Raw genomic sequence first — 60,948 nt, forward strand, 5'->3', positions numbered from 1 at the left:
GAATGATTCTCATTATAATCATGGAAAATTCGATTTTATGTTTATGCATAGATAGTCAATTAGGAAAAAGAGAAATTTTTAGTAATTCATTTTTATGTTAAAAGAGTAATCCCCGTCACAATGAAAATCCATGTATTCCAATGAAGTAAGAGAAAAATTAGGATGCTAAAATAATTTATATTTTATTTAAAAATTAAGGAAGGATTTTAGTTAAATTTATCTTTTTGCATAGATAAATTTAAATGATGAAAGAGGAATTCCCACCATATTGGAATTCAAATATTTAAATGAGGAAAGTGTAATTTTTAGCATATTGAAATTAATGGGTATTTTATTTAAATTCAAAGATGAATTTTAGATAAATTTATTTTATCTATGAGAAATATTTAAATGGTAAAAGAGAAACTCCTATGACATTTAAAAATCCATCATTTAGATGGGAAGAGAATAATTCCTAGCAGATTGAATTAATGGGTATTTTATTATAAGAAATATTGATGATAAAAGAGAAATTTCCATGACATTGAAATGCAATAATTAAATGCAAAAAAAGAAGAATTCCCATGGTATTTGAGATCCAAGAAATTAAATGGAAAGAAGAGGAATTTTTAGTATAATTCAATTTATGATTATTTATCAAAAGTGAAAATATGGGTAGAATTGATTTCTGTAAATCCCATGAATTCTTTTATTCAAAAGAGGAATATTGAATATAATTCAATTGAGGAATTGAGAAGGAATATAGAAATAGTCGTTCGAGAAAAGGAACCTTTAATTAGGCCAAGCAATTTGGTAGAAATTTAGAAAAAGTCTCATTATCGGAATCAAACTAGAAAAAGCTACTAAATGGAAATAGCATGTGAAATGGATGTGATGAGATGTAAATAGGATGCGATAAGATGTGAATGGATGTTATAAGATGTCAATAGGATGCGATAAGATGTAAATGGATGTAATAAGATGAAAATAGAATGTGGTAAGATGTGATGTAATGGAAATGGATTTGGGTGTGTATGTGAAAGAATGGATGTGGATGTGTATGTGGAAGAATGGATGTGGATGTGTATGTGAATGGATGTGATATCAATGTGAGTGAATGGATGAGATGTAATGTGATGTGAATCAGGATGTGAATGAATGAGATGTGATGTCATGTGAATCGGATGTAAATGAATGATATGGGATGTGAATGGATGAGATTGGATGTGATGTGAATCAAGATAGAATGAATGAGATGAGATGTGAAATGAAGGTGATGAGATGTGATGTAAATTGAGATAGATGTGAATGAATGATATTTGAATCGGGATAAGAAATTAGGATTCAACTGGATATTTTGGGGGATTATGATCAGTGACACTATGGTTTCATTAAATGATTGTTTTAAAGATAGCTGAATCTGTGAAAAAGGTAATTTCATATTGGGTGTGTAAGTGGTGTGACTGTCGTTAAATTTGCATGAATGTCCGACTAGGGCCCGGGACAAAACCTAACCAAATTCCTAATTGGATCCCATCACTACAGTGGTTGGTGGCAGTTGGCTAACCCATGGGACTGGATGGAATTAGGCTGGACTGATGGATCCGTAAAATGAGACTCAATTCTGTTATAGTACGATAGATGAAGTAAATCCCAGATAGTAATTATTCTATGGAAAAAGAATCAACGGCTGTGCCTCTTGATGGGGAAAAAAGCGTTGGTTTCTATGATCCAAGTGCAAGTTTCTTCCTTGATCTGACCAAGTGACTCGCAGGTTCGGTCAGATTAGTTTGGTCAATAATTACCCTGACTATGTTAGAGTACAAATATCCCGGAGGAATCGCCCATGCTTTCCAGTAGGGGGAAGTTTTTCAGGTTCAATTTTTGAAGAACCAAGGGATTAGTCTCTCGTCCGGATATCTATGGGTGGGGCCTTGAGTAAGGGATCCTGCCCCGTGCAAGCAGTGCTACTTCCACTGCTAGCACCCTCGAATCCATTGCGCGGAGGGGGCATGGATCTTTCAGCTGGTATCAGAGCGAATTGACTAAAGTGGATCAACTGAAAAGCCAAAAATGTCAAAAATTTGTGAAGTAACAATAAAAGGTTATAATTGTGTGATAAAATTCATACAAATTGATATTCAGAATGAAGATTCATAAAATTGAAAGTGGGTCTTCAGATGAAGTACCGCAATTGTATGGAAATCCCTGACTTGCTTGAGGCCTAGTTATGATGGTATTTACCTTATAATTCTAAGGACCATGACTACCCGTATATATCGAGGGTATAACTGCAGCTCTTTATTACTGGTAGTATATATGAGTAAATCTAAGACCTTGGAATTATAAGTAAATATGTTATCCAGATGACTATTGATAGGATCATGCTATTTTGAATTGTAAATAAAAGGACTTAACAAGAATTCTCATATTGATAGGATCATGGATCGAGGTCGTCGCGGTAGAAATGATAACCCCTAACTCGATGAGGAAGAGCTCGACTTGGATGTTCGTAAAACTCTTCATAGATCATAGCCTGGACCTTTCAAGGGTGAAGGGAAAAACTTGGGCGCGAGATTGAGGAGAAGTGGATCAAAGCAATGGAAGAGTACTTCAATGTCACCGGGTACAATGAGAAGAGCAAAATGGCTCTTGCAAGATTGAAGATAGTAGAAACAGCCAGAGTAGCATGGAGAAACCACTGCGAGACAAACTGTGTGGATTGAAACACTCAGATATGGAATGATCTCAAAATTTACCTAAGGAAGAGATTTTGTCCTCTCGGCTTTTTGGAAACAAAGATGAACGAATTCTTAGAGTTAACCCAGGGGAGCAGAACTATTGAAGTATATCACCAAGCATTCGCTCTCCTCCTCAAATACTCGCCACCGCTGGATGAAGAACAGCTGATGGCCAGGTTCATTCGGGGACTGAACGAACCTTTGAATATCCTAGTGAAGAATGCCAAGCCAGTTTCCATGGCTGAAGCAGTGCGGATGGCGAAGGATTTTGCCAAGGCCTTTGATGTCAAGGTCTCGCCGATGCCAGCACCATCACCTTTCAAAAGGTTTTTAGCTCTTCCAGAAGGTGATTCCAAGCTTCCACCATCTAAGAGATATGAGGGTCAAGCCTAGGATATGGGAAGTTCCAGAATGGAAGAAATGTCCTTTTCCCGGAACTCAATCCCTTGGAATTCAACTTCTTTAGAAGTTCCACCCTTGAACAAGGGAGTGAAATGCTATAACTATCAAGGATTTGGACATCGCAGTATGGATTGCCCAACTCCTTTTGGAACAAGGTTTTTAGGATGGGAAAATCAGGGATCAAGATTCCAGACTCCAGCTCCTTCCTTCCAAAGTAATCAAGTTTTTTTCCACCAAAATCAGAGAAATCCCAGAGGTAGACCCTCTAACCAACCCGCAGTTTTAATCCAAAGTAATGCAAGACCTCTGCCTCAGAATAGGGGAAGTCAAAGAGAGATGTTCCAAAATCGGCCGTCCACTTCCAAGGCAGTAACGCTGGAAGTGATTGAAGAAGAAGAAGAAGATGAAAGAGATCATACTCCACCTACGAGATGAGGACATCTCGCGTTTTTAAGGGGGGTAGGATGTAAGATTCCTCCCTCCAGTTTTTGAGGTGTACAAGTGTAAGAACCTCCCCTTCTGATCTTGTAATTATTCCCCTCTTTGAAATAAAAGAAAGATTCTGTTTTACCCTGTTTTGACCTAGAGAGAGGTAATCCAAAATTGAGATATTTTTGGATATAAATCCTCCTAGTGTCTAAAATGGTTTCCCCTGAAACAAAAATTCAAAAAGAACTTTTCAATGTGCATTTGGAATTAATTGAAAATAAGTATAAAGGACCTTAGCCTAAAGGTCTAAATTTTCATAAATTTTTGGATTATGGTCCAATTAAGGTTCCTATGGGCCAATAGGATCAATCCAAGTGTGGGGAGGAGATAAATTGTGAACTAACCCTTAAGCAAAATACTGAACGTGATACTGACCCTACAATAATAATGGAAATTTTATGGGGGGTCATAGTCTTAACTAATCCACAAAATATCTTCTTTCACCCATTACATCCTATTGTGTTAAACCTTCGTATTGGTGTCGAGTACTCCAAAATTCTGAAATTCTAGACAACAGTGTCAAAAAATTAGACTTGTTTGTTCCAGATAACATTCCCAAGACACCAGCCAACTATGAGGTGGTAACACATAGCTATCAGTGGATTATAAGCCATGGGTAGCTTGAAGTTTATAATACTCACCATCTTAACTTATGTGAGTCTACCTTGTATCATCCTTTTAGAATTCTAAAACTATACTCTAATTTCTACAAACACTTAAAATCCATGTTAACCAATGTACAATACAATTTTGATGCCACCCATATTGAATATCCTACCATAAATCCTGAGGAAATCCCTGACTTACAGGAGTTTATGAAATCTCACAAGCCTAACCACCCACCCCCTAGCACAGGTCATGGTCAGGAAGAAACCTCATCTTCATCTTCAATGTCCACTTACCCCATCTATCATAATGTCGCTCTAGTAAACTCCTTAACCCCTATCCTAATACCCCATCTACTAACACATCTCAGGCCGACTGCATATTCTCTACTTCCACTCCTCCGTAGATAGATTTTCCCACTAACCCTCTCGCCCTTGAGGAGATACTGGCACCTCACCCGTCTCCCCAACGGCAACCTCAAGAGGTACACTATCCTATTCCCCATGACAATATTGAAGCCTTCACTGATGACACAATTTCGGAATCATTGTCAAGTGCAGAATACGAGGCCTTCATTCGCGCTGGCAATCCTCTCTTAAAGCCCAAGGTGATCATGCAAGTAACTCCATTTGAGCCAACTTGACGGATTATGCTAGAAGCCTACTCCAAGGTCACACCAACAAAGTAACATTATGTGCCATACCCTCTACGAGCACCTTGCCCTGATTTAGAAGAATTAGTTCCCTTGGCTAGAGAAGGCAAATTATGAGCAAATGTGGCAAAGCACACAAAATTGGCCAGTCCCCAATTGGCTAACCTGCTAGAAATCAGGATTGTCACCTTCATGATTAGCTACTGCTTCTGCACGTGGAGCTCACCCCGTACACATAAGAGGCGGCTATGCCACAATTATCACAATGAGGCGCGCAACCCAAACTAGAAGATTTTGGAATACACCCAGACTGGCGGAAAGAGCCCTAAACAATTCCAGAGTATAGCCAAGTCTATATGTGCGCGCCACCAACACAGCGGGTTAACCCATTGTACATGCCAATTAAGAGAAGATGGACTCCACTGGAGTTTCAGGAGGCCAAGCGGTGCGACTCCCAGGTCTGCTACAACTTTTCGATCTTCATGCTAGCAACCTTTCCTGACATACGGGAGCAAAGAAAGCAAATGATTACTTGGATACAAGAATGTCACCATATCTTGGATCCAGCAATCGTGGCAAGTGTTAGGATTTTGAAATTGCTGGTGGTCTTGATTGACCAACCTAAAGAGCCCTATGATGGCCATGACGCTGAGCACCTATAGTTCGACATGAATTAAGGCTTATCTGATCGAGGCATGATGCTATATTACCATTGCCTAAGGTGTCTTCCAGCTTACATGCATGTCACGTTCGAGGACATGGTGGACATAGGGTTTTGGTGCTCCCACTCAGCATTTAGATGCATACTCAGGAAGCTTCAATCACGAAGGAATTTCTACCGACATGAGTTCGGTGTGACCAGGTCTTTAGACCTCGGTAACAGGTTCTGTGAGGATAGAACCTACATCAGGAAGGGGGGATGTTAATCCCATTTTGGATTAACAAGCATGCTCCTCCAATTGAGGACATTAATAAGTGTCATGAAACGACACTATAAAAGTTGTACATTATGAGATATTGGCTACCCACGGCCTAGTTAAGTAAGTTTTGGGCGCCCAAGTGTGAATAAGAGCCAAATGTATATAAGACATTTTCTTATAATGAAGACACAATCCCCCTTTTGTGCTATAGAGAGCTCTTCTTTTGTGCTATAGAGAGCTCTTCTTTGTGTCTTGAGAGAGATTGAGAGAGGGAGCATTGTAGCATTGTGCCTCTTCTATGCTTGTATGATTCATGCTCGTGTGGGAGAGTGAGAAAGAGTGATTACCTTATGCGACGGTGTGAGCGACTCTACGGTAACAGTGTGGAGGTGGAGCTTAGAGGTTTGGAGCTTAACAAGCAAGCTTGGAGGCCTCAAGACACTCAAGTTCGAAGCATTGGTAAGTGCCCTACGACGGTTGTGATCTATTTCTCTTAGGTGAGTGTATTGAGTTCCCTTGTGGTAGCCCATAACAATGCAGGACACAACACCACACTAGGTCTTAACAAACCACAGTTCTAGGGGTCCATTAACCACCAAATCACCACCGACAAGGTGGGGTACTTTGAACTGAAGAGCTAGAATAGGTAGGGGCCTGCATGCTCAAATTCCATGTCAAAGACGACCATGCAGACAAGCATATATAATGGTCCCATCTAACGCATGTTGCCACTTGGCGCTAGATAATGTAGAAGCCAATCGGCTACTCCAAAAAGTGGGCTTATTAGATTTCTTTAGATTCTAACCCTGGGGGATGGACTACCTTTGTTGTTTCTAGGAAATGAATTCATATGATAAGATAACCAAAGCCTTATAGGTTGATCCAATCCAAGGCCAGGGAGGCATCCTTTGGCTAACCATGGAGGCCATCCATAATGCACTCCATTTTCCAAGAGTGGGCCATGCATGGGTGAAGTACGATGCCTCAAAGGTTGAAAGGGTTTCCATGTTTGGACAAGCCAAGATAACAAAGCCTCATTGGACATATGTGCAAATGCTGTTGTTGTGCAGTACTTAATCAAGCTAGGTAAAGCCATATGCACATACTTCTTCTTTTACAAGCCCAACTGATTGTCTCGAGAGTTCTATTAAAGCTCTACAAAGTATATAAAGAGCCACATGTTAAGGCAACAATACAAAACTTTGCAGAACATGTCTACATAGAGATTGAAAAGCTCTAGTCACTAGGAGGACAATCCCTTGGTGCAGGACTATTTCTCATAAGAATTATCAATGTTGGCCTTGAAGCCATCCAACAACTGCTAGAGCCCATGGAGAGGCTAGCTGAAGACCAAGCATCCACACAAACTCCCAAGAAGCCCAATAGAAAAGAGGCACTCACCAAGACCCATTTCACCCACCCCCAAAGAAACCAAGAGTGGAAGAATCCCCACAAACCACCACAAAAGGGCCCACCTATAGCTAAGAGAATAAAAAATTTGCTACTGAGGGGAGTAGAACTGGTCATGGTCTCAAAATCTGATACTGATTTAGAGAAGACCCCTCAAGAGCCAACCAGCCCAACCTTTATAGAGTCAGCTGGGGGGGGGCAACATGGAGAAGAAACAACTAATATTAGAAGTGGTTGTGGTGGAAATTCCAACTCTGGTGCTACAACATCACAACCCAACTAAATATCTCCACTTCGCACTCTAATCAATCTCATTAATGTTTATGTATCAAGGATCTACCTTGGACACTGCACTTATTTATTGAGTTATGTTGAAAGGTGCCCATGGAGCACATGCCCCTGGTTAACATGCTAATCTTTAAGGAAGATATCTATCTTGAACACCCAGTTTGTGCAAAAGGTGCATCCAATTGTGGCAACATTACCAAGCTTGGTGCTCACTCCTAAAACAACCCATGTGCAGAGGGTAAACACACCAAACATTATTGCTAAATGCCAAGCTATTTGTAGAACATGTTTCCTTGGGCAAAAAAATGATCGACCATGCTGAGAAATAGATTCATGGAGAAGGCCTTGCACTTATTAGGCCACATACAAAAAGCGATCCAGGCCAGTGGTCCCTTGGCTGTCACATTTAACCCAATCAGTGGAGTCCTCTACTAATGGATTACATCCCATATTAAAGTGCAAAAGGTAGATAATGCCTTATTTTTCACCATTGCCCATGTGGCATACCCCACCTTTGACAAGATGGAAGAAGACAAAGCCATGGATTTATTTTGATGATCTAGACAAGAAAGAATACTTTGACAAGGTCCATGTGGCATACCCCACCTTTGATAGGATGGAAGAAGTCAAAGCCCTATACTTATTTTAATGATCTAGACATGAAAGAATACTTTGACAAGTTCCATAAGTTGGGAGGCCAAGACCCTAAGGGCTTGAGAAAGGACACAAAAGAGGCAGAGAAAGACAGAAGAAGAGGACAATGAGCACCCTCCACCAGCACACGGTGACAAAAGGATGTTGAGTCATCCCAAAGGAACAAGGAGAGGGGCTCGAAGATGCTAATTTCCCCGACCTCAACACTGATCCATTTCACACACCACTGCAACCGTAGAAGCCCACAAGCCATTGGAGGAGGGTGAGGTCCTGCCAATGCTAGATCAAAGAACCATGCCTCGATGGGGCATGGGATCCCCTCCCAGTCAACCCAACTTAACCTCTGATTTTGAAAGCAAAGAAAGGCCACTAGAGGAACTCCCATGGGACTTCTTGCACACTTCCTAGCCATCCACATTTTACAAATGACATTTTCTACAAGCTGGTGAAGTCCCTTCCCTACAGAGAGTCCATCCATACAATCCACAAGCTCGAGGTCTCATTGATGCAACTCTATCTAGAAGAGACTTTCAAGGAATGGATGCATCAAAATCCAATAGAAAGAAGAGGATGCAAGAGGCTGGCTGATGATAGATCATTCAATAGTTGGAAAGAGCGTGAAACCAAAAAGAAGATCAACCCACTACTCCTCAACTTTGCTGAGTTTGAACCATTATCATTCAATATGATCCCAACTGAAGATGGGATGTTTAGGTTAATTGTGTAGTTTATCACTTCCTATCAAGAGGTCCTCAACATCACCATCCGAGCATCATCAAGTTTTTGGATACCATTCGAATTTTCCTCCATAATTTTAAAGAGGAGAAGTCCTACATGCAATGGCACAAATACAATGAATCCCATGTGTAAGGCCTCACCTTTGATCTCAACATCGGACCCACTCTTAGCCAAATCTATGAGTTGTTCGTGAACCCAGTTCAGTTGGGCAGTTGGGAAAATCCCTTTATATATATTGCTAATGTGGAGAACAATTATTTCTCTTGTGCAAAGCTTTCTTCTTCTCTTGAGTTCTTACCCTCTTGCTTGTGGTATGCATGCTTTTGTGATTGCTTGTAGTGTGTTAAGTGTGCATGCTAGATAGCTTAAGTGAGAGAGTGATTGATCTAGAGTAGAGTGGAGAGTGGTTGATCTAGAGTAGAGTGGAGAGTGGTTGATGCTTTCTAGCTTAATTATTGCCATTGGAAGGGTTGCCATAGAGGATTGAAAGTAGAGGAAGGGTTCAAATGAGAGGGGGATTTACACCCCTCTCCATTGGAATGGTTGCCATAGAGGATTGAGAGTAGATGAAAGGTTGGCATAAAGGATTGAGAGTAGAGGAAGGGTTCAAACAACAGGGATTGACACTCGTCTTAGCCTCTCTTTCCTCTCCTATCGAGACTTTCACAATCCAAACTACCTGGTTTACCACTATCCTATAATTCCTTAAACGAGGGTAAGAAGGTTCTTTGACATGAACACCCTTCCCCGTGTTCCATATTCCTCATCCAAATGGAGAAGAATCAAAACTTGGTTCCGTGGGTGAAGACGCTTATGTGGAAAGTGGGACTCATGCTATGTGTGTGCTTGTTGTTGTGTGTTTTCAAGAACGCTAATGGTACAATAAAGAAGACGTCCCAATTACTACAATAACACTTTCTAGGCTACTTGTTGGTGGTCGTGTGGTTAGCTTGGGGGATGACCCCAGCTTGGGATCAACATAGAATGTTGGAAACATTGTGGCATGAAGCATGGTTTAACCACTTCCTAAGAGGGAGAAAACCTTGAGGTTACTGGTCTGCTCCTTCATTGAAGCTTTGTCAAAAGATAGGACAGTTTAGTACCCTTTTCATGAAGTTTATGGTGCTATTTACAAAGCCAGTTAATGAATATATTGCTCAAAGGACCATGGTGGCTCAAGTTTCCAGGTGTCCTATTGTTCCTGCGCTCATGTTTGTGTTTACTTAGGCTTATTTCATCTCAAAGCTCTTGCTGGAGGTGGATTTGAAGGAGTTTTACCTTCTTAACAAGGAAATGCTATGTTGAGTACTATGCATTTGCTAGGACTAAAGGCTAGGTGGGTTTGAGGATGTATGGTTTGATGGTATATTGTTGTTTCTACAACAATTAGTCCAAATTGGGTTTGATACTATATTTTGTTATTTCCAACAAATTAGTCCAAATCACGGGTTTGCATCAAGGGTTTCACTCTGGTGAAATGTTCTCTAGGGCTTTCTAAAGTAGGTATGAAACTAATTTTAGACATGTCTATTCTCCTCAAGCTACACATTTTTTTCCCTTTTTAAAATTTTGAGTTTTCTCATTTTTTGAACTCTTTTTTTTTTTACCAAGCTCACGTCTCTTGGTTCACGCCTCTAGACTCACGTGATTAGGCTCACATATGTAGGCTTACCTCTGTAAGCTCACATCTCTAGACATGTATGCAAGTTCATGTTTGTAGGTTTATGTGTATATGCTCATGTCATTTTTGTGTGAACTAGATTTATGCACTTTATTTATGTAAAACAAGCCTACCTAGGGTACAAAATTTTATGTGATAGGCCTATGATAGGGTTGGTGTGTAATTAGTAATAATTGTACTTTAATGTCCCAATAATTGCAAAGGGCAAGAATTTTCCTTAGAATTTGTAGTTGTATAGATTATATGACAAGAAAATCCTTAAAGGATATGAGTAGGTATGTTCTTATATAAGTCTTCAAGGCAGGAATAATAGGTTGGTACAAGATTAGCTATACCTACCTCTAGACTCATGTCTACAAGCTTATGTGAGACTAGAGGTATACCTACCTCTAGGCTCACATTCACATCTTTAAGCTCACATCTATAGGCTCACGTGCCTAGACTCACGTCCTTTTTTGTGAGATTGTGGGCTCATGTCTCCCAACATGAGAGTTGATTTGGCCTATTTTTTAAAGTTTTTGAGATTTTTGGGACTTGAATGGGGGTTGATTAAGGGTATTAATCCTAGTTAATGATGTAGTTATGCACGTAATTTAGTGTTTTTTTATTGGTTTTTTGTTGCATTTCTTGCCATCTCAAACAATGAATGAAAAAAATATGAAATGCATGAACAAAAATTACCTTATCCCATTCTAATCCACACCTAATGACACCTAATGGAGCTCAATACTTATGTTTTTTGGAAGTGGATTCCACTATAATCCACATCCAATGGAGCTTAATGTTTATTTTTTCGAAGTGGATTTCACTCCTAATCACAATTGTTAAGCTATAACTTAGCTTCATGCCATAAGATCAAAGGCTTATGGGCTTCAAAAGCATACAAATCACCAAGAAACCAACGTTTAAGATATAAACATAGAATGCTCTAATGTAAATAAACTTCAAAACAAACTCAAAAGCAAACTAAAAAACACATCCACCAAGACTCCAAAACCGTATGTTTTTCAAAGTGGATTTCACTCCTAATCACAATTGTTAAGCTATAACTTAGCTTCATGCCATAAGATCAAAGGCTTATGGGCTTCAAAAGCATACAAATCACCAAGAAACCAACGTTTAAGATATAAACATAGAATGCTCTAATGTAAATAAACTTCAAAACAAACTCAAAAGCAAACTAAAAAACACATCCAAGACTCCCAAAACCGTATGTTTTTCAAAACCGTATGTAAATAAACTTCAAAACAAACTCAAAAGCAAACTAAAAAACACATCCAAGACTCCAAAACCGTATGTTTTTCAAAGTGTGACCTCCTAATCAACATTGGGCACAATATTGGGTAATCCGAATAGCTTGGAATGTACAAATAAATGGAGCTAAAGCCCTAGGCTAGTCCTCATCGATGGTGCCAAATATGTTCAAGTTAAGAGCTTACTTGTCGAAGCATTAGTAGACCGTCATCACATTTGAATTTTAACCTTTGATGGTTGATTATACTTAATACACTTGCCTCTCACATGCAAACATTAATGGCTATTAAAGGGATTTTCAAGATAAAAATAATTCATGATAATATTTGTTTCCAAATACAAGGCTCACCTTGTTTGCCTAAAAGAAGGTTCATGACATGAAGAAAAATTCCCCACTATACTCAACCTGGTCTTGTTATGGTTGGTCTCTACATGGACCTTAAAATCACCTTTCTCAAGTTGGTCTCTTTTAAAACATGTCTAGGCTATAATACTCTACATGGACGTTAAAATTATCTTTCTCAATGGCAACCCTTCCGATATAGCCCCAAAATGCTCATCAAGGCATAGGAGGAGCTATAGTAGTGTTGTAGTTTCAACTCATTGAAACATTTATCCAACTCCTCGATGCATTTCACAGGCTTGTAAATTATTGTCCCTTTCTTTACAACATTAGAAAGATTTGACAGAGGCAATGTAAACTTTACATAATTGTAAATGAAAAATTCACAGAAAGGACTTAACTTAGGTAATGGTCAATAAAATTGGCCATTCGTTAGATTTTCTCATAATATAATCTTAAAAAATACCTTAACACTTGAACATTCACATGAAGACATTTTAACAAGCATTCCTTGGTGAGCTTCTAGCAAAGCTGGTGAGCCTCTCTCTCTCTCTCTCTCTCTCTCTCTCTCTCTCTCTCTCTCTCTCTCTCTCTCTCTAGTGGTACCATGTAATAAGACAAATAATGAATTTCAACAAGTGACGTATATGCATTTATTTATCCTACAAGTGAGTGAGTAAAAATTTAAAATCTATGTAATAATTAAATGTAACCTTAAAATGCATTGTCTATTGACATTACTGGCTTAAAGTAGCACACTCATATGTTCCTCTTGTGAGCCAACTTATAACAAACACACATTTAGATTCCATTACATTTTCATTCTTCTACCATGTGTAGGTATCACTTTGAACACTGAGCTATTCTTAGAAGACTAAGGGTGGGTGAATAACATTTAGATTCCATTACATTTTCATTCTTCTACCATGTGTAGGTATCACTTTGAACACCGAGCTATCCTTATTAGAAGCCTAAGGGTAGGTGTATAATTGTTATTCATAACCTCTATGGGGATGCCCATTATTTTATTTTGGAATATTTTATTTAGATGCATATATCATTTATCAAGATTAATGTGTTTAATCAGCTATGTGCACTGGTATGTATGGTCATGATGATTAATGTGTTTAATTAATTGTGTGCACTAACTAATATTATTTTGGATGTCAGCTATAATTGAGTGGCGGATTATGTGTTGATTCATAGGTGGAACATGTGTTGGACCACTATGGGATATTTTGGAGGACAAGTGAACACCTTTTATGGTTTTAGATTTAGGCATCAATATTTTTGTAAGGTTAAGGCATCATATCTTTGTAAATACCAAATAGTATTTTATACTTTTGGTAGGCCCAAGACATATATTATTTCTTGCTATATTTTAGTAGAGCTTTTAAGCTTATTAACTCAAAAGAACTTGTGCTTTGTTTTTAGAAGTTATCTTTTTGAAAAGCAAACCTTTTCTAATACATATAAATGTGGGTGAGTGGTACAAGGGCCACACTTATCCCAGGGGAGATTCAACCCACTCTTATGTCGACGGTGACCTCTACTCTATTCTCCATATCACTTTGTTTATTTAATTTTATTGTATATTAAGTCTTGTACTTTTCATTTATGCAAGTATGTACTATGCTCTAATTTTTGGGTTTAGAAATTAGAATTCCTTCTCCAATGGTCATAAAGGTCATGATAGTGGTATCAGAGCTTTGGGGACCACTTAAGGAGAAGTATTTTTGAAGTAAAAATCAAGGTTTACGCAATTTTTTTGGTGCAAAGAAGGCCAAAGGTTTGATTTTTTTGTGAAATCCTAAAGCTTAAACTAATTAAAGAATCAAAGGAGAATTATCACGCAAAACAGAAAAGCTTGCTGCAACAAGGGTACAAGTACCTTGGACAAAGAGAGGAGCTCACAAAAATCCAAAGGGTAAAGAGAAAAAAGGCATAAAAAACTTTGGGCAAAGGTTAGATGATTTATGGGAGTTTTGTGAACCATTGGATGAAGAATTAGATCAAGGGCTAGAGATTAATGTCACCTTTTCTTCAAAACCACCTCTGTTCAAACCAAAACCACCTTTCTTCTCACAAAACCACTTTCCTTAATCTTCAACCCCTCAAAGATCAAGCAGTATGGATGTAATCAACGAGTCAAGAACTTCATCACCCCAATCTCAGAATTGCTATGTCTATAAGCTTAAGAGTTTGCATATTCAAGGGCTCCTTTTTTTTCCCCATTTCCATTGCCTTTTCTCCTTTAGCCTCATGGGCTACTTTGTGCTACCACCAACGAATTCGTCTTTTTCTCCCTCTCTCTTCTCACTACCATGCCACAGCCTTAGGTTGCCTTCTTACTTTCTTTCTCTTTCTTTTTACACCTTGTTTCTTCTTCTTTCTTATGCACTGAGCGTTGGCCGTAAGCTTTTATGTTAAAGCTTTGGAGCTTTGAAGATTTAAGCTTTAAATCTTTGTGTTAAAGCTCCATGTTATAAAGCTTATAACATAAGCTTACAACTCACATCACAAGCCTACAACTCAAAGCTTTTACAAACTCCAAGCATCCTTCCCTTCTCACACATCTTGTTATAAAAGCTCTTTTTAAAAAAGTTTAAAAGCTTCCTAAGCCCAAAAATCTTTGAAATTTGAAAGATCTTACGCACACAAGTTTCCTAAGAGTTCAGAAAGCTACAAAAAAGGCAAGATACAAATTCAAGCAATTTGGTTACACTTATCCTTTCAAGGTAATTTCAAGCTACCTAAACAATTTAATCTTAAAGGCTTCAAATACCACTTACGGGTTTTATGACACTTGAAGTTGGGATTTTTGCTCCACAAAATTGCGACAACATATGACTTTAACAAATTCGAAACAAGGACCGTAAGTACTACTCTTCACATATTATTTATTTGCTTTTATTAATTACTATCAAGTTTTGAAATTTTATTTTTCTTTCTTGATTTCCTATTTATGTCAAACTCACAACCTCCTCCTATTTTTGAGCAACTTCTATCTCTTCAAGCTCAATTAAATGAAGAACAAGCTAAGAGGATAGAATTGAAAGAACTACTCTCTAATAGGAAATGATCAAGAAGTATTGAATCAGACTTTGATATTCGACGTACCATTAAAGAAACTTTTCGTGAGCAAGAGAAATAAAAAGGAAAGAAAATCAATTGTAAAGCATTTACATTTCAAAATTTTGATGGTGAAAAGGATGCTAAAATGGTGTTGTCATGGAATAGTCAATATGATGATTATTTTTATGGGAAAGAATTTATGGAGAAAGATAAGGTCAAGTATGCTGTAAATCATTTGGTTAAAATTGCATCATTATGGTGGAATGTAATCAAGTAAGGACATAAAAGACCAAGGACTTGGAATGTAATCAAGTAAGGACATAAAAGACCAAGGACTTGGAAAGAATTTCAAAAGCTCATCAAGAAGAATTTCTTGCCACCTTAATATAAAGTAAGAGCACGTCAACTATCACGGGACCTCATGTACTTCTTGAAAAAATTAATCAAAACTAACAAATACATCAAGGATTAAACCATAGAATTAAATCAAATTGACAACATAGAGCATAGCATAAAACAAGAAAAATAGAGGAACATCACCATCAACACACTATTGGGTGCAATCTCCCCCCTCATGCGTGTAGCTCCCACTTCCCACGACATGAGTATCTTGAGAATTATATTCAATATATAGACCGAGGAGTTATTAATAGTTGTGCATACAAAATTAGGCTTGCCTTTCCACTTTTTCAAAAAATAGCTCAAGCACTAGAGCTTGTTGACATACTAAGTGCAAATATAACTAAAACTCTTCTAACATATGTGCTACTAATATAGCAATGCCATGCATAAATCATTTATACAATCTTTTGGCACGTGGCCAACAAAAATGACTCATAAAATAACATTGTGCACACTCGCACATAAAATAATCTTATGCACATTTGTACATAAAAGAACCTTGTGCACATTCACACATTCACACATTCACACATTCCATTTATTAAGCTGGTTTCTGCACACAGTAAATCAAGCATATTTTTCTATGATTATTGTGCATAAAAATAATAATAAAATATGTACATGTAACAATCCTTGTGTTTGAAGAACAACCGTCCTCGGTTGTGTTAAAAAAAATCGAATAACACAACATTCTAGTGTCCCATATCACTAGAAATGATTCCACATAAATCTAGAGATAAGTATGTATCGGAATCCTTCACACATGATTAATCTTTGTGTCCCATACCACAAGACTAATACATAGTGAAAATTTCATAAGGTATAGTTCAAGATGGAAGGGCCAGCTCTTCCAAAAAGTTTTACTTTTGATGCATCAAAACTCTCCTTGAAATTTATAAAAAGTATTAACTAAAATTCATTATAAAAATAATCAAATGAAATGAATATGTTACCTCAAGAATCAGAGTACTCATCGTAGTATAAGTCTTCTTCCTTGTCATCAAATTTTAGTACCTTTTTTAAATTACAAAATAATTAGTAAGACAGTAATATAAAAATTAGAAAAGTAACAAACTTATCTGATTTTGGCATGACTGAAGTTGCTTTTGAATGGTAAGGGTTAGAGGATTTATGATGAAAGATGTGGAAAAATAAAGGTTGTAAAATTTAATTGTAGAAAAGAAAATTTGATGATATAATAATACTTAGCTCATCTAATGTACGGTTAAATAGTAAAATTTATTGAAATAATAATACTTAGCTCATTTGATGCACGGTCGAGTAATAAAGTGTCGCCGATATGCTTAAATTTTAGGATTTGGCAAAATATTCAAAGCAGAGCTCATATGTCGAAAGATAAGTAGCATTGTTAGAAAGCCTTGATTTAATCTACAAAAAGCAAATCTTGCCAAAACTATGAGACATTGTTGATTTTACATATAATTTTGATGTTAAGCCTTGGATAATGCCTTGTAGATCTTCTCTTGATTGAATTTTCTTAAAATTTCTCTTCCTTATAATCCTTGGTGTTGAATTCTCTTGAAGCTTGTGCTTGAGTAGTATCGCCTTTTTTTAGAAGTTTTTGCATTAAGGTGAGTTGGGGGTAAAAGCTTTTTAAAAGCTTTACGCTGATGTTATGGCTTTAAGCTTTAAGGAAAAGCTTTAAAGATTAAAGATTTAAGTTTAAAAACTTTAATAAAGCTTTTAATAAAACAAAGCTTTAAACTAAGCTTACTACCAATGCTTGGCAACACATTGAGTGTATCAATGGAGATAAGAAAATAAAAGCAAGCCGGTGGATGCAACAAATTTTATAAATTATTTTAAAGATATAAAGATTTACGCTTTTAAGCTTTGGTAAAGCTTATAACTTAGGCTTTTAAAAAAAAATTCTTCAGAGGAGAAATTGCCAGCCCGTCCCCTTGAATTTATTGTCATCGCCATTGCCAGAGGACGGAGAGCGGAAAGAAAAGATAATCTTTAAAGGTTTGATTTTCAGCTCTGTAATCTTTTACCCAAAAAAATTAAAGATCTACCAAAAGCGAATAAGCGCTTTTTTCTTCAATTTGATTTATGGGCTAATCTCCACCTTCCATTATAGGTTTTTGCCATGATCAGGGGTTTAGCAATTTGAAAATCGGGCTTACGCATCCTCCAATTGGTGATTCTATCCATATGGTTGGTCTCGGATCATGGAGAGGCTAAAAATTGATAAAAACCACTTCTCATCAAGAAGGGTGGTTTTGGACTTCATAGAAGTGATTTTTGTACATTAATATTTAGCCCTTGATCTTGTTCTACATCCTATGGCTTAGAAAATTCCTATAAACCTTCCAAGATTTGTCCAAGAGTTCTTGCGTTTTTGTCTTCTTTATCCTCAAGATTTTTTTGTGAGCTTCTCCCTATTCTTCAAGTCCAGTACCCATAGCTCTAATACCACTGGCACGGGACCTCACTTACTTCCTAAAGAAATTAATCAAAACCCACATATACATCAAGTATTAAACCATAACATATAGCATAGCATAAAATATGAAAAATAGAGCAACATCACCATCAACACACTATTGGGTGCAATCTCCCCCCTCAGCGTGTAGCTCCCACTTTCACAACATGATTATCTTGAGAATTGCATTCAATATATAGCCCAAGGTGCTATTAATAGTTGTGCATACAAAATTGGGCTTGATTTTCCACTTTTTACAAAAATATCTCAAGCACTAGAGCTTGTTCACACACTAAGTGTAACATAACTAAAACTCTTCTAACATATGTGCTAGTAATATAGCAACGCCACGCACAAGTGTGCATAAATAATTTGTACAATATTTTGGCACGTGGCCAACAAAAATAACTCGTAAAATAACCTTATGCACACGCACATAAAATAACCTCGTGTACATTTGCACATAAAATAACCTTGTGCACATTTGCACATTCCATTTATTAAGCTGGCTTCTACACACAATAAGTCAAGCATATTTTTCTACAATTATTATACATCAAAAATATATACATGTAACATCAACAATAGGATATGCTTCATCAACTTGACAAAGAGTGTACAACTATATGTGGACAAATTTTTGCAAGTTCCCATTCAGCTCCAAGCCATTGAACGAGTGAGGACAAAGGATCAAAACACAAATTCATTATCGGATTAAAGCCTACTCTTCGAGCAAAGATCAATATGTTCTAACCTCGTTCTCTCTCCATAGCAATCTCTTTGGCTTACAACTCTGAGGGAAAGAATGGAGTTCTAAAGGACAACAACCCACCTTAGGATTCTCATGCTAACAAATTTAGAAAGTTTGTTTCTTTTCGCAAGTCTGACAAGTACACTAATGATACCAACGGTGTTGCTTCAAACAACATTAATAATCGTGGTGCTAACAATAACAACAACAACAACAAGAACGATGGTGCAAAGAAGAAATAAGATTTTGTACCTCGAGTTGTGACATGCTACAATTGTCGACAAAAAAGACACATTGCATCCAATCCCCCAGAGAAATAAGATTTTGTACCTCGAGTTGTGACATGCTACAATTGTCGACAAAAAAGACACATTGCATCCAATCCCCCAGAGAAGAAGAAGACATCATCATGATTAGTGGTGAAGATGTTGCAGAGGACGATGACTTCTCTCCACAACAAGATGGTAATTTAAAAAATGAAGATCTTTCACACATAATCCAGGTATGCCTAAACCTAATGAAAAGTAAGTTTCACTTCATATGCTATTAAAAACAAAAGGACAAATTAAGGGCAATGAAGTAAATATATTACATAATGATGGTAGTATGCATGACTTTATTTTCGAAAAGCTTGTTCATGCTCTTAAATTTAATGCTACTCCTTCAAAGTATAAAATTAAAATTGCTTTTTAAGGAACAAAACATAATTGCACTAAGGAAGTGAAAGATGTGCTTTTATCCATTACACCATATAGTCAACCTCGCACATTTCTAGTTGCACCTTTGCATTCATATGATATTATTCTTGGAATGCCATGGAGACATGATCATAACTGTCACATTAATTACGATTCTCATGTCATATCTTTTAAATTCAATGATGAGATTGTATGTTTAAAAGGATTATGGGAATCTAATGAATGTGCACTTCTAAGCCATACCTAAGATAAGAGAGCCATGAGGAAAAAAGGAAAAGACTTATCTATTCATGGTTAATGAGGTTTTTACCTTTCGACTAATTTCCAAGAACACCTCGTACCAACCATTCATTTCACAATTTTTGGATTGTTTTCTGAATGAGTTACCTCCTCGATTACCTAATTCTAGACCAGAAGACCATAGGATAAACATTAGTACTATTTTGCCTTGTAGGGCTCCTCATAGAGCAATTTTTCTAGAGTAAAGAGAAATCCAGTCTCATGTCGAGGACCTACTTGATAGGAAACTTTATTAGGCCCAGTAGTTCACCATATGGAGCACACATTCTTCTCGTCAAAAAGAAGAATGGAATGTTTCGCAAGTGTATTGACTGCCGAGCTTTAAATGAGAACACTGTCAATAATAGATATCCTGTTTCACGTGTGGATGATATCTTAAATAAGTTAAGAGGAGCCAAAGTATTTTCTAGATCGACCTTAAGTCAGTCTATCATCATGTTAGAATGGTTGAAGAAGATGTCTATAAGACTGCCTTTTCGCACACACAAATGGGTCATTGTGAGTGCCTTTTCGCACACACAAATGGGTCATTGTGAGTGCCTTTTGAACTTTACTATTGCATCGACTATATTTTGTTGCATGATGAACGATATATTCCTAAAGTACCAAAATTTTGTAGTTGTTTTTTTTAATGACACCTTGGTTTTTAGTAAAGATGAAGATGAGCATAAGAAACATCTAGAGATAGTATTCAATCTTTTGAAAGAAAATAAACTCTATGCTAACCCAGACAAGAGTGAATTCCAAAAGAAATTAAATACCATGGACATATTGTGTCTGCAGAAGAAATTCGTGTTGATCCTAAAAAGATAGAGACCATTAGATCATGGCCCAAACGAAAGGACATTCATGAGTTGATATCTTTTCTTGGCTTATGTTCTTATTATGGAAGATTTGTGAAAAAACTTTGCTTACAAAGCACATCACATGACTAAATTCTTGAAAAAGTCTAAAGTTTTTCTTTGGACTGATCTACATAAAAAATCTTTTAATGCACTTACCCATACACTTGTATTTTCACTACCTAATTTCCTTAGACCATTCTTTGTGGTAGTAAAACTGATGCTAGTGAACATGGTATTGGTGTTGTGCTTATGCAAGATAATCATCCAATTGCTTTTAAAAATAGAAAATTGAAACCATATGAACTTAAGTATACTACTTATGATAAAGAATGATCGCTGTTGTTCATGCATTGAAAATTAGGAAACATTATCTTATGGGTTGTGAGTTTATCATTAAAACTAATTAACAAAGTATTAAACATTTGCTTTCATAACCTTTAATATTAGATAGATATATTAAGTGGGCATATTTTATTTAAAGTTTTCAACCAGCTATTCAATATACACCTGGACGTGAAAATGTTGTCGCTGATGCTTTGAGTAGGAGACCTACCATTAATAATATATCTGCTATTGAAAGCATTTCTTTTTATAACATGAAGGGTACATATAAAAATGATTCTGATTTTTCTAATGCATACAACAAAATGAAAGATAATGATTGGTTACCTCATTCTGACTATGCTTTTGATGATGGTTTTCTTTTCTTCCAAAAGAGATTATGCATTACTAAATCATTTAGGTAAACTATTATTGAAGAATCTCATCAACCACCTTTTGTTGGTCATAGAGGAGTATCATCTACTTTGCAAATAGTTGTGAGAGACTTCTTTTGGCCTACTATGTATAAAGATGTTACTAAATTTATTTATGAATGTGTTATTTTTCCAAAAGATTAAGAGTCATAAAGGAAAGAAATTTGGTTTGCTTATGCCTTTGCCTTTTCCTAATAAACCATGGGAACAAATAAGTCTAGATTTTATCACTGGTTTTCCTTTGACTTCTAGCAAAAAATGATATGATTTAGACTATAGTCGATAGATTTAGCAAACAAACTTACTTTATTGCTTGCAAAAAGACATTGACTCCTTATTAAGCTGCACATATATTCATTAAGCAAGTGTTTGTACATTATGGTTTACCAAAGATTATTATTTCTGATAGAGATAGAAAGCTCGGTAGTGATTTCTAGACTACTTTGTTTGATAATCTTGGAACAAAACTTGATTTCTCTACTGCTTTTCATCTTGAATCTAATGGACAAACCGAAGTAGCAAATAGCACGATACTTGATTTGCTCAGATTATATGTCGCATCTTAGTATTTGCATATCTTGTAATTTGCATATAATAATTGTCCTCATACTGCCACTAAGATAGCACCATTTGAGATAGTCTGTGGTATGGCTTTGCCTACTCCTACGACTAGACTTTCACATTTTATAGAGGTTGCTGATTCTTTTATTAGAGACTTTGACTAAATTTATGAGTTAGTAAAATTGAATATTAAAAAAGCTCAAGAGAAATACAAGAAGCATGCAAATTGTAAGCGCAAACATGTCAACTTTAATGAAGGCGATTATGTGCTTCTTCGTATCGAGAAGAGGAGACTTAAATCTGTAGAGACCAATCCTATAGTTAAGTTAGCTCCTAGATTTTATGGACCAATCCTATAGTTAAGTTAGCTCCTAGATTTTATGGACCTTTCCAGATAATTGTAAAGATCAATGATAATGCATATAAGTTGGAGCTACCTTCTAATTGGCATATTTATAACTGTTTTCATATTAGTCTTTTGAGACCTTTTAGAGGACTTCTACCTACTCATCCTATATTAGAACAACCTCGTGAATTGGTAGATGAAGAAGAACATCTTGTGCTTAAGTCTAGACCACATGGTCCACTACACACACAGGTAACATTTATGTTAAGTATCTTGTGACTTTTAAGAATCATCCTATTTGAAGATGCCAAATGGATAGTAGAAAAGTTTATTTGTTTTTACCAAAATCTCATCTATTCTTACCATCCACGCAATTAAGGTCAATTGCAACCCGAGCAAGAGGGAATGCTAGTAGTCACATAACCTCTATGGGGATACCCATTATTTTATTTCGAGATATTTTATTTGGATGTGCCTTTTATATCATTTAAAAGGATTAATATATTTAATTAGCTACGTGCATTGGTATGATGTGGTCAGGATGAATGTGTTTAATTAACTGTGTGCATTGACTAATATTAATCATGGATAGAACATGTATTAGACCACTATGGGATATTTTGGAAGACATGTGAACACCTTTTATAGTTTCATATTTAGGCATTAATATTTTTGTAAGGCTAAGGCCTTGTACCTTTGTACATACCAAATCGTATTTTATACATTTAGTAGGCCCAAGGCTTTATATTATTGCTTGCTATATTTTTACTAGAGCTTTTACTCTCATAAACTCAAAAGCACTTTTGCTTTATTTTTTGAACTTATCTTTTTGAAAAGCAAGCTTTTTCTAATACATATAAATATGGGTGAGTAGTACAAGGATCACACTCATCCCAGGAGAGATTCAACCCACTCTTCTATCGACGCTGACCTTTACTCTATTCTCCATCTCACTTTGTTCATTTAATTTTGTTGCTTATTAAGATTTATGCTTTTAATTTGTGCAAGTATGTGTTATGCTCTAATTTTTGTGTTGAGAAATTAGAATTCCTTCTCCAAGGGTTATAAATGTTCTGACAATAACACAAAGACTTGTTGAGCCAATGCCTATAAGAAATGCTAGGGTCGGATAGGAGTGGATGCCAACTCCTCTTAATGAAATAGTGCCTTTTATTGGCTTAAAAGTGAGGTGGGAAAGAGGAGACCATTCACAAAAAGGAAAAATGAGGAATGAGATGTGTCGAGCATATGGACTCATAAGATCCTTTTTAGACAAGAAGTCATCTAACATGTAGGGAATTGAATCATGCAGGAATCGAATCTAGATGCTCACTAGATGATCCCCATTTCCTTGCTAGGTGGCCTATATTTTTAAAGCTTTGTGAACAAGGATGCTTGGACACTCTTTGACCTCCTCCTAGAAAAGTTGCAATGACATGTTTTTCTTTTTGGTTTGCTATGGAACACTGCTCGAAAAAATGTTTTTTTAAACCGTTAAAATTAAAGGCAATGCTTAGGCTTAATTGAGATTAATACTTGAAAATCATACAAATGCCGGGCTTATAACTAAAATGTACAAATTTCATCCCTTAAAATTAAAGGCAACGTAAGATTCGAGCTGGGATTTCTGAATTTCAGTCGAGAAAATTACACTACAAATCGGGATATGTGAGCACAACTCCAGTAGTGCAAAAAAAACTCGTTTGCATAAATCTATTTTTTTTTGGGGGCTGAAATTAGGTTGGAATTTGGCACTAACGTTAGTTTCAAGGGTAAGAAATTATATATTTTAGTTATAATAATCATGGCATTTATCTAATTTGTAATTCTAAATCGCGGTTACAAAGGTTGTACTTTACACACGCGCGCGCGCGCGATATATTATATTCGAGTGTAATAATTTTTGTATATAAATATAGTATTTGTATATAAAAACGAGTCCAACAAGTTTTTGTTCATATCTTCTTCTTCATGAGTCTATGGTTCGAGCAAATTCTAGCAGGAACACACAGGAAGCACACAGCGACGTGAAGCTTGGTTGATGAAGAAGACGGTATGTTATGCAGGCGTGCAAGCTGAGCATTGGAGAGGCCCACCCTTCGCAGGTGGTCAAGGTCGAGCTCGATTTACCATCGCAGCGCGCTGCCCTCTTGCTGGCCGACTCCTCCTGCCTCCTCTTCCCCTCCCTCTCAGGAAACTACTCTCCGCCATCGTCGATCCCCCCTTCCTGCACTGACATCTGCTTTCTTCGCCTCCGCGAGCGCAGCAGCAACCTTTCCTCCTCTTCTTCTGAGAAATCTGCAGAAGCGGCCAGCAGATCTGACCTCAAAAAGCTCGCAAATGTTAATGGAACATTTCCCATGCCCGGCGAGGAAAAGATCGGCGATGTCACGTCTAGGGCTGGATCGGTCGGCAATTCTACGGCTAGGGCTGGATCAGTGGGTGATGCCATGGCTGGATCAAGCGATGGAGCCCTACTGCTTCTTACGCTGAAGCCTGCTAAAGGGGGTTTCTGCACAGATTTGTTGGCGTGGAGATGCAGTGGGCTAAGCTTTCTGCAGACCCCAATCTGCTTGGAAGGTTGCAGAAGCTTTTCCCCGTTCAGTCACCTACCTTCTGCAATGGCCCGATTTGAGGACATTCCCCATGCGATCTCTGTTGGTATCGCCGCTTCAATCAACGTGGTGGTTGTACACTCCCCTGCCGTTGGCAAAGTGTGGGTAGTCTCTGCAAAGCTCTCAGATGCAGAGCATGACAACGCCGGAAACCCTAGATCTGAGCTAGCGGACGAATATGCAAAGAATCCCATGCTTCAAGACACTGTTAAGAGTATTCCAAAAAGGGATATAAAACAACAAGGAAAGGAAAGACGTGGCTGCTTGCATCTCATCAAATGTGCAGTGGTGGATTGCAATGGTCCTGTCTATGCCCTGCATCTATCTCTGCAGCATCTGCTGGTGGGACAGTTAGGTGGAGTACGAGTTTGGACCCTAAGGCCTCTTATCAAAGGATTGGTGGTGAAAAGAAAGGACTTGAAAGCAGGCTGTGGCAGGGGGCAGTGTGCTAATAAATGTGGAATGAGACAGGAAGGAACTAAACTCTCAGAAGGTAGAGAAATTGGAAGGAAGATACTCGATGCACAGAGAGGATCAAATGACCAGGATTTTGTTGCGTTTGAAGGAAACGAATGTGGTAGGACTTTGAAGAAGGAATCAGGTCTTATGGTGAATCGGCCCAAGAATGGGTTTTATGAAGTGGGTGTAGTTGGGAATGGCATCATGAACATGAAGATCAACTCAAAGCTAGCAACAAAGACAGCTTATCTGGATGGATTGAACAACAGCCAAGGAAACATTGGTATTAAACAAGGCAAGCCCTTGGAACAGTTTCTATCTAACTCCAATGGTGAATGGCAACATGTAGGAGCTACTCAAAAGTGGAGTGGGGGTTCTGATCTGCAGCAAGATGTTGCCAATGGTTCTAGTAAGTTCCAAGAGGCCCTTTTAAAAGTGTTTTTTTTTTGGTTCTTATGATCAGTGTGACATATCTTCTCTGTTCAGAACCTGAATTTTCAAGGGCTAGCAATGCCGTTTAGTTACAATTCTCAGTCTTCTTTTTGCAATTAATGCGTTATGTGCCATAAGATGCTAAAGAATAGCCAATGAGGTGATAGCTCAAGTGGTGAAGGTGTTTGCCTAGGACCAAGAGGTCTTTGGTTCAAAACCCTCTTGGTGCTTCCTCGGTGGCATCGCCTACGGGCGGTGGAAAATTAGTAACTACGGGAGGATCTTGAGCCTAAGGCCAGTCGGAAAAAAAAGATGCTAAAGAATACCATTGGTCGCAGTTGTCTTTTTACTATCAATGGATTATGTGCCATAAGGTCCCAAAAAAATGCCATAGAACTCCATAAAAAGGCCATCCTTGTCGCATCCAAAGAGCACGAGGGGCAATGCTCACTCACTTTTGAAATCATTCCTAAGGAGAGGGGAGGCCTATTTGGGTGTGTTTCTATGGTTAGCCAGCTCAGAGTTAGCAACCTAATGGACATGGTGCTTCTCCAACCTGCAATTGCCTACTCCAATGCTATGTCACCTGCCTCTTACCTGTCCTCTTACTTGCCTTGTCTATTGTCCAGTCTGTCATCCTCCATCCATTGGCACCTCCTTGGAATGGTGTAAAGAACCTGAATCCTAGGATCTCGATTGAGTCGCTATGATGTCAAGCAACAAACTGAAATGTCAAAGACAGAGCAAGCACACTACAAGATAGAATTGTAACTTGTGGGTCCCAATGGCCTCTAGGACTAACTTCAAGGAATATTTGTTGCATGCACGGAAGCCTTTGCTGTATTGATCCATAGCCCTAAGCTTGATTAAGAACAAGATGTTGATTTATACATGATTAAGACAAAGGAGACAGAAGAGAGAGAGATTTGTGTCAGGGTTTTCTTTGTATTTTATATAGTACAAAAAAGTAACTGATGAATGTACATGGCTCATAGTTACCAGAAGTTTTTGAAATACCTGATTTGAAACGGATTTAAAAAGGTTTCAGAAGTTTCATTATTTTTTTGAAATGTCCAAAAAAAGTTTCATACAAAAAATGCAAAAATATATATATTTTTCAATATAGAATATACACAAAAATATGTATTTAGGCCATGACCAAGGCTCAACGTTCTTGTTGAGATGGTCAACTAGTCACTACCAAGCAAAAAAGGAATGTCAAAAAAAAGTTTCATACAAAAAATGCAAAAAACATAAGTTTAGAATATACATGAAAATATGTATTTAGGCCATGGCCAAGGCTGAAGCGTCCTTCTCAAGATGGTCGACTGGCATGTAAGGTTTTTGGGCCTTAAAAATTTTTGGTGAATAAAAAGTGAGTTTCATATTCTGAAACGTTTCATAAAAGTTTCGGTCGGATTCATATGATTTGAAACGGGTTTCGTTGCTACTATGACATGGCTTAAATGCTTGTACATGCTTGAGCTCTTGGTCAGCCCCAAAGGGGTGACCTCTGGTCCCTTGTACATGATGAATGATGACTTCTCTTTCTTGTAATGCTGAAATGACTTGATGATTGATTGAATAGGATGACTTTGCTTATATATTATGCTAGAGATGTTGGTCGGCCAGCTTTGGACATGCATATTGCTGAATTGTCTTGATAAATGCTGTGCTTCAACCTAATGCTGCCCACACTTGTTGGTCTTCAACCTGATGCTGGCCCGCCTGCTGCCTGGGTACCAGATGGCTGTCGATTGCTCTCTAGAGACTGCCGATTGGGTACTCATGCTCTTCATTGAGTGATGATGCTAATGATGTTGTTGATGATGGTGATGGTGATGGTGATGATCCCACTGTTGATATTGATGAAGATGACCTAAATGCTGATTTTAATTGATGATTAATCAAGGATTAATAATGTTCATGCAGAGGATTAGCCATGGCACGGGCGTGCACGTGACATTTTCTTTTGCTAAACTTGATGACGGGATGGACACTCTGCTAGGGATATACTAACAGGCGAGCACCCAAGTATGGGCGGCGGGCGCCCAAGTGTGGACGCCCGATGACCGGCCAAGAACCTATAAAAGGGTGGCCAAGGTTAGTTATTGGGATATAGAGAGTCTCGCGAGTTTGTGAGAGCTCTATGGTCTTGGAGCCTGGATCTAGACATGCACCTGCTTTACGCAGCCGAGGCCGGCAGCAATCTCGAGGCCCGCGAGGGTAGCTTCGTGGCGGTATGGGACGTCGCGAGGAGGACATTGGTCAGTACGTCAACCTAGTTAGCTCAGCCTGTGGCTTGGTGGGGACAACCAAGTCTGTGGGCTTGCCCACGGCTGTCATGGTTGGGAGGTGAGTCAGGCCTGCATCCCCTTGTTTATTTGTTTGTTTGCAGGATTCGAATCTCGTACCAGGAATGATCACGAGGAGATCCGAGGGGATTTGACAATGGTATCAGAGCATGCCTCGTGAACGAGCAAGTTGGTAGGTAGAGAAGATGAGTGTCATGTGCATCACAGATGCCATGGACATTCTCAGGGCTAGATCCAGAAGAGGCAAACAGATAAAGACCATGAACCAGTAGAAGATAGGTAGAACCAGAATGTAGGAGCTTCAGGCGTAGCATCTGAGGTGGACATGGAGCAGGACAAAGTGGGATCATGGAGGGAAGCAGACGGCTGAAGCGCATGATCCAGATAAGGGGTTGTCGGCTGATTCCAGAAGGGCCAGGGGCTGAAGCGCATCATAAAGTCAAGAGCATCTAATAAAAGAGCATGCGTTTTGGTACTTTTTGGCAGGGCTGCTGGCCGACCATCAGTCGGCCAGTTTTCCATGGATCCCAAGGCCTATATAAAGGCACACTTGCTCTTTGTGTTAGGCATTCAAACCCACTAGGGGTTGGGATCACTAGAGGTCCCATAGGGGACAGGTTTTGGTGTTTTACCACCTTTTCAAGAAGGCAGCCAAGGGCTGCAAGATATGTACCTTTTTGTATCATAGTATATACTGAATTTCCAGCACTTCTCACTCTCTCTCTCTACTCTCTCTCTATCTGCGTTTTTGCATCAGAAGGTTTTCAAGAGTGTTTAGGGCTGAAAGAAGACTACCCAGAGCTTCCGCGCGTTACATTGGTATCAGAGCATCAGGCTCAGCAAAGCTAAACACTGATTCAGTCCCATATGATGGTGTACAGGTCCAAGGTACAGGAAAGTACACGGATTCGAATCCCAAGGCGAGAACACAGATCGGGAAGAACTCCCAGGAGGTTTGTTGGTGGTGTTCCACAGTGCCAGATGGGGATGGCAGTTCCGTGAGCCAGATAGGTTCTCAGGTAACGGTCCCAAGGGAGGTTGATCCTCCAAGGGTGATGTGAGAGTGCCAGACTCAGTTCCAGGAATGAAGACCAAGACGGTGTTCAGAGTCAGGGCAGGAATGGATTGTGGACTAGAGGAAAACCAGATGCATAGATCTTCATCAGAGACAGAGTGGTGTGGAGGAACGCGCTGGGATTTCAGAGAAAAGGGTTTGCCAGGGATGGATGATGAGAGAGGGACTTCGGGACAAGATTGGGATGATGACAGTCATCCAAGAGCAGGTTGGATTCCCGTCATCAAGTTTAGCAGAGGGGGATGTCATGTGCATCACATATGCCATGGACATTCTCAGGGCTAGATCCAGAAGAGGCAAACAGATAAAGACCATGAACCAGTAGAAGATAGGTAGAACCAGAATGTAGGAGCTTCAGGCGTAGCATCTGAGGTGGACATGGAGCAGGACAAAGTGGGATCATGGAGGGAAGCAGACGGCTGAAGCGCATGATCCAGATAAGGGGCTGTCGGCTGATTCCAAAAGGGCCAGGGGCTGAAGCGCATCATAAAGTCAAGAGCATCTAATAAAAGAGCATGCGTTTTGGTACTTTTTGGCAGGGCTGTTGGCCGACCATCAGTCTGCCAGTTTTCCATGGATCCCAAGGCCTATATAAAGGCACACTTGCTCTTTGTGTTAGGCATTCAAACCCACTAGGGGTTGGGATCACTAGAGGTCCCATAGGGGACAGGTTTTGGTGTTTTACCACCTTTTCAAGAAGGCAGCCAAGGGCTGCAAGATATGTACCTTTTTGTACCATAGTATATATTGAATTTCCAGCACTTCTCACTCTCTCTCTCTCTCTCTACTCTCTCTCTACTTGCGTTTTTGCATCAGAAGGTTTTCAAGAGTGTTTAGGGCTGAAAGAAGACTACCCAGAGCTTCCGCGCGTTACAATGAGGTCGAAGAAAGGTATGTGTTAAAAAAGCTTGCTGTTTTTTCTGTGCATACTACTGTTTTCAGAATAGTATGTGTTTTTTTTCATCAAAGAAACCCATGTTGATGGGGAAGGTAGATGGTAGGGTCGTTTGCTTTGCAAAGAAGAGGTAAAGATTCGTTTGTGCAGTCGCATGAAACAGAGAGTGAAAACAGAAAAAAAAGCACGTTGCTTTTGGTGAGAGAGAGAGAGAGAGAGAGAGAGAGAGAGAGAGAGCCGGTTGTGGCATGCTGGTCAAACTGGGCAAGGCTGGCAGCCGGCCAAGTGTACGAAGGCGGCCCTGCTGGCGGGCGCCCAATGCTGTGTAGGCAGGCGTCCAGGCCTGCGTAGCCAGGCGGCCAGCGCTTTGGCTTACGCAGCCAGGCGACTAGCCTGGCGGGCGCTTGGGCCAGGCCTGTGCAAGCGCCCGAGTCTACGCGTAGGCCAGCGCAGGGCGCCTTGTTCGCATGAGCCAAGGTGGCGCCGACAGAAAGGCTGGCGAAAGCAGTCGGGTGACGATGTCAGCAACGCAACAGCCGGCTGCTAATCCAGGAGGGAAGAGAGAGAGAGAAAAAAAAGGAAAGCACTTGCCGTTTTGGGTTGCTTTCGTTTTTTTTTAGTTTAATTTTTTTTTAAAGTTTAAAAATCTCTCCCTCCAAGGTTAAAGGTGTTTTATTTTTTTTAAAGAAAACAGCATATATATATCCACACACACACACACACACACACACACACACACACACACACACACATATATATATATAACACAAAAGCAAAAGCACAAGAAGCTTTTGGGGCTAGCTATATAAACCCCTTAAGTGGGCTTCTTGCCACACTCTCTCAAGTTTTCAAGCTCTCAAGCTCTCAAGTTCCCTCACACTTTTATTGTGCAAAGATCGACTTTTCTCTCCCCTTACCCTCTTCACGATGTCGACACAAGAATCAGAGTTGGAGCTCCTTGTTGAACGCGAAGGCTTGCCGGCTACGGAAGATACTGATGCCGATCTTTTTGACGATTATGTGTCAAAATCAGATTTCCAAGAGTTCAAAGTAGCTCTCGAAGCTTCTTCGTCGGAACGTAAGGCACAAATCGCAGCCCAGATGCAAGCTTTGTAGAACTCCATCGCTCTATTGACCACTACCCTCTCTACTCTATCGGGTATGGATATCTAGGCTTCTACTTTGGGTCCCAACATTACTCCGGAACCGTTCGGGGGCGAGCAAAAGCAGCGCACCAAGGAGATTGTGGACACTTGGCTACATAAGTGGCAAGTTCACTTTCAGTTTCATCCATATGATGATGGAAAAAAGATCCAGTTAGCAGCAGGTTTCCTCTCAGGCAAAGCTTTGCTTTGGTGGAAGGAACTCAACCCTAAGCCAACGACTTGGGCACAATTCGAAGACGTCTTCAAGAAGGAATTCCTCAAGAAAGAGGATGATTATGATGTTGTTGCCCGGTTTTCAGCTTTGACCATGACCTCGCAGCACCTCACTTACGAGGTCTACCTCCAGAAGTTTAGGAACTTGCAGATGAAAGCTACAAAGATGGATCCTACTACTCTTTTGGGGTTCTTCGTAGCTGGTTTACCAGACTCATACCGTTTACAGGTTACAAATAACAAATGCAAAACATTGGACGAGGCCATTCATTCAGCTCGTATCTATGATGATACAATGGTCTCTTCCAAGTCGAAACTCGTTACCGAGCAGGGGAACAAGCATAAAAGAAAGTTCTCCGTACCTATGGCTAACACGACTGAAGGAAAGTCTTCGGACCAACCTTCGAAGAATTCAAGTTCGACACGAGCGAAGAAGAAACGACTCCTTAGGGCTTTAAAGCTCAAGAAGGAAGGACGTTGTTTTATCTGCAAGAAGAAAAAGGACACATGCGTAACGAGTGCTCGAAGCAAAAGGGTGCAAAGACTAACGCAGGACCCAAGCCAAAGGCAGCTAACCAGTTGTCTTTGACAGGTACGTCAATTACTGTACTTTCTCGCCCTAGTACTTGTTCTGATTGTCTGTGCAATTCTAAAGTATTTGGCTTGCATGATCTTCTCCGAGTTTATGGAGAAGTGAATGGCCATAAGATTCACATTCTTCTAGACCCTGGCAGCTCACACAACTTTGTTAACTACAAACTTGTGCAGAAATTGAGTCTTGATACGACACTTAGCGATCATACCTATGAGGTACGCCTACCTGCGGGAAGGCAAGTATGGGATCGAAAGGTGGAGATGCTTCCAATCCAGATTCAGGACTACAAAGATACTCTGGAATGCTATGTAATGCACCTAGAAAATGTAGACTTGTTATTAGGGACTGAGTGGTTTAAGACTCTTCAAGTCCAGATAGATTGGTCTAGTCATATTTTTTCTTTTCAGCATAGGGACACCCAGTATAGTATTTTAGGTGATTGTATTCATCCCTCTCAGGGACCTCTTGTAAATACAATTGATTTTGGAAATATAATGGATTCTTCTTTGTATACCGCTTTCCATTGTGTATTGATTCCACTTTCTTCATTTCTCATACTTTCCATGGATGTCAATGAATTAAGTGTGTTTGAAAGCAAAGATTTACAGAAGATACTTGATTCGTTTCAAGACGTATTTCCTAAGGAACTGCCATCGGGTTTACCACCTGAACGGGGAGTAGATCATCGTATTGACTTGATCCCTAGTGCTCATCCTGTCAGTATTCCACCTTACAGGATGAGCCAAGCTGAGGACGATGAGTTGGCTAAACAACTCGAAGATTATTTGAGGATGGGCCAGATCCGTCCAAGTAAATCACCTTGGGGTGCACCTGTGTTGCTTAGGAGAAAGAAGGACAATACCTAGAGAATGTGTATAGATTACAAGAGATTGAACAAGCTGACCATTAAGAACCGTTATCCTCTCCCTAGATCAGATGACCTGATTGACCGATTAGCAGGAGCGAAATATTTCACGAAGATAGATTTACGCACTGGCTATCACCACATACGTATTCATATAAGGCATGTCGAAAGAACCGCCTTTCGGACTAGGTATGGCCATTACGAGTTTCTCGTATTTCCTTTTGGGTTAATCAATGCTCCAGCCACTTTCCAGCAAATGATGAACGATCTTTTTCGTGAACATTTGGGGAAATTTGTGGTGGTGTTCTTGGATGATATTTTGATATATAGTCGTACTCTTGAGGATCATGTTAGACACCTTACGATTGTCTTATCTATTTTAAGACAGAATCGACTATATGCTAAATTAAGTAAATGTGAGTTCTTTATGACAGAAATCATTTACTTGGGACACAAGATCACTAGAGATGGATTGAGCATTGACTATGACCGAGTTCAGAAGGTTCTGGACTGGCCTATACCGCGAACAGTGAAACAACTTCGTTCTTTTCTCGGTTTTGTTGTTTTTCTTCGGAAATTTGTGCGGAAGTACTCTCAGCTCACACTACCGATGACCGACTTATTGAAAGGTCGTGGACGTAAGTCAAATCAGCCTATCACTTGGAATAACGATTTGGATATGGCCTTCAGACTTTTGAAAGATAAAGTCAAGGAAGCACCTGTCTTAGCATTACCTGATCCTAGTCGGCCTTATGTTCTTGAAACTGATGCTAGTGACTATGCTATCGGGGCTGCTTTATTTCAAGATGGTAGACAGGTTGCTTTTGAAAGTAAAAAAGCTAGACGACACTCAATCTCGTTGGTCAACCCTTGAGATAGAGCTTTATGGTGTGATTCATGTTCTCAAGGTTTGGAGACATTATTTATATGGCTCCAAGTTTGTGGTATTGACTGATCATCAGTCAATCAAGTATGTGTGTGATGCGGATGATTTGAGAGAAAGGAAAGCTCGTTGGGCGGAGTTAATGTAAGATTTTGATTTTGAGATCCGTTATCGGAAAGGTCCATGAATAGTGTTGCAGATGCACTTAGTCGAATTAGAGAGGTGAATACTTTGTCGTTCACCGAGATTTCTACTGACTTATTTCAGTCATTGAGAGAGCTTTGCAGGACTGATAGTTATTTTGGTCCATTTTGGCAGAAGATCCAGAACGGGAGCTCATTGATTGACCAAGACTCAATGACTGAGCAGTCTACCATTCAGGCTGCAGGAGGTCAGTGGATGATTCGGAATGGTTTACTATTCTGTAATGACAAAATTTGTGTACCACAGATCCCGGATATTAGGTCCAAGATTCTTAAGGAGTGTCATGACGCTCCTTCTGCTGGACACCCTGGAGTACACAGGACACTATCGTTAGTGAAACACACTTTTTATCGGCCAAAGATGAAAGTGTATGGAGAAGATTATGTTCTCAAGGGTCAAATTTGTCAGGCAAATAAAGCTGAACGCTTTAGACAGGCTGGGTTGTTGCATCCTTTGCAAATCCCAGGTAATAAATGGGAAAGTATTACCATGGATTTTATTACCGGATTGCCAAGAACACATCAAGGCCACGATTCTATTTGGGTTGTGGTAGATCGCTTGACAAAAATGGCTAGATTTTTTCCGACTCGGAAGACTATTACAGCTACGCAATTAGCACGGCAGTTTATCGAGCAATTGTTTAGATTGTACGGGTTACCGCAGGACATAGTCAGTGATAGGGACTCGTAAGTTTACGAGTGATTTTTGGAAACTTGTTTTCGAGAAGTTGGAAACAACTTTGAATTTGAGTTCCTCTAATCATCCACAATCTGATGGCCAGATTGAAAGAGTGAATCAGATTTTGGAGGATATGCTTCGAGCATATGTATCCAAAAGACAGAGTTCATGGGAGGATTATCTTCCTATGTTAGAATTTGCATATAACAGTACTAAGCATACGAGTACAGGTTTTAGTCCTTTCATGCTTATGTATGGTTTTCAACCTAGATCACCTGTTACAGTTGGATTCTCAGGACTTCAGCATGATGCAATACGTAATTTTTTGCAAGATATGCAGGAAATGTTACAAGTTGCGAAGGAATCTATTAGAAGTGCACAAGACTGAGACAGATTTTATTCTAATAGACATCGTTCACCCAGAGAGTTCTCTGAAGGAACGATGGTGTATTTGCGAGTTCCGAAAGATTCCGAGACTTTACGGACGAGTCGATCTCCGAAATTATCCCCTAGATACTGTAGACCATTTCGTATTACATGAAGGATTGGTTCAGTTGCATATGAATTGGATTTGCCTTCTCATGTGAGAGTTCATCCTGTATTTCATGTCAGTAGACTTAAGGAAGTACTGGGTGGAACAGATCAGTTAGTTACTCCTCAAGAAATTATAGATGTCGAGGACATGACATTTGTTCCGCACGAACCTGAAAAGATTCTTGGATTTCGTGAAAGAAGATTGCCTAATACGCTTATCACGGAATACAAGATCAAGTGGAAGGATCGTGTTGAGGAGGACGCTACATGGGAGACATTGACTACTCTTCAGAGAGATTACCCTGGCTTTTTAGTGAGCTCAGGAGTGAGCTCTTAGAGGAAGGGGAGTATAAATGTGCACAGTGTGTATCTACCGTGTGCTACACGCACGCAAGACTAGCTTCGAGGTTCGGGGAAGCTTGGAGCTAGGCAGGTTGATTGACAAGCTGAGTTAGGGATATACTAACGAGCGGGTACCCAAGTATGGACGGGCGGGCAAGTGTGGACGCCCGATGACCGGCCAAGAACCTTTTAAAGGGTGGCCAAGGTTAGTTATTGGGATATAGAGAGTCTCGCGAGTTTGTGAGAGCTCTATGGTCTTGGAGCCTGGATCTAGTGTAGACGTGCACCTGCTTTACGCAGCCGAGGCCGACAGCAATCTCGAGGCCCACGAGGGTAGCTTCGTGGCGGTATGGAACGTCGCGAGGAGGAGATTGGTCAGTACGTCAACCTAGTTAGCTCAGCTCGTGGCTCGGTGGGGACAGCCAAGTCTGTGGGCTTGCCTACGGCTGTCATGGTTGGGAGGTGAGCCAGGCCTGCACCCCCTTGTTGTTTATTCGTTTGTTTGCAGGATTCGAGTCTCGTACCAGGAACGATCACGAGGAGATTCGAGGGGATTTGACAGTCACCTGTCCGAATTGACCATGCCTATTGCTAGGCCTTTGGAATTGATCTAAGAGTTGAATGATGTACTGGTTTTGTGTACATACCCTCAAGAAACACTTCCTTTGGCTTCACCTGTTGCAGACCACTCCATCTACCACGTTGTTGCATTCTTCCACTGGATTTGTGCACCTCCATGGATGTCATGTGCATCATAGATGCCATTGACATTCTCAGGGCTAGATCCTGTCACCAATTGGCCGACCATTTGGTCCATCTCCAGATTTTGTGTCTCGTTCACTTGAGGCCAGGCCGGTGTCTCATGTGAAGAGGCCAGTATTTTGCTGACATGGACGGGAGCCAGACTGGTGCCACCCGTGTGTTAGCAGGATGGTGTCGTATGGACGGGAGCCAGACTAGTGCCACCCGTGTATGACCTGGACTGTGTTCGACCCATGGGATTGTCACGCCATGGAAGAGCCAGTATTCGTGCCGTGTTTTGCCTATGGGACTGTCACACCATAGGGAGACTCGTGCCTGGAACTGTGTCTTACCTATGGGACTGTCACTCCATAGGAAGACCAGGTTTTTATGTTTTACATCGTGTCAGTTTTGTGCCGACAGATATTTTGTACTTGTTCCATGAACGGGAGATATTGTCAGAATACGCAGCGGAGATGATGACCAAATCTGGGAACACGAGAGCAAAATCGCAGGCAGAAAAACAGCACAAGAGAGAGAGAGATGTAGGCGTGTAACTCTGCTCTGATATACACAAGAAGATCCCGAGGAATGATACCAATGAGGTATGGGGGCTGAGGACCTATATATACCCCCCTAGAGGGCAGTCGGCCAGCATAAGGAAAAGCCCACGACTGATAAAAAGGTCCACGACTGCATAAATGCAGTTGGCCAGCAATCTGGTGTCCAAAACTGATCAAAACCAGTCGGCCAGCAGCAAGAGTGCCCACGACTGATAAACACCCAGTCGGCCAGCACTGTACTGCTCTTGGCACCCTCTGGCAGCCCTCCCAAGCCTCAGAAAAATGGGAAAAAATAGGGGAAAAATACGGAGAGTGGGGAAAAATGGGAAAACACCTCATAAGGGCGGGCACACCCACAACAAAGGCCTTGGTGTATAAAACTAGACTGGAGATGACTTCTAACACCCCCTCTCAGCTCCTGGCTGTGTAACCAACCACTGGGAGCTGGGGTGCCGCCTGAGCAAATCCTGAGAGCGACTTCGTGAAGAGGTCCACCGTACTGTCCTCCGTCGAACAGAACTCCAGCAAGATGTCATCAGCAATTATCTGTTCACGAACAAAGTGCCTCGGGATGTCCATGGGTTCCTCCAGTGGAAGCCCAAACCTGCAATGTAACCTCCTCCTGCTCCGTAAAACTGCTCCTGGGCCATAAGTAGATCTCCTCGTGTCCGGATCTCCTCCCCAAACCGAGTCACTCCAACCGCGGAGTCGGACTCCATCCAACAATCCCCCTCCTGTGTACAAGAGTCCATGATCCTTCGCATGTCGCAGAAACCACAGGAAACGCAATCCTGCCTCCCAAAGAGACATCTGCAACCATGAGCTCAACCGCCTCATCAGGAAGCTCCCGTCCAATCTGGTGTCCATCAACCAGATCAATGAACCATACAGCTTCTGAGTCTCAGAGACATCACACTGCTCATAAGGATCAACACCTGTTACGGTGCACAAGCAAGTCCTGGAAACCTGACGAAACCTGTCAACCACCCCCTTTGAATCCGGAACCACAAAGCCTGGAGAAACCACCTCCTTCTGCAAGTAAGCACCTGCCACCTGCCTGGCTTTCCGAAAGGTCCCACATCCTCAACTACTGGAAGTTCTATGTACGAGACATCAGAGCATAAGTGACCTGTTCAGCTTCCTCTGACTCACGAACACAAGAACTACCAACCTTAGTACTGGAAAGTTCCTGCCAACTGCTGCCGTCTACTGGCAAGCTATCCACCACCTGGTCTCGGAAAGCCCGCACCTGCAGTGTATCCACACCTGAGTAGCTATTACCACACTGCCACTCATCACAATCTTGAGGACCTGGGAGAGAGAGTGCTGAAAGCCTGTAGACTCCATTCTCCACTCCACCTTCCCAAACCACTTGGCCTGTTGCTTTGTCCCGGAGAGCAACAAAATGCTCATCAAACTCCACCCGTATGCCAGTCTTGCAAACCTGATGCACTGACAACAGATGAAAACCAAGTGCCGGAACATACAACACCTCGGAGGAATGCTTCCCCCCTCTGCCATCGGGAACAATCTCCATCCTACCCTCACTGTGAACTGGGATAGTGGATGTATCCCCAGTAAGAATATGACCAGAAAGCCTGCAGAGATCCTGTACACCGGAACGGGAAGGAGTCATGTGCCTGGAAGCACCACTATCGAGAATCCACTCCCGAGTATCCGTTGCGGAGAGTCCTCCAATCTCCTCCCTGCCTGAAGAAAACGAAGCATCGGTGTCCATCACCTCCAGGTGCACAAAAGCCGGAGTCTTCATGATTGCTGAGGAGTCTTCACCCTTCTCGGTCTTCCGCTTGGGACACTGCCTCCAGTAGTGGCCTTTCTTGCCACAATCATTACAGGTCCTCTCTGCCTTCAGTTTCTCGCGGTCACTAACGGACATCTTCTCAGAAGACTTCTCCGACGAAGCCTTCCCCTTGCCCGTGTTACGGCCTTTCGACCGTTGGCCAGTAAAGGCCTCCGAACCTCCACCCCGAGGAGGGTTCGTGAATCGTTCCTCCTGGTCCAGGACCATAGGCACAAGCTCCTTCCACGTGATGGTGCTGAGCCTGCCACTGGTAATCAAAGAAGAGTAAAATGCTGAGTACGAAGAGGGCAAATGTGACAGCAACGTGATGGCCATGTCCTCCGACGATATCTCCTTCCCAGCCTGAAGAACTTCCTGCTGAAGAGCCTGTAGCTTGTTAATATGCTCCCGCATCGTCGACGACTTTGCAGGGCTCATAACCCGCATCTGTACTTCCAAGGAAATCCTCTTCATGGGCGATACCCTGTTGAAAAGTGAGGCCAAATGCTACCATATACCTCTGGCCAGCGTCATATGCTTTACATGATTAATTACCTGGTGTGCAGTTGAGGAAAATAAACGAACGGACCCTGGCGTTGACGCGATCCCACATCTGCGTCTTGGCCTCCTGGTCCTTTCGGGTTGACGGTAACTCCCCTTCCTCTACTTCCGGCCGTGGAACACCAACAACGACGAAATCGGCGAGGTCGTAGGACTCCAAAATGGATTCCATCATCACCTTCCATATGCCGTAGTTGCTCCCGTCCAACTGACGGTCCACCGGGAACGTGGGGAGTGTCGGGATCTTCACATGTCTCTCGGCCATCTCAAACAGATCTGCCATTGCGGGGATGTACTCTGAAAAGGGTGGGTGGGTGGCAACAAAGAAGAACTGATACCTGCAAGTGGCTGTCCAACAAATCAGCCCGCCTTCCTCTTGCTTCTCTTCCCGAACAGTCCAGAACAGTCCACCAATCAGCCACAAAACAGCCCCCTCTTGCTCACACAAATCCCAAGACCTATCTAGAGCCTAGGGCTCTGATACCATGTCAGAATACGCAGCGGAGATGATGACCAAATCTGGGAACACAAGAGCAAAAACGCAGGCAGAAAAGCAGCACGAGAGAGAGAGATGTAGGCGTGTAACTCTGCTCTGATATACACAAGAAGATCCCGAGGAATGATACCAATGAGGTATGGGGGCTGAGGACCTATATATACCCCCCTAGAGGGCAGTCGGCCAGCATAAGGAAAAGCCCACGACTGATAAAAAGGTCCACGACTGCATAAATGCAGTCGGCCAGCAATCTGGTGCCCAAAACTGATCAAAACCAGTCGGCCAGCAGCAAGAGTGCCCACGACTGATAAACACCCAGTCGGCCAGCAGCAAGAGTGCCCACGACTGATAAACACCCAGTCGGCCAGCACTGTACTGCTCTTGGCACCCTCTGGCAGCCCTCCCAAGCCTCAGAAAAATGGGAAAAAATAGGGGAAAAATACGGAGAGTGGGGAAAAATGGGAAAACACCTCATAAGGGCGGGCACACCCACAACAAAGGCCCTGGTGTATAAAACTAGACAAGAGATGACTTCTAACAGATATGTCCATGTTACTATTTGCACATGCACACATATTTTGCATGTTTGAAACTGTTTTCGCATGACTTGTATTTTTGTGTTTGCTTGCTTGACGTGTTACTTACTGAGCGGGGACGCCTGCCAGTGAGTCGTGAAGTCTGCTCTGTATTCTGACGAGTTTTGGTGCATGTGAACAGGTGGTAAGTATGTCGCACATGTTGTTTTTATTATTTTATTTCTAACCTTTAGTTTTATAAGGTTAAGTGTTCACATTCACTTAAATGTGGGCACCCCCTTTGGGCACCCACTTAGGGGCCAAGGTGGGGAGCCCCACTTAAGTGAGTGTGGGGGTGGGCATGGTTACCTACCACATTCCCTTGGAACTGGCCACCCACATGCAAGCGTGGGGGGGGGGGGGGGGGGGGGGGGGGGGGGGGGGGGCAGCCAAATCAAAGTGTTAAACTCCCTCTCCAACCTTATTAAAAAGAGTCATCATCTCCATCGTGGATACCACCGGCGTGCTCTCCCACCATCCTTTGTAGAAAAAGGAAAAAGAAACGACCGGCGCTTCATCTCTTTGCTCCCTCAGGCTGCGCTTGTACACGGGCAAACTGTTTCTGCACTTCTGTACGTGGCTGCTCACAGGCTGCCCTACCTTCAGTACAGACGACTGTACTTGCAGCAGGCGGCTGCACCTGTTTCCTCTGCAGGCGGCCAAAACAGGCTGCGCATGTTTTACCTATACAGCTGGCAACTGCACTTCAGGCTGCTGGCTGCGTTTCTGTACAACCAGGCGACCAACTCTTGTGCGTGTAATCCCAGGCGGCTGTTATACTAGCTGCGTTTCTGCTCTCCAACAGACGCCTGCTGAACAGGCTGTACTTACTGCTGATTGCTACGCCTGTTTACTACAGGCATCTACACCGCCTTCTCTCCTGCAGGTAACTACGTAAGCTGCAGCCAAATATTACACCTCTCCAGAAGCGGCATGTGCCAACACTAGCAGGCCGCACTTGTCTACTGCAAGCGCCTCCTTTTCCCTCTTCATCTGGTGGCTGTATTCCTACAGCCAGGCGATACCTCTCCTAAGGCGGCTGCTTCATCTTTGTTTCCAGCAAGAGGTTGCACTTCCTTTCCATAGGCGGTGTTTTCTTTCTTCGAGTGGCTTCATCTTCTACACAAACACCACGAGTATTGGTTTTCTATCAACCATCCACAAGTAAGTGAATTTCAGATTTAAGTAAAGTATTTTGTGTTTAAATCTGATAAGGGATTCCCGACTCCCACTACGGCCACACCCGTTCGGTGCCGGGTTGTCCAAGCTCTATTGGAGAACCTCGGTCCAAAGGTGTTGAGATCGGGAGAGCCAGGTGTTAGTACGAGAGCGCCTGTTTGTGCGTGGTCTCGGAACACCAGTGAGGCGCTCTCCGCGGAGTCCAGTGAAAGCACAGGACCGTAGAGACTGGACCACGCTAGTGGTCATTCTGCTTCGAGCATCTACATCGAATTTCGACTTTGAGCGCCTATTTGTTTGGTACTGTTTTCATATGTACATGGACATTATCTGGTTCTTGGAACCCATGGAGCATTGTATTCATTAAATACTCCCAATAAATATATGATATATTGAGGGGGGGGTCGGCCTGTTCCGGCCCCAGTGCTGGTGTCCATCTTTCCATTTCATTTCATTTCAATTTCAAGTTGTATTAAGTTGTCCATTTCAAATTTGTGGTTTTAAAGTTGTGCTATTAAGCGTGTGGGTGTCCAACGGAGTCTTTCCCACTTGACGGGATCGGTTTCATTGGTATCAGAGCATGGTTGTTTCCCTCTTCCTAGTGGGGAAACGAACCTGTGTACTGGACATCCCGCTTTTAGCAAACTTAAAACACAATGGACAGCCAAGGCAACCCTTTGGAAGTGCCAAATTCGAGGGGTCCATCTAGTGTCTCTCGTGGGTCTGATGCCCTGCGAGGTAGACACAAGCCCCTTGAAAGGGTTATTGATAGTGAATCAAAGGGTCAACTAGGAAGAACAGTTATGCTTGAACAAGAGCCTGATGCTATGAGGGCTGAAATGGAACATACGAGAAAACTTTTGCAGGCTCAAGAGCAAGAGTTAAAGTTTTTGCATGAAGATCCCCATCTGCAAAGTGCTATTGAAGCCAAGAAGGCTGATGCAATGGTAGATGTAACTTTTGAATCAATGGCTCGTGAAGTGGGCAAGAAACCAAGGGAGTTGGCACTTGTCTACGTCCTCCGCAAAGGTGATATCAAAGAGGGGGATGACGCAGAGCTGAAATTCAGAAATCCACCTCGTTTGAAGCATGGAGATCCCGCATCCCAAAGGCTGAAATCTTTTATGCAAAAGGAAGAGGTGACAGTCACCTCTCGACATGTATCTTCTCCACAAGGCACAAAGCCTAACAGATATATGTATGCCAGTGCTCATGGAGGGCATGAAAGTCACATGCATGCAAGACATGTATCTCATGGTGACAGGTCTGCTTCTAGAAAAATTTTGCCTTCTGAGTTGTCTCATGGAGAGACAATGCCATATGCCGGTAAGTCACATGCATCCGAATTTCGAGTTCGTGGAGCACATGCCACCGTGCCCCATGAAACTTCTATGACGGCCCATGGAGCCCATGCAGATAGGGCTACCGCGTTGGATAAGGGAAAAAGAAAAAGAGAAGACCATGAGCCTCATGCCAGAAAGCTCAAGGAATTCAAAGCAGGTGACAAATCTGTTAAATTTGATGTCTTTCATGGTGAACATGATGCCTTTAAGGTGTTAGCATTTGTGGCACAGTTCGACATTGCTTTTAGCGATGAGGATTTCACAGAAAAGTCAAAGGTGCGCTATGCTAGCATGTTTTTGAAAGGGATTGGTGGATCACTGAAAAGATCACCAAGGATCCCATCTCCACTTGGAAGGAATTTAAAGACAGATTCTATGCTCAGTTCTTGCCACCAAATGCAGAGCAAACTCTCACTCAAAAGTGGGACAGGCTGGAGCAAAGAGATAATGAAAGCGTGCAATAGTATGTTAACAAATTTTGGAAAGTGTTGCTGGAAGTGACTCCCTTTATGCAAATCACTGAGGATGAAAGAAAGAGGAAGTTTCATTCTGGACTGCAACCAGCATATCGTTCGGGCATTGAATTGCACCCGAAACATACGTTGCAACAGCTCACAGCTTCTGCTCTTGCTACGGAGCAATTGGTACTCAAGATTAAACAGGATCAGGGAGGTTCAAAGGGGAAGGACAAGGCTGTCCCAAATCAGCAAAAGGGTGGACAGCCACCTAAAAAGAACTTCCGGGAGCCCTACAAGGGTGGTAAAGCTGAAAATAACACATCTAAAGATCAAGGCCCAAGGAAGAACAAATTCGGCTTAACCCCGGAGCAAAGAGAGCAATATGCCAAGGATGGAAAATGCTTTTCTTGTGGTAGCAAAGACCACATGTTTCGACAATGCCCAGATCGCAAACCAAAGCACGAGGACAAGCACACCAAAGCTAATGTACATGCAGTTCCTGATGTGCAAGGAAATACAGGTCATGATGCAAAAGTGCGAATGGTTTGCAAGGCTTGGGGGCAAATCAAGGATCAGCCCGCACTCTTCATGTTTGATGACTGTGCAACTGACAATTTCATCTCTATGCAAATGGCACTGCATTGGGTATTGAGGTTGAAAAATGGAACCTCAGATTGAAGCCGAAGCTGCATTTATTGGTAAAGAGGTGCAGGTTACCCCTTTGATAGGGAAGTTGCGCATCCATATCCAGGACTACCTTGATAATGAGCATTTCTTAGTTGCTCCATTGAATGGATGTGATGTATTGTTGGGCAAGCCGTGGCACCATAGGCTTGAGCCCCGCAAAGACTACAAGTTCAATATGATTTCTTTTATGCATAAAGGCCGCATGCATTTTATTGATGCTGGCAAAGAAGGGGATTTCATCCCACTTGTATCACACATCCAAATTAATAAAGCAATGAAAAAGAGTCTTTCAGCGTACTTGGTTTTTGTGCGTGATAGTCTTGTGCCAAATCATCAAAATATGGATGCTATGTCTAATGATAGGCTGAATTTTCTTAATGCATTCAACGACTGTTTTGCTGACTCATTGCCAGGTGAATTACCTCCCCAAAGGTCCGAAGATCATCGCATAGATCTTGTGCCAGGTAGTTCTCCACCCAACAAACCCGCATACCGAGTGAGTGCTGCACAACAAGAAGAAATCATGAAGCAGGTTAACGAGCTTTTAGAGAAAGGTTCGGTTCAGCGCAGTTCCTCACCTTACTGCTCTCTTGTGCTTCTTGTTCAAAAGAAGGACGGATCCTTCCGTATGTGTGTGGACTATAGAGCTTTGAACAAGCTTACCATCAAGAACAGATTCCCAATTCCACGTATTGATGATATCTTGGATAAGCTTGATGGCTCAGCTTGCTTTAGCAGACTTGATTTGAAGAGTGGTTATCACCAGATACGCGTGGTGCCACAAGATGTCCATAAGACTGCATTCAGGACAGCCTTCGGATTATATGAATTCTTGGTAATGCCTTTTGGTCTCACCAATGCTACTGCTACTTTTAATCGTATGATGGATAGGATATTCCGACCCCATCGCAAGTTCACAGGAGTCTTCTTTGATGATATCTTGGTTTTCTCCAAGAATGAGCAGGAACACAGAACTCATTTGGTCACAGTGTTCGAAGAGTTGCGGAAGCATAAACTTTTCGTCAATGCCAAGAAAAGCGAGTTTTTCCTTTCAGAGATTCATTAGCTAGGACACATTTTATCCAAGCATGGAGTTACAATGGATCCTGCAAAGATAGAGACCATTCGCAATTGGCCCGAATTGCAAAACGTACATCAAGTACATAGTTTTCTGGGATTATGTTCCTACTACAGGCGTTTCATAAGGCATTTTGCTATGATTGCCACTCCTCTACATTTTGCTATGATTGCCACTCCTCTACATGATCTCACGAAGAAGAAAACTACTTTCAAATGGACTTCAAAGGAACAGGATGCTTTCTTGCAGCTCAAGCATGCGATCATATGTGGCCTAGTATTGATTGTTCCTGACTTACACAAGTCATTCGTGGTTGAATGTGATGCTTGTGGTGATTGCATAGGAGCTGTCCTAAATTAGGAAGGGCATGCAGTTGCATACGAGAGCCGTCGTTTGCATGATGCTGAGCTTCATATGGATATCTATGAGAAAGAGCTCTTGGCTGTAATTCACGCCTTAAAGATTTGGAAACATTACCTTCTTGGGACTGAATTTGTAGTCAAGACAGATCATCAAAGCTTGAGATACTTTCTATCTCAAACCAAGCTTTCAGAGAAGCAGATGAGAATGGCAAATTTTCTTTCCATGTTTCATTTTCAGATTGTGCATACTCTAGGAAAGAAAAATGTAGTGGCCGATGCACTATCCAAGAGGCCTTATGTAGCTGCAGTCTTAGTGGCCTCTCATGGAGACTTATCTGCTATGAGAGATTTGTATCATTTGGATGCTGATTTTTGCCATATATGGACTGATTTGATGGCTGGTCATTCACATGCCTCTTATGTTATCAACGAGGGTTATCTTATGAAGGATAATTGCCTATGTGTGGTAAAGGATTTGCGTCCAAAGATTATGGACGAATGTCACGCTCCACCTTATGCTGGTCATAGAGGTATTATGCCTACTACTCGCATGATTCAGAGGTATTTCTTTTGGCCGAGCATGCGTAAAGACATTGAGGCTTTTGTACGTGCATGTGTTACTTGCCAAAAGGTGAAATTTGATAGGCAAAAACCTCTAGGTTTGCTTCATGTTACCATATTATAGTAGTGATGTGTGTGAACACACTTAGGACCGCCGGGGCACTTTTTCCCTCGCTAGGAGGTTTTTTCCCCCGTGCATTGTATATACGCCCATTATCTTCTAGGGCTTGTTATCTTTCATTTTTGGCACTCATAATACACTACTGTGTTGTGCTCAAGCTTCCTCATCTTCTTGAAGTTGTGTGTGCATTCCTGCAACCCTAATTCCAACAATTGGTATCAGAGCAGGCTTCCTCCTCCCGGGCAGCATCACCGGCACCTGCCGCTTCATCTCCTCCGATTGCGACGAGGTTTCAGAATTTTGATTTGAAGTCATTTCGCCCTCCGTTTTTGCATTCCAAGTACTGCGCAGGCAAAATCGTCCTACTGTGCAGATTTTCTGTCAAGATTAACATCTGCAGGACAGGTGCCCATTCGTCTGTTTTGGGCTGTGCTACATAGCACAGGTCGTTTTTATACAGGTTTACCTCTTACAGACAGCATTTACATCTAGTAGTACAGTCATTGGCCATGGCTGACAACAATGATGTATTCCGCATGTTGGCTGCTGAGGATAAGTTGGATGGCACCAACTATCCATTGTGGACATATATGATGCGACATGTATTGGTAGCAAAGGGGTTATGGAACATTGTGCAGGGTATTGATGCACGTCCTATTGTGGCTGGGAATGCTGCAAACACATCAGAAACAGGTACTGTTGATGATGGTGCAGGCACAAGTGCTGTAGCAGCTGTTCGAGAACCACCACTTTCAGCAGAGCAGATTCGTTGGGATGGTAGAGATGCGCAGGCTCATGCCTTGATTGCGCTGTCTGTCAAACGTACCATTATCCCACATATTCGCTCCTGCAGGACTTCTAAGGATGCTTGGGATGTACTTGCCACATTGTATCAGGCAAGAAATGAGGCTCGTGTTGCTTATCTCCGAAAACAGTTGGAGAGTGAGCATATGAATGAAGGTGATTCTATGGATAGCTTTTTGACAAAGATCAAGGATTTCAAAGAGCAGCTCATTTCTGCAGATGAAATCCTGTCAGACAGTTCACTTGTGCAGACTGTTTTGAATGGTCTACCAGATTCTTATCAGGGTTTTGCTTCCACTCTTCGCTTGATGATGAAAGGCAATCCCAATGCCTTATCATTTGAGGAGTTAGTTTCTGTTTTGCTGCAAGAAGACCAGTCAAGGCAAAACAGGAATATTATGCGTGTCGCAGATCAAGCTTTCGTTGCTAGTCAGAGAAGCGGGAAAGGTAAAGCTGGCTTTTCTTCTAGTAAGCAGAAATCTGCAAATGCTGCGCAACCAAAGAAGGAAGACAAAGATGAGAAGAAGGGTGACAAACAGAAGACATTTTGCAAGTACTGTAAGGGAAATGATCATGTCATCAAAGCGTGTCCTAAGCTGGCTGCGAAAGAGGCTAAGAAGAAAGAGGCTGGTATGGCTGTTGCAGATGCCTCTCCTTCTAACAATGAATCTGCTAATGTTGTGCTAGATACAGAATGGGCATTCAATGCGCAGTGCAGTTATGACCCATCTTTGCATGACACATGTATGTCTGCAGTAGATTTAGATGTATGGTACTTTGACAGTGGTGCCACTAAGCATATCACCTCGCAGCGCAGTTTATTCACTTTCCTTGAGTCTGCTCCCACAGGGAATACTGTCACTTGTGCCAATAACTCCTCTTATCCCGTTAAAGGAGTTGGACAGATTGTGCTGAATGTTGCAAATGGCAACACCTTTACACTTTTTGATGCATTGTATGTGCCAGGGATCAAAAAGAATCTGCTGTCAGTCTCCGCATTTGCCAAAACAGGTTTGGTTGTAAAATTTGTGGATGACAGATGTACTGTTCATGATCTCTCTTGTGGTGACATCATTGTAGCATCTGGTTCACTATGTCGAGGGCTGTATAAGCTCAATATGGATGGCAAATGTGTAGAGGATTCAGCATGTGCTATTATGGATACGCAGGCTATTTCAAATGCAAAACTGTGGCATGCACGTTTTGGTCATCTGAATTTTGCAAGTTTGCTGCGCCTGCAGAAATCTGAAATGGTGTCTTCTTTGCCTAAGCTTGAGGCACCTGTCAAGCATGTTTGTGAGGGCTGCATATTGGGTAAAATGCAGCGTGCTTCCTTTCCCAAAGATGGATCAGTGAGAGCTGAACGCAGATTGCAGCTTGTTCACAGTGATGTTTGTGGTCCCATGCAAACTCCATCATTTGGAAACTACCTTTACTTCGTGACTTTCATTGATGATTTTACCAGGCATGCATGGGTATATCCTTTGAAGGCAAAGTCCGAAGTGTTTTTGTGCTTCAAACAGTTCTTGGTTATGGCTGAAAATGTGTCAGAAAGTAAGATGGGCACCCTCCGTTCAGATCGAGGGGGGGAGTATATGTCTTCAGAATTTAATGCATTTCTGGCTGAGCGTGGGATAAAACACCAATGTACAGTGCCGTATACACCACAGCAAAATGGTGTGGCTGAGAGAAAAAACAGGTCTCTCATGGAAATGGCAAGATGTATGGTTAAGAGTCAAAGTCTACCACATGGTTTTTGGCTTGAGGCTGTCATGTGTGCCACTTATGTACTAAACAGGTGTCCCACCAAAGCATTACAGGTTGTCACTCCATATGAGGCTTGGCATGGCCGCAAGCCATCTGTTGGCCATTTACGTGTTTTTGGTTGCCTGGCATATGCATTAGTGCCTGTGCAACATCGCAGAAAATTGGATGACAAAGCTGTCAAATGTATTTTTGTTGGATATAGTGCTGAGAGCAAAGGCTATCGTTTGTATCATCCACAGACAAAGCGCATTTTGGTTAGCCGTGATGTTGTATTTGTGGAAGATGCAGTTCAGCCCTTGGTTTCATGTACTAAGGAGACAGATATCAGCTCACGTGATGTCTATGATACATTGTTGCCTCTTTTCAGTGGTGCACAGTCAAGTGCAATACCTCATGAGGCAGTTTTTCAGCCTATGCAGGTTTTAAATGATGGCACAGATCAGCCTATATCTGATGCAGATGTGCATGATGCACTTGAGGATGAGAGACAAGAGATTGAGGGCTCTAGGAATATGCCTAGATGGCTGGTGCAGACTTTGCGTGACAGCAAGTTGGATGCCCCTTTGTCTAGTCGCACTCGTTCTGGCTCTCATGGTGCCTCTTATGCGTCAGATTGTTATGCATTGGCTGTTTCTAGTATGTGCGATGAAAGTGAGCCTGTTTCATTTGATGAGGCACAAAGTTCAGAAAATTGGATGGCTGCTATGCAAGCAGAATACGATGCTATTATGAAGAATGGTACATGGTCTTTATGTGACTTGCCCCCTGGCAAGAAGGCCATTGGCACTAAGTGGGTATACAAATTGAAGCGTAAGCCTGATGGCACAGTGGATCGCCATAAGGCTGGGCTTGTTGCAAAAGGTTATGCTCAAGAGAAGGGCATTGATTTTGATGAGACTTTTGCTCCCACATGTCGTATGACCACTGTTCGTAGCATCTGTGCATTAGCAGCTCATAATGGTTGGAATGTACATCAGCTGGACATAAAGACTGCGTTCTTAAATGGAGATTTGCATGAGGAGGTGTATGTATCGCAGCCTCGTGGTTTTGTTCAAAGAGGGCAGGAAAACAAAGTGTGCAGGTTAAAAAAGGCTTTATATGGTTTAAAGCAAGCTCCACGAGCTTGGTATGAAAAAATACATGCATATTTGACTGCACATGGGTTTCAGAATAGTCCAACAGAAAGCACTTTGTATGTTAAACGTGTGGATGGTGTACATCTAATCATTGCTCTCTATGTCGATGACATGCTGCTCACAGGACCAAATGAGAGTCATATTGCTGATTTTAAGGCTGATTTGAATGCCTCTTTTGAGATGTCAGATTTGGGGCATTTGCATCATTATTTGGGGATACAATTTAAGCAGTGTGATGGAGGTATTGCTTTGTGTCAGACAAAGTATATTGAAACATTGTTGCGGAGATTTGGCCTTGAAGACTGCAAGCCTATTGCTACTCCAATGGAGACAGGTTTGAAGTTGAGTCTTCATGATGCTGGAGATCACTTTGATGTCACACTCTATCAGACAGCTGTTGGTTGCCTCATTTATGTATGCATTACGAGGCCAGACATTCAGTTTGCAGTCTCACAGGTGAGCAGATTTATGCATAGCCCAGGCATTAAGCATTGGCAGGCAGTGAAGCGTATCTTTCGCTATTTGAGTGGTACTCGGCATCTTGGGTTGTTTTATCCCAAGGGGGGATCATTGCCGCCAGATTTACATGTTTTTTCAGATTCTGACTGGGCTGGTTGTTATGACACGCGCGTGTCCACGAGTGGTTTTTGCTTCATGCTTGGAAGCTCATGCATATCATGGTTGAGCAAGAAGCAGCCTACTGTGGCCACTTCTAGTTGTGAAGCTGAGTACAGGGCAGCTTTCACAGCTACGGTTGAGTGTGTGTGGCTCAGACGCCTTATGGCTGATTTGGGTGTTGGGCAGCCATCTGCCACCACCATCTTCACTGACAGTCAGAGCGCATTGGCAGTTGCGCGGAACCCAGTGTTCCATGCTCGTACGAAGCACATTGAGGTGCACTACCATTATGTCAGGGAGAGACTCTCTGCAGGAGAGATCAGTTTGGCTTATGTGCCAACACAGGATAACCTTGCAGACCTTTTCACAAAGGCTCTGCCTCGTGAGAAGTTCGAAGCTTTTCGCAAAGCTTTGGGCTTACTCCCTTTTGTGGATTCGTCCACATAGCTAGACACTTCCCTATACATGAGTGCTAGCTCTTGTTCACCGCATCACTCCAGGGGGGATTTGTTACCATATTATAGTAGTGATGTGTGTGAACACACTTAGGACCGCCGGGGCACTTTTTCCCTCGCTAGGAGGTTTTTTCCCCCGTGCATTGTATATACGCCCATTATCTTCTAGGGCTTGTTATCTTTCATTTTTGGCACTCATAATACACTACTGTGTTGTGCTCAAGCTTCCTCATCTTCTTGAAGTTGTGTGTGCATTCCTGCAACCCTAATTCCAACACTTCAGCCATTGCCAATTCCCTCGCAACCTTGGGAAAGTATCACAATGGATTTTATTATGGACTTGCCTAGATCCCAGCATGGGAATGATGCTATTTGGACTATTGTGGACAGGTTTAGCAAGCAAGCTCACTTCTTGCCCGTCAAGAAAACCATTAAAGCTGATCATATGGTAAAGCTTTTTCTTGCTAATATTTTCAAGCATCATGGTATGCCTAAATCCATTGTTGGGGATAGAGATCCCAGGACTACAAGCCTATTTTGGAGGGCTTTGTTTGATAATATGGATACTAAACTTGAGTTTTCATCAGCTTATCATCCCCAAACGGATGGCCAAAGTGAAGCTGCAAATTCAGCCGTGTTGGATTTGTTGAAATGTTATGTGGCAGATCAAAAGACTGCATGGGAGAAGTATCTTCCACTTGTTGAGTTTGCCTACAACAATACGATCCATGCTTCCACGGGAAAGGCTCCGTTTGAGATTATCTATGGCAGAGTGGTATTGCCACCCATCCTTCATACGAAGGATGGGATTTTTGCAGCTGATGAATATGTTCGTGACTTGGATGTTGCCTTTGGTCAGGTGCGGACAGCCATTGCAAGATTTGAGGATAAGCATAAAATGGCTGCTGACAAGCATAGAAGGGACATGGAAGTCAAAGAAGGTGATTGGGTATTGCTGAAATTTGAGAAAGCCAGGCTTCGGAAGAGGCCAGGACGAGAAGGATCATATCCTAAGCTTTCTCCTCGCTATTATGGACCCTTCAAGGTGATTCAGAAGATCAATGAAGTGTCATACAGGCTTGCTTTACCTAGTCACTAGAAGATTCACAATGCTTTTCATGTGAGTCTATTTCGGAAATATGTGGGGCCAGATCCTGATGAGCCTGTCACAGAAGATCCACCAGAGATTGAAGAGCTTGAGGAGATACTCCAGCCAGAACAGATTGTTTTTCACAAGGAGAGAAAGCTACCTGCAGGAAAGCTTTCCAGGAGATACCTTGTGAAGTTTAAGAATTATTTGCCTATTGATGCCAAGTGGGTAAATGAGGATTATTTTGTTGATTACCCACAGTTGTTGCAGGCATATCTTGAGGCTTTTCAGTTGAGGTCAACTCTTTAGAAGCCCGGGGGGGATGTCACCAATTGGCCGACCATTTGGTCCATCTCCAGATTTTGTGTCTCGTTCACTTGAGGCCAGGCCGGTGTCTCATGTGAAGAGGCCAGTATTTTGCTGACATGGACGGGAGCCAGACTGGTGCCACCCGTGTGTTAGCAGGATGGTGTCGTATGGACAGGAGCCAGACTAGTGCCACCCGTGTATGACCTGGACTGTGTTCGACCCATGGGATTGTCACGCCATGGAAGAGCCAGTATTCGTGCCGTGTTTTGCCTATGGGACTGTCACACCATAGGGAGACTCGTGCTTGGAACTGTCTTACCTATGGGACTGTCACTCCATAGGAAGACCAGGTTTTTATGTTTTACGTCGTGCCAGTTTTGTGCCGACAGATATTTTGTACTTGTTCCATGAACGGGAGATATGTCCATGTTACTATTTGCACATGCACACATATTTTGCATGTTTGAAACTGTTTTCGCATGACTTGTATTTTTGTGTTTGCTTGCTTGACATGTTACTTACTGAGCGGGGACGCCTGCCAGTGAGTCGTGAAGTCTGCTCTGTATTCTGACGAGTTTTAGTGCATGTGAACAGGTGGTAAGTATGTCGCACATGTTGTTTTTATTATTTGATTTCTAACCTTTAGTTTTATAAGGTTAAGTGTTCACATTCACTTAAATGTGGGCACCCACTTAGGGGCCAAGGTGGGGAGCCCCACTTAAGTGAGTGTGGGGGTGGGCATGGTTTTTACATGCAAGCGTGGGGGGGGCCAGCCAAATCAAAGTGTTAAACTCCCTCTCCAACCTTATTAAAAAGAGTCATCATCTCCATCGTGGATACCACCGGCGTGCTCTCCCACCATCCTTCGTAGAAAAAGGAAAAAGAAACGACCGGCGCTTCATCTCTTCGCTCCCTCAGGCTGCGCTTGTACACGGGCAAACTGTTTCTGCACTTCTGTACGTGGCTGCTCACAGGCTGCCCTACCTTCAGTACAGACGACTGTACTTGCAGTAGGCGGCCAAAACAGGCTGCGCATGTTTTACCTATACAGCTGGCAACTGCACTTCAGGCTGCTGGCTGCGTTTCTGTACAACCAGGCGACCAACTCTTGTGCGTGTAATCCCAGGCGGCTGTTATACTAGCTGCGTTTCTGCTCTCCAACAGACGCCTGCTGAACAGGCTGTACTTACTGCTGATTGCTACGCCTGTTTACTACAGGCATCTACACCGCCTTCTCTCCTGCAGGTAACTACGTAAGCTGCAGCCAAATATTACACCTCTCCAGAAGCGGCATGTGCCAACACTAGCAGGCCACACTTGTCTACTGCAAGCGCCTCCTTTTCCCTCTTCATCTGGTGGCTGTATTCCTACAGCCAGGCGATACCTCTCCTAAGGCGGCTGCTTCATCTTTGTTTCCAGCAAGAGGTTGCACTTCCTTTCCATAGGCGGTGTTTTCTTTCTTCGAGTGGCTTCATCTTCTACACAAACACCACGAGTATTGGTTTTCTATCAACCATCCACAAGTAAGTGAATTTCAGATTTAAGTAAAGTATTTTGTGTTTAAATTTGATAAGGGATTCCCGACTCCCACTACGGCCACACCCGTTCGGTGCCGGGTTGTCCAAGCTCTATTGGAGAACCTCGGCACCAAAGGTGCTGAGATCGGGAGAGCCAGGCGTTAGTACGAGAGCGCCTGTTTGTGCGTGGTCTCGGAACACCAGTGAGGCGCTCTCCGCGGAGTCCAGTGAAAGCACAGGACCGTAGAGACTGGACCACGCTAGTGGTCATTCTGCTTCGAGCATCTACATCGAATTTCGACTTCGAGTCTATTTGTTTGGTACTGTTTTCATATGTACATGGACATCATCTGGTTCTTGGAACCCATGGAGCATTGTATTCATTAAATACTCCCAATAAATATATGATATATTGAGGGGGGGTCGGCCTGTTCCGGCCCCAGTGCTGGTGTCCATCTTTCCATTTCATTTCATTTCAATTTCAAGCTGTATTAAGTTGTCCATTTCAAATTTGTGGTTTTAAAGTTGTGCTATTAAGCGTGTGGGTGTCCAACGGAGTCTTTCCCACTTGACAGGATCGGTTTCAGATCCAGAAGAGGCAGCGAGATAAAGAGTAGAACCAGGATGATAGAGCACAGATCACCTTTGGCAGTGTAGACTGGAGACTGGCGTGGATCAGATGATTGTCGGGCGCTGATGTCCGCAGTGTCTGCAGCAGCAGGCGCATCATGAACAAGGAGTAGATCCGGTCGGGCTGCGTTAAAAGGACATTAATGAATTTATGACTGGCCGACCAGCAGTCGGCTAGTTCCCCATGAATTTCAAGGGCTATAAATAGCCCAAGTGCTCATTGTTTTAATCATTCAATCCTCTAGGGATTGGGTCAGTAGGAGTCCCATAGGGGGACAGAATTTTGGGTGTAATCACCTTTTATGTAAGGCAACTGCAGATTTAGGTACCTTTTTGTACCATAGAATATACTGAATTTCCAACACCTCTCTCTCTCTCTCTCTCTCTCTCTCTATATATATATATATATATATATATATATATCTGCGTTTTGCATTAGATGGTTTCCAAGAGTGTTTAGGGCTGAAAGAAGACTCCCCAGAGCTTCCGCATGTTACATTGGTATTAGAGCATCAGGCTCAGCAAAGCTAAACACTGATGCAGTCCCATATGATGGTGTACAGGTCCAAGGTACAGGAAAGTACACAGATACCAAGCCCAAGGCAAGGAACACAGGAACGGGAAGAGCTCCCAGGAGGTTGGTTGGTGGTGTTCCACAGTGCCAAAGGGGATGGCAGTCCTGTGAGCCAGATAGGTTCTCAGGCAACGGTCCCAAGGGAGGTTTATCCTCCAAGGGTGATGTGAGAGTGCTAGACTCATTTCTCAAGAATGAAGACCAAGACGGTGTTCAGAGTCAGGGTAGGAATGGATTGTGGACTAGAGGAAAACCAGATGCATAGATCTACGTCAGAGACAGAGTGGTTTGGAGAACAGGCCGGATGTTCAGAGAAAAAGGGTTACCAGGGATGGATGATGACAGAGGGACTTAGGGACAGGATGGGGATGATGACAGTCATCCAAGAGCAGGTTGGAATCCCGTCATCAAGTTTAGCAGAGGGGGATGTCATGTGCATCATAGATGCCATGGACATTCTTAGGGCTAGATGCAGAAGAGGCAGCCAGATAAAGAGTAGAACCAGGATGATAGAGCACAGATCACCTTTGGCAGTGTAGACTGGAGACTGGCGTGGATTAGATGACTGTCGGCTGACGTCAGGCCACCATCCATTGTATTTGTTATAACTAGACATTCCATAAGTGCACACTTTGAGAAGGAAATTGCTCTCACTAGAAAGCATGTGGGAAATGGCTGCACAACCACATATATTAATTTAAAGATCTCTCAAAATTTTGTGTTTAGCTTAAGGGTTACTAATTAAAAAAAAACACATGAAGCTTCATACTCTTATAAATATTGTTTATCAACATCACTTATGTGCATGCGATTCTTTTTGTCTTGAAAATGTTCTTTCTAGTCTAGTTACTACTTGAAAGTGAGTGGTCACAAATTTAGTAAAACTAGATGACATATCATTTGATGTGTCTTGGCATTCAAAAATAGGCTTGAAAAAGACCAAGACACATCAGTTATGGTAGTTGGGTATGCAGGCACAACTTAGCAAAATTTCTATGGCCTTCATGTGAAAGATGGAGACACTAGCATGTATGAAGGCCTTAATATGAAATTGAAAGCGTTCAAGATCTTCAAGGCTTATTACCACCTTGATGGTAAATTGGGAGGTGCATTGTTTAAGTTCATGTCATACTTAATTTTGGGTTTGGAAGTGGGGGCTTGAAGAGCTGATAAATCTTATGGATGGACATATTTGGCTCAACAAAACTTCCAAAAGGGGTAGCGATTGCAAGAACCATGAAGGATGATTTGGAGTTTTGAGAGTTGATTCAATAGCAACAAAGAAGTGTTTTAACTTTCATGGACTAATGTCACGTGCATCACCCATGTGAGTGCAATGTGGACATGCTTCCTAACCTTCTAGGCAAAGTACAGGCAGAGTGGCTTGTTTTAGGCAGTTTTGGCCGTCCAATAGATGCCAAAGGTGCCCAGGACATGGACCAATAGTTGGGACTCAAGTTGTGGGCACAATATAAACACACGACCTTTTGGATGACTATTTGGGGTCATTAAAACCCTAGCCGACCTGAACCCGACTTACTCTCACTTCCCCATATAAAAAGCTGCAGATCAAGGGTCACTCTTGGGCATTCTAATACAAAGGTTCTCAAGCCAAGACCAAGGGCTAGAGAACCAACATCAAGGGCAGCAACAACCAAGGCATTTGGATCACCATAGAAGCTGTGAAGCAACAAGACCAAGGAACCCTTGTGTATGTTAGAGCATGCACAAGTGGAGGACAGCTGGTAACCTATTATAGATAGGCATGCATGAGCAGGATCTCAGATCCAAGATCATCATGCAATGTATAGCATGTTTTGCAATATACATTAGATTAGGGTTACTCTATCTTCTCTATTGTGTCTTGTTAAGTTTTGATTAGCGTTAATCTCTCATGTGCTTAGTGTTAATCTATGTTTGTGTCTTCCAATGAGGCAACTATAAGGATAAGATCCTAGATTTGACATGGCTGAATTTTGTTATGCTGTGAAGGCAAGCTACGTTTTACTGTTTGCATACCTTTTTTGAAAAGTAAACTGAAAGGTGCTATACTGGTTTATTAATAATCATCTTTGCAATCATTGCTTGTAACTTTTCAAGTTTATAATTTCTTACACTGCTTTGCTTTTGTCCAGAAATTGTACAGCCGGAGCAAGTGACTATGGCCGTGTACAGGAATGGAGTGCTCCCATTTGAGTTTGATCTGGAGGAGTTGCATAGTCAGCTCAAATTGTCACAATCTTCCTTGTTCTCTTCCTCTTCGAGCTCATCGTCATCTGTCCCTGCTTCTCATGGTGCACGTGCTGTTACTGGCATACAGTCTTCATCCTCCCATAACTTTATGTCCTCTTTGTCTTCTATCGCTGGCGTTTCTGAAACAATGGGTGCCTTACACAAAGCAGAGTTTGTGAATGGAGCCCAGGATGGAGTATTTGTTCCCTTTCAAAACCAGATGTTCCCAAAGAAAAGTTCGCAGTTGTTTACTGAACTTGCAAAGGGAGAGCAGGTAGCCAGCATACGTGGTCTTTCAGAGAGAGAATTTGTTATCTTAGACTCGCATGGAAAGTTGCATTTATTGACTTTGCAATATTCAGTTCGCGGGGATGAGGCAAGGCTGCAACCAGGTTCCCGAGTTTCAGTGAATGCCTCTTTGCAGCCTATGATGTGTGCCATGAAAATAAAAATGCTAACTGTCCTTCCTGTGCCTCACAGTGGTGAATGGAACTCTTGTTCTGATGGTAAGGCCTTGCAGTCTAGCTCAATTTCTTTTCTTATGCCTTACCTTTGATTCATTACTTTAAATTCTAGGAATTTCAAGGATTTTCTCTTTTGTGGTCTAATGAAGGAGCTGAAGGAGATCGTGTTTATCAGTGTAAAGTGTGTGCTTGTGTAACTTTGGGGATTGTCTTGGGACTTGCATAAAGCAGGGCTTTGGAGATGAAGGCTGGAGGACAGAGCTGTTCATGTAACACAAACCATGGATCACAAGATCCATGATTTGAAGCTTTGTGATTCCACTCTCATGGAGTCAATATCTCACTTCGCTTTTGTTAAGTTTGGGAACTCACTTGAAATATCTACTGGTATATAAGCATTCAGAAAGACTACATTATTATAGCTAGGACTAGGATGTAGGTCATGGATAGACTAACAATGGTAGTAAGGTGTCTACTGAAGACTAATGTGTTGGAAAAGTTTAAGAAAGCTTAGGACCTGATGAGCTAGTGTAAAAAAAGTTTGAGGCAATCTGGTTTTTTGTTCTACGTGTCATCAGCATTGCTCACAATGCTGCATGGAATCACAATGAAATTCACGTTTAAGAAGAATGGTTTGTGACATCCCCTACAACTCACCTCAGCTGATGGAGGTAGTGGGTGCGCCTTGGCAGGCAAGTCCTACAGTACCTGGACTTCTGATAAGGTAGTATTTGGTCGCTGTCATGCTCCTCACGAGTCCTCCCAGTCAATGCCTTAAGGTGGGTAGCGAAAACACTCTCAGAAATGGGAGTGATGAAACTAATGACAAAAGCGTGGGTGGCATTCTAAGGCGGTGTTAGACCCTGGCTCGAAAAAGAAACAATAGAGGGTCAGTTCTGAAGGTCATAATTTGTTTTGAGGCACCAAGACTTCTCAATTTTTGCTTGATTCTAGGACTACAGGCTAGATATTTCGCTACCATAAGCTTGCAGTCACATGGTTTGCCTCAGCTAAATTATTTGCCCTGAAATTTAAGCAGATTGTACTGATCTTCTACAGTTTAGACTTATGTTCAATTAGAATTTATTCAAATTTTTGGATTGCTGTGAACACTAGACACTAATACACATCGGTTGCGCTTTACAGCATCAAGAATACTTTGGATTTCAGATGGAGGCCACACTATATACATCGTAACGCTACCAGCACGTGGGAATCCTAAAGAAGGGTCAGGGAAACGTCTTCTTGGACTGACGAGTAATCCAACAGGTTATTCGCTTTCAATGTGTCACTTGTCTGTTACTTTCCATCTGATGCTGTCCTGAATGTGGATTCCGAAGAATGGTCTTCAAGGTCTTAGTTGTCAGATGATTCCTTTGAACATGGCAATCAATTGGTTGTTGGCGGTTAAGGAAATGAGGCCTGAACCTGGTCCGTGGAATCTTTCCTCCCTGGGAGGTGTTGTAACAATCTTAGGCCCTGGTTAGGCTGTTCTGGCAACGTGCTGAGGGGTTGTTTGCGAGCATGTTTTGGCTGCCTGATGGAGTGGTGGGCCTGGACATTTGGCCATTTCTGTTCACCCCAATTTGCAGACCTGTAAACATCCCACCCCCCTGCTAGGGAACTTACATCCGCACCTGGCAAATCGGATCTCTCTCTCTCTGTCTCTCTCTCTCTCTCTCAAAATCCAACACGCATGCACTTGCTAATCCAAATTTGTGAATGGTCTCTGAATTTGTGCTTCCTGGCATGCAGTTATTCAAACAATTTTTACAACTGACCGCATATGCTCGCTTTCTGCTCTCTCTATAAATAGGGTCATTGTGTTAACAGAAGGTATGTGTAACATGCAGCTGTTGCTTTTTCTGGTGATTGCTAATGATTATGCAGCTAGCAACTAATGATACGTTCACATGTTACAGGGAGCATGCTTGCATATTCCTTGAGTGGGACGTAAATATTTTTACAAGTGAAGGTGCTAGCCTTATCCCGGTAAGCTTTCGTCTCCTTGTCTATGGCTCCTTAACTCTTCACAACTGCTTTGATCCCTTTCTCCTGTAGAATCATCAATTTTGTGCAGGTGGATTTAATGGATCCGTAATGTGTAAATGTTTGAAGTAGCAGGAACCACGAGTGTTAATGGATTGCTTCAAATGTAGAGGGACATGACAGTCTTGGAGGTGCTGATTTGAGAGAGCTTAATGGTTTTAAGCCGTCTCTTGGCATCCCTCGCAGCTGCAAAGAGAAAGCAGGGTAGGTATATATATTATATATTTGATTTACAAACTTCTTAGAACTTGAGCTTTAATGGTGTTGAGGCTCCTGACACTTACTATTTTGGTTTGACGTTCAAAAATTTAGTTGACTGTGCTATCACGCCCAAATTATATTGCTGCCTCAGCTGGTGACGATCTATATGCTTATATTTCATGATGCATTGATGTGATCCCTGAATCAAGCATGAACCTACATCGTCCACTGTCTTCCTGTTGCTGATCTCACAGCTCCACAACAGTGCAATCAGAGAAGCGGAAGGTAAAGACAATTATTTGAGAGCGAGCGAGAGAGAGAGAGAGAGAGAGAGAGAGAGAGAGAGAGAGAGATTGACATTGAGTTCTAGGTGCAACCAGGATGATTGGACGTGGTTGAATTCGCACCAGATGGCCAGGTAACGCCGCAGCTGGCCTTACACAAAGCTACCGAGTAAATCAAACTGACACTTTTTTTGTTCTTTTTGGTGAAAATGTGTAAGTACTCCTTAAAAATGTCTTGCAGTTAGTTGAAAGATTGTTAAATGTCTCTGCAATGACTGCTTTCTTTATGTACACTATGAAGTGCTTGATTTTACAATTGCACTCTATTAAGGAGAAGGAAGTGTTCAAGTGCTTGATTTTGCAATTGCACTCTATTAAGGAGCAGAAGTGTTTTAAGTGTCTCTGCGATGGCTGCCTTCTTTATGTACTATCAAGTGCTTGATTCTACAATTGCACTCTATAAAGGAGCCAAAGTGTTTGCATGCCTCAATCCCAAGTAACATTCAAAAACTTAGCTGAATCCCTTGCTAACGATTTCTTGTAATAAATATGTTGAAAAGTGGGTGCATGGGTCAGAGAGCATGTGTTGCCTTCAGATTCAATGTGAAATAGATGTAGGTTGTTAATAGGTTGTTCCCACCATTATTTGCTCCATCAAGGATACTGTTGCATTCATGATGAAGCT

General features: G+C 41.9%; 1 protein-coding gene across 3 annotated transcripts; it reads left to right on the plus strand.

Moving 5' to 3' along the window:
• Positions 1-24,272: 24,272 nt before the first annotated feature.
• Positions 24,273-60,614, plus strand: LOC147625226 (uncharacterized). 3 transcript variants are annotated; one of them, XR_015268939.1, is made up of 8 exons: positions 24,273-25,819; positions 57,169-57,771; positions 58,876-58,998; positions 59,485-59,565; positions 59,652-59,721; positions 59,851-59,982; positions 60,091-60,264; positions 60,360-60,614. XR_015268939.1 is itself a non-coding variant. In XM_086818493.1 (6 exons), the coding sequence occupies exons 1-5, from the start codon at positions 24,397-24,399 to the stop codon at positions 59,684-59,686; spliced, it is 2,265 nt and encodes a 754-aa protein (XP_086674619.1). In that variant the 5' UTR covers positions 24,273-24,396; the 3' UTR covers positions 59,687-59,721; positions 59,848-59,983. The 3 variants fall into 3 exon arrangements, 1 of the variants encoding a protein (XP_086674619.1); XR_015268938.1 differs by having other exon boundaries at positions 59,854-59,982; XM_086818493.1 differs by lacking the exons at positions 60,091-60,264; positions 60,360-60,614 and having other exon boundaries at positions 59,848-59,983.
• Positions 60,615-60,948: the final 334 nt, after the last annotated feature.

This window comes from Cibotium barometz, chromosome 24, assembly GCF_041138505.1.
Source record: "Cibotium barometz isolate CiBa-2024 chromosome 24, ASM4113850v1, whole genome shotgun sequence".
NCBI classification, from domain to species: domain Eukaryota; kingdom Viridiplantae; phylum Streptophyta; class Polypodiopsida; order Cyatheales; family Cibotiaceae; genus Cibotium; species Cibotium barometz.

Coding starts and splice junctions, on each gene's coding strand:
- LOC147625226 (XM_086818493.1), top strand. CDS start 24,397: ATGCAGGCGTGCAAGCTGAGCATTGGAGAGGCCCACCCTTCGCAGGTG. Junction 57,772..58,875: donor ATGGAACTCTTGTTCTGATG/GTAAGGCCTTGC, acceptor TGCGCTTTACAG/CATCAAGAATACTTTGGATT. Junction 59,566..59,651: donor GGTCATTGTGTTAACAGAAG/GTATGTGTAACA, acceptor CACATGTTACAG/GGAGCATGCTTGCATATTCC.